General features: G+C 32.6%; 1 protein-coding gene across 1 annotated transcript; it reads left to right on the top strand.

Moving 5' to 3' along the window:
- Positions 1-36,878: 36,878 nt before the first annotated feature.
- Positions 36,879-63,205, top strand: LOC124369879 (dolichyl-diphosphooligosaccharide--protein glycosyltransferase subunit 1). Its single transcript, XM_046828016.1, has 10 exons — positions 36,879-37,288; positions 43,140-43,259; positions 43,413-43,661; positions 45,772-45,981; positions 46,700-46,892; positions 48,345-48,583; positions 51,553-51,672; positions 53,079-53,222; positions 57,271-57,398; positions 60,562-63,205. The coding sequence occupies exons 1-10, from the start codon at positions 37,049-37,051 to the stop codon at positions 60,722-60,724; spliced, it is 1,806 nt and encodes a 601-aa protein (XP_046683972.1). The 5' UTR covers positions 36,879-37,048; the 3' UTR covers positions 60,725-63,205.
- Positions 63,206-70,657: the final 7,452 nt, after the last annotated feature.

Genomic DNA, 70,657 nt, shown 5'->3' with positions numbered 1-70,657 from the left:
TATATGAGGTTTCAGTAGCTCATTAAAATCAATTAACCCTATCCGGGCCAGGCGGCAATATATTGCCCCCATAGATCGCGTCTGAAAAGCGACAGGCGGCAATATATAATCGCCTTGGTATTCGTCGTTTTCTTAAATAAATACGACGTCAAATGATTAAAGTTTTATGTTTTTTTATTCCCTAGTATATTTGTAGATAATTAATATGAATATCATTTTTATTTCATAATTGTCACGTGACATTATCAGCTGACTCGATCTATTGTTAATTCTTTATGCTTTAGTGTAATCGTACTATTGTATGCTGGATTCTTCTTAATTATTTTATTTTGTGGTTGTAAATATTAGTAGTGTTAGTGGTTACGTGCTTAGCTATTGTGTGTAGTAGTTACAATGACTGACAATTTGCGATCTCACGGGAGTGAAATTGTAAGTAGCATATTTGTAAATAGAAAAAGTGTAAATAAATGTCAAATAAAATTGTGTAAATATTTCTTGGTAAATAGTGTTTTAACTGTATTGAAACTGTTTATGGATCCTACAATTATATGTTTACCGGTACATCCATAATGTGAATATTTATTTTAAGTTTCTTGCAGTGTAAGAGTCAGCTGCTTTATCACTTATTGCGAAGTACAATTATGCGTATTTATACTAAATGTGTCATAAAAAATTTATTTATGAGAGAAATAACACACAATTTTGTATGGTTGTTCCTTTCTAAATGTACAATATGATAAAATAGCTTCCCACGGTAAAATTATTTTTCCTTTTTTAGTTATTTACAAAAAATAATACATTTTTATGTAATCTATTAAAACAATTTTTTTTAAATTTTAAATTACTAAAACTACATCTATATATTTTTGTTGTTGATAGTATATATATATATATATATATATATATATATATATATATATATATATATATATATATATATATATATATATACGAGTAATTTGATGCAACTTTTAGGTCATTTTCTAATTTTTATGAAAAGTTATAAATTTTAATCTAAGAGACTGCAAAATCGCCAATTTTAGCCTGGCAATTTTGACTAGTCACAAGCGGATATGATATGTGAAAAAATTTTGCAACATCTCATATTTGGTCCTGGCCCTGAAAGGGTTAATGATTGAGAATGAAGGAGGTTGTTAGATTATGCACAAACTGTATCAGAGCGTGATACATACCAGCACATAAGTGTTTAAAATTCATGGAATTGTCAACCTGAGTATGATACTCTGTTGTATCATGGAATACAGGCTGACTGATATTGATTGAGAAATATATTTAGACATTACAACAAGTGATGTACAAAACAATGCTACTCCTCATCAATATATAAACTCTAATATTTTTTACTGGCTACGTTCATGCTTGTTATTGCTACTGTTATTTTATAGCTATTCTCTCTTTATTGTGGGACTACCTTTGTTATAATAACGTTTTAATTTTTAAACACTCTACTGCTTATCCAGGCAACGATATAAACTATATAATGTATTCGCATTTAGTTAATTTTGATCCGGTCTGTGGTTGTGAAAAGAAGTTGCTATTTTGTTTACAATGTTTTGTGGTTATAAGAACACACAACAGCTGTATAAGTGACTGTTGGATTTATTATAGCATCAAATTGGGTTTTAAATTCCATTTATACCACAGAGTCTCTTACTAGCGTCACGAACTTTTGGATATAATATTCTCTAAATGATGATTTCATGTTGCTATCTTGCTAAAGTTTACCACGTATGTTATAACTGTGTCGATTCTATGACCCTCACCATAACACCTGTTATTTATAAAGTCCGGGGTGATTGGGTGAGGTTCTCTAAAGAGTCTCTATTCCACAACACTTTTTCTTCATTGCTGTCTCAATGGAAGCATACACTAACCTGTTGAAAACCGTTTCAATATCCAAAATCAGGCTTACTAGACCTTTTTCATGTATCTTCACTCACCACACACAACAAATTAATGTAGAGTTATTATTGTAACAATGTTAATGGTACATGGAAAAAGGTATGACTACTGGTATGATATTCTTTTAAATAGTTTCAAAAAACCAGTTTTGTTGCAAGCAGTATGTCCAGAGATGTGTATTAAAATGTACTTTGTGTCCTCCACGTTTTTGACAACAACTTACCTCCTGCTTACTTAATACAATACAAAGTTTTGAAAACATAACATGTTTATAGAGAACTTTTCATAAAAATTTTATTCACTTCAGGAACCCATTCACATATTAAATTCTACTTATTTTTATGAAATCACCTAATATTCTTGTTATCAGTAATATTAATGAAACGTGTTATGTAGTGTAGACTGTAGATTATTCTGCATCTCCGATAGTGCATACAAGATCATTTTTCCATTATTTTCAAAAATTGTTTTTGGAAGCCCTCATAACTGATCTGTGTGCTGGTAAACGGAATGTAGGTACACGTCGTAAAACTGTCGGGACAATTTCTTACTCTTAAGGGGTGGACAGTGGGTCCACGGTCCCGGCCTTTGACCCACTGTCCGACTCACGTGTTTCTTATGACGAGGAGTTGACAAGGGATAGTTGTATTCACTCTGCAGCTCTTGAATGAATGTTTCGAAAACTATACCCTATAATGCTAAATACTTTTCAGTAGACTACAGAAGAAGGCAAATACAGGAAGAATTAAACAAAATCTATATCAGGTAAAGAGAACGAGACTTTTTTATAATATAATAAGGGCCTTAAATTTAAACGTAATTTTACAAGTTTTATGTTTATACCTACCGACATTGAAAAAATACATGCAACAAAAATTATCATGCCGATTAACTCTTTTAATTGGTCGTACTATCTTTACAAATAGGAATTATTTTTTAAGTGTTCGTATAAAACATAAATTAATCGAGAACGCACATCTAACGTTTATTTACTTTATCGATACGTCCTCTACGGTCGAGTTTTATATTTGGGATTTTGTTTTATTTTACTGTCAACAGGACACCTTTGTACAAATTTTTAATACGAAACACGGTATATATTTGGAGAACGATCGCTTTTTAATAATTAGTTTTATACATTGTACCTAAAATGTAACAATATATTGTTACATAGGAGCGGAGAACTACGTGTAGCAGTACAGCGCTCTGGTAGCAGAGTACGGAACTACACTGCAACACCTCCTAGTAGCGCTTGCCGAAACTAACGGTTGTATAAGACATGGGCAAATCCATTTCATATCCTTCAAGATTATTTAAAATAGTTAGGATGAATCTAAAATGCATCTAAAATAAAGGCTTTGATTGTAGATATTGAACCTAAAGTAGGGGTAGATAATATCAGGATGTTTAGATTGGGTGTAAGGTCTAAATAGCTGGATGATGTCAGACCTCTCAAACTAATTTTCAAGAACAGCCAGAATGCAATTACAGTCCTCAATACATTTTCACCTAAGGTTCTTGAAAGCTTAGATCAATGCTTTGCATATGTTGGTCTCGCAAGAGACAGGACCAAGAGAGAGTGGAATTTTCTTTCAAATTTACAATTTATACTAATATTAAAGTATATTACTAATGACAAAGTTCATTCTTGGAAACTTATACACGGGTTTTTTGTGTGCAAAAATATGATTTTTAAATACTTACAAAAGTATTAATTCAACAATCAGGATTAATTCAAAAGTGTAAATAACCACATTTCTTAACATAAAAGAATACATGTTCATGCATTCGAAATTCATATTGATTGTGAGAGTGCGGAGAAAATAATATCAACTACTGCGATTTCTTACCTACTACTTCAGTTCCTATTTGTAGCGATAATTGCGATTTTTGTGTGTATTTAAATGTAATCGATAGAACCATGTCTTAAAATAATATTAGTAGATATTTTACTTCAGCATGACTGAAACCGTATATGCTGAATAATTTTGACATGTTTGAAATACTGTAACAGCAAATTTGGAAGTAAGGTGACCAGTTGTGAGTGTTTGGAAAATTGCTAGAGTCTATAATACTACAGGGTAGACGGCTGGGTAGACAAGGGTATAGCTACGCTAGATAAGGTAACAGAAGATGCAATGTTATTACTGCAGAAAATGTAATGTTAGTATTATATTAAAACAAGACTGCTGAGGTGCCCTGCTGAGGTAAAAGCTGGTATTGAGTGACGTGTGGTGTATGCTGACCTCAGTACTTGGGTAAAAGTACGTAGGAGTGGTGTCCTTCCCTTGGATTTGTGCTCTAATATGTACTGTAAGTATTGTGATTGTACGATGGGCGTGGAAGGAGCACATAATAATATTTAAAGTCTTGTATGTGGTTGCAATTCATGTTAAATAGGTGGAAACAAAGTAAAATTTTGAGTTTTCAATTCATTTATACGAGTAGCTGCTATACGTATAGTCAGGGGTGCTAGCCCCCCCCCCCCTTACAAAGGTCTATGATTCCGATCCTCCCCGAATGAACTTTAATTTTAAATTTATTTTAAAAACTATTATTAAATTGTAATATGCCTTATTGTACTTAATTTTCTTCAGTATTAAATTTTCTACAAGTTTCTCTTTAAAAATGTATGCATTTACTACCTATTTAAAACATTAATTGTACGTTAAGCATGAAAATCGTTTTTCGAATGCTCTTTTTTGTGTTTTACATAGTACATCTTAAACAATAAGACGGATACAGTTATGGAACAAACTTTATTCAGTTTATCATGTAAATAAACCGTTAGAAAAACTGCATTCGATTCTTAATCCCTCTTCCCAAACTCCAGCAAATTATCATTTAACCTCGGGTACTAAATTTTTGGTGAAATCTTTTGTTGGCCATTACTCAGTAACAAAGCAACCTATGCTTATATAAACTTTGTTCATTTATTTTATAGTAAATAAGCTGAGAAAGTGCCGGTAATACTACCCGAAGCACCATGTATACTACTAAATTAAAAAACCGTGCATGCCTTCTGCAGTTAGCAGCATATGTGATCACTAAGCTCAAGTTCAATGAATTTGCACCACATAGAACATGTATATTCACTGGATTTTGTATGGATATTTAGCATATCCACCTGATATCCATTCAATACATATCCACTGTATCCATTGATGTATTAGTCTTCAACAAAAATAAACAGGATACGTATTTACCCAGCTATATGATTCTTTATATACACTAAAACTAATAATAATAATAATACTTTATTTCCACCATTTACAAGACAAATACAAAACGATTTACATTCTTAGGAAATACACTGACCAAAAACCAGTAGCTGGTCAGCGTAACAAAAACAAAACAATTTACAAAATAACATAAAAAGAGTCCTTTCCTAGTAAAAAACAATATTCCAGCCAACAAGCTGCTCTCCATGACGTCTGCATCTGGCTAAAACGTCCAGAGGCATATAATGATAAACAGTACATATATATATATATATATATATATATATATATATATATATGTACTGTTACTATATGTAACATACATATAGTATACATAAATGTACAATACAATAGACAAAGTTGCCATTCACTAACCTATAATCACAATAAATCTGATATATTGATTATAAGTTTGGCCAATACTAATTACAAGGAAAAATAACAAAAAGTTGTAATAGTGGTAAAATAAAATAAATTAAGAATTCTGTGTACTATTTGAAAAAATTAAAAATCGAATATTCAGCTCAAAACATTTGTTAATTCACCAATATCAAGATGTGTCAAAAGCCAAGCTTTCAGCATTTTAGAAAAACAATTCAAGACATTGCATGATTTTATTTCGCTTGGAATCTGATTAAAAAGCTTCGGTCCAATATACTGAATGGATTTCCTAAAAGATTCTTTGTTTACTTTTGGTATTCTGAAAATTCTGTTATGTATACTTCTAGTCCTGTGCAACAAATCATTTGTTCCAACATTCCCACTGCGCAAATAAAACATTCTTAATAATTTATATACATACAAATGTTCTACCGGCAAGATTTTTAACTGAACATACAGGGGGAAAGCACTTTCTCTTCTATTGTTTTTCAATATTACACGAATCAAGTAGTTTTGTGTTGTTTTTAATGTATTGATTAAATACTTGTATGCACCTCCCCAGCAATGTACAGCATACTGCAACCTTGATTGTATTAGGGCAAAGTATAATATTCGCATCAAGTTCGTATCACAAAAATCTCTGAGAAAATAAAAAGTTCTAATCGTAGATCTTAATTTGCGATGCAACTCCACGATATGATTTTCCCAAGTTACCTATCCACCATGTACGCAATTTCTAGAATCGGGTTTCCACAATAGTGTGATATACAGCAAGAGATTCAGCAAAATTATATTACAGTACAAGCTATATAGCTTACTAGTATATAGTGTAACGGATATGACATTATTAGAAAATCTAAATTCATGCGGATACCAAAATATTGGTACTCACCATTCACCACTAGAGGTTCGGAATAGGCTTGGTCCAGGAGTCGGAGGGGGATGCTCAAACGGGGGGGGGGGGGTGTGCGGGAGTGTGATTCGTGTGCGGGAAAATACTTTAGGCGTAAAAGTGTCTTGTATCTGTGTCCAATAATTATGTAATTTAAGAAATGTGTATCTAAATATTAAAAAAATAAATTTATATGTAATATGTAATAAGCTTATTTTAATACAAATAAAATTTAATAAAATTCGACTGTATCCCGTAATAAGTTACAGCTGTAATGCTACCTAAGTCCTTGATGTCAACATATATACACCACAAGTCACTCAACGAGCAGCTGTTGTCTCGGCAGGACACGTCAGCATCAGCTGGCAATTCGACTGTATCCCGTAATAAGTTACAGCTGTAATGCTACCTAAGTCCTGATGTCAACATATATACACCACAAGTCACTCAACGAGCAGCTGTTGTCTCGGCAGGACACGTCAGCATCAGCTGGCAATTCGACTGTATCCCGTAATAAGTTACAGCTGTAATGCTACCTAAGTCTTGATGTCAACATATATACACCACAAGTCACTCAACGAGCAGCTGTTGTCTCGGCAGGACACGTCAGCAGCAGCTGGCAATTCGACTGTATACGTAATAAGTTACAGCTGTAATGCTACCTAAGTCTTGATGTCAACATATATACACCACAAGTCACTCAACGAGCAGCTGTTGTCTCGGCAGGACACGTCAGCATCAGCTGGCAATTCGACTGTATCCCGTAATAAGTTACAGCTGTAATGCTACCTAAGTCTTGATGTCAACATATATACACCACAAGTCACTCAACGAGCAGCTGTTGTCTCGGCAGGACACGTCAGCATCAGCTGGCAATTCGACTGTATCCCGTAATAAGTTACAGCTGTAATGCTACCTAAGTCTTGATGTCAACATATATACACCACAAGTCACTCAACGAGCAGCTGTTGTCTCGGCAGGACACGTCAGCATCAGCTGGCAATTCGACTGTATCCCGTAATAAGTTACAGCTGTAATGCTACCTAAGTCCTGATGTCAACATATATACACCACAAGTCACTCAACGAGCAGCTGTTGTCTCGGCAGGACACGTCAGCAGCAGCTGGCAATTCGACTGTATCCCGTAATAAGTTACAGCTGTAATGCTACCTAAGTCCTGATGTCAACATATATACACCACAAGTCACTCAACGAGCAGCTGTTGTCTCGGCAGGACACGTCAGCAGCAGCTGGCAATTCGACTGTATCCCGTAATAAGTTACAGCTGTAATGCTACCTAAGTCTTGATGTCAACATATATACACCACAAGTCACTCAACGAGCAGCTGTTGTCTCGGCAGGACACGTCAGCAGCAGCTGGCAATTCGACTGTATCCCGTAATAAGTTACAGCTGTAATGCTACCTAAGTCTTGATGTCAACATATATACACCACAAGTCACTCAACGAGCAGCTGTTGTCTCGGCAGGACACGTCAGCAGCAGCTGGCAATTCGACTGTATCCCGTAATAAGTTACAGCTGTAATGCTACCTAAGTCTTGATGTCAACATATATACACCACAAGTCACTCAACGAGCAGCTGTTGTCTCGGCAGGACACGTCAGCAGCAGCTGGCAATTCGACTGTATCCCGTAATAAGTTACAGCTGTAATGCTACCTAAGTCCTGATGTCAACATATATACACCACAAGTCACTCAACGAGCAGCTGTTGTCTCGGCAGGACACGTCAGCATCAGCTGGCAATTCGACTGTATACGTAATAAGTTACAGCTGTAATGCTACCTAAGTCTTGATGTCAACATATATACACCACAAGTCACTCAACGAGCAGCTGTTGTCTCGGCAGGACACGTCAGCATCAGCTGGCAATTCGACTGTATCCCGTAATAAGTTACAGCTGTAATGCTACCTAAGTCTTGATGTCAACATATATACACCACAAGTCACTCAACGAGCAGCTGTTGTCTCGGCAGGACACGTCAGCATCAGCTGGCAATTCGACTGTATCCCGTAATAAGTTATAGCTGTAATGCTACCTAAGTCTTGATGTCAACATATATACACCACAAGTCACTCAAACGAGCAGCTGTTGTCTCGGCAGGACACGTCAGCAGCAGCTGGCAATTCGACTGTATACGTAATAAGTTACAGCTGTAATGCTACCTAAGTCTTGATGTCAACATATATACACCACAAGTCACTCAACGAGCAGCTGTTGTCTCGGCAGGACACGTCAGCATCAGCTGGCAATTCGACTGTATCCCGTAATAAGTTACAGCTGTAATGCTACCTAAGTCTTGATGTCAACATATATACACCACAAGTCACTCAACGAGCAGCTGTTGTCTCGGCAGGACACGTCAGCATCAGCTGGCAATTCGACTGTATCCCGTAATAAGTTACAGCTGTAATGCTACCTAAGTCTTGATGTCAACATATATACACCACAAGTCACTCAACGAGCAGCTGTTGTCTCGGCAGGACACGTCAGCATCAGCTGGCAATTCGACTGTATACGTAATAAGTTACAGCTGTAATGCTACCTAAGTCTTGATGTCAACATATATACACACAAGTCACTCAACGAGCAGCTGTTGTCTCGGCAGGACACGTCAGCATCAGCTGGCAATTCGACTGTATACGTAATAAGTTACAGCTGTAATGCTACCTAAGTCTTGATGTCAACATATATACACCACAAGTCACTCAACGAGCAGCTGTTGTCTCGGCAGGACACGTCAGCAGCAGCTGGCAATTCGACTGTATACGTAATAAGTTACAGCTGTAATGCTACCTAAGTCTTGATGTCAACATATATACACCACACGTCACTCAACGATCAGTTTTTATATCAACGGGACACAATTTTAATCACCGTACGAAACAGAAGAATCCGTGTTAACACACATCAATGACCTTCATGTTATATTTGAAGAAAATACGCAAATTATATATCTTGTACAAGTTCTTCGTTTGACCACCAAACAGATGGCTGAGTTAACTTTGAATTTTGCCACCAGACTGCCACCGACGAATTAATTTGCGCTGGATCCGCAAGGTGCGCTATTGTTGTGAACTATTTTGCAAAAGTAAATAAATATTTATTACTTTAAATCAAAATAAAAGGTTTCAAGTACAAATATAAATGTTACATTACTTTATTAAAAACATTAGTTATAATAAGTATGTGTAGTAGTTTATTTTTTTATAAATACAGCAAATATTTTCACAATGTCTTAATACGCTCTCGCTAGTAGAACAACGTTTTGTTTTTTTATATAACATCATGTCTGACCAATAGTCGGACTACGTCGGGATCCAGATTCTTCTCTCTTTTTTCAGAATAATTTTGGAAGCTATTGTCAGACATTCTTAAATGAATGTTGACTAATAGCTCATATCAGAGTATAGATATATACATTTAAGTTGGCATGAATGGGGAGTGAATGTTTGAATGTTGCCTTAATGTGGGATAATTAAATAAATTGTATATGAAAATTGACGTTTGCTATGCAATGTGTATTGTTAACTGCAATAAACGATTTGATTTGATTTATAAAATACTCCAACTAACAATTAGACTTAATTAGAAGTGGACTTCCAAATCACTTCACCTTTCCTGTGACTGCTAACCATTATCACTATCATAAAAGAAGACATAGTATAAAATATGCATACCAATTTACAAAGCTGATAATCCCATATTACTGCTGTACAACCAATAACACTCCTGTAAACATTAATGGAATCACGTTAGTCACTGTCTGAATGGAAAACAAACAACGCAGACAGATTTCACGTATAAAAATAAATAACTGTATATTTCATTTATAGCTGATAATCCTATATTACTGCTGTACAACCAATAACACTCCTGTAAACATTAATGGAATCACGTTAGTCACTGTCTGAATGGAAAACAAACAACGCGGACAGATTTCACGTATCAAAATAAATAACTGTATATTTCATTTATAGCTGATATTCCTATATTACTGCTGTACAACCAATAACACTCCTGTAAACATTAATGGAACCACGTTAGTCACTGTCTGAATGGAAAACAAACAACGCGGACAGATTTCACGTATCAAAATAAATAACTGTATATTTCATTTATAGCTGATATTCCTATATTACTGCTCTACAACCAATAACACTCCTGTAAACATTAATGGAATCACGTTAGTCACTGTCTGAATGGAAAACAAACAACGCGGACAGATTTCACGTATCAAAATAAATAACTGTATATTTCATTTATAGCTGATAATCCTATATTACTGCTGTACAACCAATAACACTCCTGTAAACATTAATGGAATCACGTTAGTCACTGTCTGAATGGAAAACAAACAACGCGGACAGATTTCACGTATCAAAATAAATAACTGTATATTTCATTTATAGCTGATATTCCTATATTACTGCTGTACAACCAATAACACTCCTGTAAACATAATTGGAATCACGTTAGTCACTGTCTGAATGGAAAACAAACAACGCGGACAGATTTCACGTATCAAAATAAATAACTGTATATTTCATTTATAGCTGATATTCCTATATTACTGCTCTACAACCAATAACACTCCTGTAAACATTAATGGAACCACGTTAGTCACTGTCTGAATGGAAAACAAACAACGCGGACAGATTTCACGTATCAAAATAAATAACTGTATATTTCATTTATAGCTGATATTCCTATATTACTGCTGTACAACTAATAACACTCCTGTAAACATAATTGGAATCACGTTAGTCACTGTCTGAATGGAAAACAAACAACGCGGACAGATTTCACGTATCAAAATAAATAACTGTATATTTCATTTATAGCTGATAATCCTATATTACTGCTGTACAACCAATAACACTCCTGTAAACATTAATGGAATCACGTTAGTCACTGTCTGAATGGAAAACAAACAACGCGGACAGATTTCACGTATCAAAATAAATAACTGTATATTTCATTTATAGCTGATATTCCTATATTACTGCTGTACAACCAATAACACTCCTGTAAACATTAATGGAATCACGTTAGTCACTGTCTGAATGGAAAACAAACAACGCGGACAGATTTCACGTATCAAAATAAATAACTGTATATTTCATTTATAGCTGATATTCCTATATTACTGCTGTACAACCAATAACACTCCTGTAAACATTAATGGAATCACGTTAGTCACTGTCTGAATGGAAAACAAACAACGCGGACAGATTTCACGTATCAAAATAAATAACTGTATATTTCATTTATAGCTGATAATCCTATATTACTGCTGTACAACCAATAACACTCATGTAAACATTAATGGAATCACGTTAGTCACTGTCAGAATGGAAAACAAACAACGCGGACAGATTTCATGCATCAAAATAAATAATTGGATATTTCATTTTTTTGAAATCCAGAGGATATTTTAAAATAACACAGTCATAAATTTCAAGACTGCAGTAGTTGCTCACAACAGAACAGCTCGTAAGATTCAATTGAATTACCTACTCTTACTACACGGTACATGCTAGGGAAATAATCGGCTTTAAATTGTTGTAATAAATACATAACAGTTATAGGGCTGGAATGTTCCCTACCTAAGTATAAATATAATCTTATTATATCATATACTATATACTTCTTTACTGAGAGGAAATATATTAGAAGAAAACTGAACAATCTAAACACAATCAAAACAATGTGATCCATTTTGTCCACTTATTTTGAAAGTGTACACGTTTATATTAAGTTATACATGCTAGGAAATAATCGGCTTTAAATTGTTGTAATAAATACATAACAGTTATAGGGCTGGAATGTTCCCTACCTAAGTATAAATATAATCTTATTATATCATATACTATATACTTCTTTACTGAGAGTAAATATATTAGAAGAAAACTGAACAATCTAAACACAATCAAAACAATGTGATCCATTTTGTCCACTTATTTTGAAAGTGTACACGTTTATATTAAGTTATTAACCAAATCAATTGTGTGATTTCGAAATGTAAACTAAATAGTATATAAGTTTTAGTACACTTTCCATAACATATTCTCTCAGTTCGTCAAAATTAAGGTGGTGAGTGATCCCATGTCTTGTACAACAAATGGGTTAATCCAGTATTAGTATGGATAGGCCTAAATTTGTCATTTTTTGTAGCAATGTGAAGGTCACATACATAATAATTTACATTTTATAAACAAATAATTATATATTTTACATTATTTAAATCCAATTATATAATATTTTTATAATATGTTATTCTATGACTCAAGTTTTTGTATGTTTCTCAAAGCAATCTTAACTAATTTTAAGGTTTCAATTTTGTATTCAGTCTCCAAAGTAATTAAATAATTAGATATCTTTAAAAATCCACAATGCCAGTATGAAAGTTTTTCTAAATATCTCCTACAGTCTGTTGTACAAGTTCTTCGTATGACCACCATATGGCTGAGTTAATTTTGAATTTTGCCACCAGACTGTCACCGACGAATTGGTTTGCGCTGGATCCGCAAGGTGCGCTATTGTTGTGAACTATTTCGCAAAAGTAAATAAATGTTTATTACTTTAATTCAAAATAAAAGGATTTAACAACAAATATAAATGTTAAATTATTTTATTAAAAACATTTGTTATAATAAGTATGTGTAGTAGTTTATTTTTTTTATAAATACAGCAAATATTTTCACAATGTCTTAATACGCTCTCGCTAGTAGAAAAACGTTTTGTTTTTTTATAATAACTGACTAATAACCGTCCTTCATCGACTGCCTGCCTGCCTACGTGGGACCAGCGGCTGAAAACATCATCGACGGTCAATCTGATCACTTTTTGGAAGCTATTGTCAGACATTCTTAAATGAATGTTGACTAATAGCTCATATCAGACAATCAGAGTATAGATATGCAGCGTGAAAGCCTAGGGTTGTTCCGATACCACGAAAGTATCGATATGTTGATATTTAAACAACATATTCAAACATATTCATTTGTTCAATCGAATATGGTATACCTCTTTACATACCTTTCTGCAATGAGACCTGATAATAAATATTTGATGGAAACATTCTTAGAAATAATAAAAAATATCATGGGTTATATCTCTCTTTAAAATTCGAATATGAAAAAAATGTTAGTGAATAGCTAAACACAAACTTATTCAATGTATTTTACAATTGATTCTAACATGAAGTTTTTAATGCAAAATCATATTTTGATCTACCTGGAGATAATGCCGTTAAAAACGCTGTATGATTTTCAAAATTATTTTAGAAAAAATTCAGATTATTTTAGAAAAATTATTCTATAACTTATACTATAACTAAGATACAGAAGCATATTCCTTAAGGTTTTACATTATATCACGTTTGCTTACAAATCCGACTTCTATCCTTAAAACAGCCAATTTGGATAATTTCATTTTTACTAACAATGGTTAATGTTGTTAATAATATTTAAATTGTTTATAAATTTAAAATTACATTCTTCGTTGTTCAAATCTATAACTAATCCAACATCTCTCATAATGTTTGCCCCTAATATCATATTCCAAGCAACATTTTTCCCTATTATAAATTTAACATACCTAGTAAAATTTCTAATTTTAATTTTTACTATGCAACTACCAACAAGCAATCATTTGTACCAGAAAAACATTCCTTGTCAGAAGGATACAAATGTTTTACAAGTTTTTCCTTAACTAACATACTCAACATGGCCTCCTTAATTAAATTAACACTACTCCCTGTGTCAATAAGGGCATTTAATACAAAATCTTTAATTCAACTACTACACTAGGTAAAGTACAGCTTGTATTTTGAGATTTAAACAAGTTTTTACTACTTTAATTATTTATCTTTATTTTTACTTTATACATTTACTTTTAAAATTGTTTCCTTTCATCTCTGGCTTTGTCAATAAATAAATGTACATAAGTTCGCTTTTTATGCACACTGTTGTGTAAAGTACTAAATTTATTACTGTTATGCATGCATTTAATATTTACAAGTTTACTGTTTATTGGGGAGGGGCATCCTGACGAGGTGTAAAACGTCTTTTTTGTTCATACTGTAATTCCTAAATTATTTTTCGGTCTGAAACAATCTTTTACAATATGACATACTCGATTACAATTATAGCATTTCTTAACTTCCTGAATATTACTGACAAATCTTGGCTTAACAGTAACATTTTGAACATAAACATTTCTTCTTTGGTAATTTACATATACCACATTTTTAGCTTGTATACATAACCTATCAAGGTCCACAAAATTTGTTTGATTGTTCATGAATAGTAACCTAGCTCTATCTTCCTGATATATTCCAAGCTTAATAATTTCCACTAGTTCTTCTTCACTGTAGTTACAGTTTAAAATATTTGAGATTTCTCTAACCTCAGTTATATACATAGAAAGGGGTTCCATATCCTATTTTTAATTTTCCTTTTAACCTAGTGGTACAAAATAATGTAACAATTCACTATGTAACTCTTGATTGTATTTTTTCCGATTTACATTCCATTATTTTGGAAAGTAAAGTTTCGGTCGCATAACCTAAGCACGATGCTGTATCCAATAAATGTATTTAGTTATTTAATTTTAATAAGATTTTATAAACTCAAGTAATTAATTAATATTCAAGCCACTGGTATCTTAAAGATTTTTAAATGTCTCTCAACAAGATTAGGAAGTTTTGATAATAAGGTAGTAACAGTAACTTCAGCATTACCATACACTCCATCTTTTCTGCGAGTTAAATTAACTATTGGGGTATTATCACTATTTTTAATTATACTGAAAGTATCTTTTTTTCAAAAACACCCCTTAAGTCTTCTTCCTCCATATTTGTGTCACTTAAATTTCTACTTATCTTTTTATATTACTGTCAAATTGTAGGGTTTTAAACATTTTTTTAGCCACACCTAATTTTTCTATACATTTATATAACTATTCCTTTTTGGAGCTATCAAATTTTAATCTTAGCAAATTTTTATTCTAATTTGAATGTGAGTTCATTTTTGTTCCGACGTAACAATGTCGATAGTTGATTTAATTATTATTATATATTCCACTGAACTCTAAAAGGTTGATGCGTTCAATTTTATTATTTTAAACTCCTCAGCAATTTTATGATTATTTGTAGGTTTAAAAGTTCTTCTTTAATGGGAATACCAACTTTGAGTGACATTTTAAAATTTTACACTTAATCAATGAAACTAATTAAACTGTTCACCTATTTTCGAAACCTCACACTTCAATTGGAGATACACAACTCCATGTTTCTTTCCAAAATTGAATTAATTAATTTTTGCAGCAGAGTTGTGCAATTTATTTGTAACATGCTGGGACTAATACAATATATTTATTAGTTATGTACTGTATCCTCTGGTGGAGATACTCCAATATCTAGATATATAAATAATTATAACCAGATTCATTAATAAATAATGATATTTAAATGGAGTTGGTGTTCTGATAAATAAATGTATAGTCTCGTCATGGTGTTAGCAATTCCTTTTTTATTACTTTTATTTATCTCGTAGTAATCAATTTACAATTTTATCTCTGTACAAACTGAACTCAATTATTAAATTATAAATTTTATATATAAATTTTAGTAAAAGCACATTTCAGAATAATTTTTAAACTCAAATTATTGTATAGTTCCTGAATTTAGCTTGAATTTGTATATCCCAACAAAAACTAAAATACTTCTTATTAAAATTAACTAAAACAACTTATTGGTAACTTGTCCGGCTCACCGAAAACCCTATTAAGAAACAAATTACAAATCTTGTTATGGTTAAAAATGTTTATTACTTTGTTATAACAAATTTATTTTTCAGTTACTAAAGATTTTTTAACAAAGCTTTATTGATACTTAAAATATAACACAGTAAAAATATATGAATATGTATTTAAGTTAAAACAATTAGTTGATTGATTCGAAGTTCTAATAAAATGTACATACCTGTAAACTGGGGTCTTTTTTCAATCCGGTAGATAAACATAAAAATAACAGAAACGGTTGAAGTGTATAAGCTTGTCCTATTTTTTTCAGCTTTTTCAGTTCTTGATATAAAAAACAACCATTAGGCACAAAGCCGCAGCTACATATTTTTCCAGGAGGGGCAAGCCCTAAATTTGCCGCCCTTTTCTACCACTCCAACTTTTATTTGCTGCCTCTAAATCAGCATGTAAATAATCCAGAAGTACTTAATAATTATTATTATTATATTTGTTAATATCAGTTACCCATGGCCTCGCACTCACTTTTCAAGATCTAAGGGCGTCCATCTTAGTGAAATAATTTATTACGTAATATAATGGAATCTTATGACCATTTTTTCACTCAAATGTATTCATATTAATTATGTAACAATGGAAATTGATGCAAAATACGAGTATATTAGTAAAATATGTAGCAATAGGCAATAAAGAGTAGCCACCTGCTGTTTCTCTGTTGCGTGGTGCTGTAACCTAGCGGAAAAAATATCAACTGCTTCTATTTACAAAGGACAGTATGGAAGAGTATTGAGCTAACAGGATTGTTTTGGAAAACGTTATAAAGTTTTTTGGTGTTTTAGAACTTCCTCATCTAAGGTAAGTGTTATGTAATACTTACTACCGCTATTTAAACATTATATTATCAGTATTTAGGATATTAGGATGTCACAGACCTCAACATAACATTTAAATCATGACCTAGCATGCTGAAATGAAAGTCACGAAAGAGCGTCAGAAAGTGACTGTTTCGCCAAACAATTGGCTATTTTTTATAATAAAATAAAAATGTATATAAGTATAAATATACTATGCACTATAACATGTTTAATTTCATCAGGAGAAATAGTTTCCAAATAAAAGAGGAAGATGCATCAACAGTCAGAGATGCAGTTACCATGTCACGAAGCATTGATATGGCGAAAAAGAAATTGAAATTAATTAAATGTATTTACTTTTTAGAAAGAGTTGAGAACAAAGAGAAACCTAGTGGATACAGGGCGAATTAATTCGTTCACCTGGTGGCAAAAGCTCAAGTTAACTCAGCCTTTTTTGTTGGCCAAAGAAAGAACTTGTACAACAGATTGTACGAACGACAACTTCAGAAACGCTTACACCCTAATATTAAAGATTGTAACAGACATTTTCTCCCTTAATTACTTTAGAGACAAAATATGATCTTTTGTTACTATTCATAATAATACTATAATAACCCATTTGTTACACAAGAAATTAGATCACTTCTACCTTAATTTTGACCAACTGTTTTTGGAGATACCACCCCATTTGAATCATACATATTGAACTTGTTAGCATTCGATAGTGTACATATTCTTATGATATACTTTGTGTTTATAAAAGCTTTAGCAATATGAGTAGGATCAATTTAGAAAATAAACGCTTCAGAACAAGCACTAGTGACACTTGGTAGAACAATTTATTAATTTTAAGCAGCGAGACTAATATTTTAAACCACTTATTCGCATGATGAAATCGTTGATCAGTTTTCCATAACCACTAAAATATAGGAAAGAGTGGTTATCAATATGTTGAAACTCATTTAGCTAGTTCTTCTCTGATTTACTATCAACCTCTTATTACTTTATTACATCGTACAAGATAAATTTTCTACTAAAATAAACTAGTTACTACATTAAGATGTCCAGCTTATTTCATAGTCAATAATACCATGCCCACTTTCCTAACAGGAAGAGGTGTAAAAGAAAAGTATGGCAGGGGGATAATTAGTTATTTCGGGGAGAGGATCGGAATCATAGACCTTTATAAGGGGGGGGGGGGGGGCTAGCACCCCTGACTATATACGTATAGCAGTTACTCGTATAAATGAATGGAAAACTCAAAACTGTACTTTGTTTCCACCTATTTAACCATGGATCGCAACCAAATACAAGACTTAAATTATTATTTTTGTTCTCCTTCCACGCCCATCTTACAATCACAATACTTACAGTACATATTAGAGCACAAATCCAAGGGAAGGACACCACTCCTACGTACTTTTACCCAAGTACTGAGGTCAGCATACACCACACGTCACTCAATACAAGCTTTTACCTCAGCAGGACACCTCAGCTGTCTTGTTTTAAAATAATAATAACATTACATTTTCTGTATTTAGATTATTACAGATGGAGATGTTTGTTATGATGTATAATACTAAGGCAGTAAATAAAGATGCCAATATAAACATGAAGGACAAATAACAATTAAAAAATTTCTTATTAATTACATTTAATCTACTATTAACTAAACATTAGAGCATAAATATAAAGATTAGTAACTTGTATTCAACTACATAATATATCCAAACGTCATTTATAGTTATAAAAATAGACTAAAACAGACTTTGTAGAATTTTAGATGTTAGATTCAGCCAATTAAGTCTAATTATTTGAATAATGATGTTTTATTATCTAACATTGTCTCCCTTTCTAACCGACTTCAAATAGGACGAGCTTATACAACTCAACTGTTTCTGGTATTTTTTATGTTTATCTACAGATTTTTTTCAGAACTAACGAAACCAATTTGGATTATTAAAAGATAGGTGCCCCAGAGCGGTTCACTTAAATATTTTATAAGGATTAGACAAGTACCGGATCAGGATATCACTTTGGAAGTTTTATATATGTGTCGTATATGCCAATAGTTACAATAATACAATGTTTTATTTTTTTAAATGAAAAATTTAACCAAAACTTATTGTATGTAATAAGCTTATTTTAATAGAAATAAAATTTAAGAGCAATATCATCTTTAAAACAAGTAATCCCTGAAGTAGCTTGAATTGGACAAGTTCAGCTCTGTAAATTTAAAACAATAGTATTCCATTGTAAATTACAAATTTTTGTATTGGTCCAGAGGTCTGAAACTTGTTGACTAATGGGAAACCTAGTTGGTTACTTGTGATGTAAAGCTACAACAAAACTACTGGAGAGCTCTACTTACGTTCTAGTATAGTTTAGCCTTGTAAGGCACAGAGTTAGATCCGGATTAAAAGAAGACTCCCAGGTTATGGAGTTATCAGTGAACCGGACAAGAAACCAAATACAAAGGTGTTTAGTTATTTTAGTTTATTATATTAAGAAGAATTTTTTATATATACCAATTCAAGCTAAATTCAGGAACTATAAAATTATATAAGTTTTCAAAAATTATTCTGAAATGTGCTCTAACCAAAATTATATAAACACTTACTAACTGAGCTCAGTTTGTACATAAATAAAAATTGTAAATTGAAGATAATGATATTAATAATATGTTTTTACTGTTAAACAAGACTAGTTTCATTTGCACACCGACTCCATTTAAATATAATTATTTATTAATCTGATTATAGTTATTTGTCATGGAGTATCTCCACCAGAGGATACAGTACAGGCCCGTTTTACACCCTGCCAGCGCCCTAGGCACAACGAAGAGTTGCGCCCCTTTTTATACCCCTGCCAGCTGACTACGGCCCCCCCCCCCCACCAGCCATACCATAAACGCCTATACCCGTAAATTTAGATTTAGTCTGAAATGCCAGTTTTGGTTTGGGCGGGACTTTAGACTTAATGTCCCTTAACTCTCCTTTACAAATTATCCTGATTCTTTTCGAGTGCCTTCCCATTATCCACCACCTATGGACCCTTCGTGTAACGGACTGGCAACTGGTAGCCGTGAGGTATCTACTGGCCTCCGGTGGGAATGCGTGTAAACATACCTCATGGAATCACGAACCACCACCCTCCCTTCTTTACATTTTAAGTATTTACATTATTTTATAGCATTCGTTTTAATCACATTTTCTTTGGATTATGTTTCGTTTGTTGGCTTACCACTAGACTGACTAAAGATTCATACAATAGCTTTTTTTTCTGGTTTTCCGTGTTGCAAAGTCATCAATAATGTTTGTTAGTCTAATTTTAAAAGTGATGTCCTTTTGGGGTGCACAGCAACAATAAGCCATTAAGCTTTTCATCAACCAATGACGATCTAATTTCTGACTTCACTCTTTTCAAAAGCTGGAAAGCTATGTTCAGCTGTGCAGTTCGTTAAATTTTAAGGTTAGAAATATCCTGAGAGCGACCTCCAAATTGGGGAAAGTGTTCTCTATTCTGTTTGATTTTATATAGGCGTACATATCTTTGATCTTAGAAAGGTTCTCCAAAACCATGTATTGTTTGAAATGGTTACATTGCAGGGCAAAGTCTTGTTCATCAATATCGTTCTTGTATACTTCTCCTAACAGTTTTAACTTCACAAGCCCCTCTTTGGAATTTTTCTCTTCTAGATTTTGTAAGATCTTAAATATTGTGTCGAGATTTTTATAGGTCTCCCTTCTTTTGAGCTGCGAAGCTATGTTTTCATTTGTCAACAATGTCAATAAAACACCCCGGTGTGAAATCTTTCTCGAGATGTTTTTTCCATGCTTCTGTCCTTCTTTTCATCGGGCAATAACTTTCTTTTTCTAACTTTGACGTATACAGCGTCTTATTTTTCTGCAAGTTTTAATGCTTTGAACTCGACATCATCAAATAAATCTCTCTTTTCACTAAAAAACGAGGATAGTGTTTTCAAGTTCCTTTGTAGCACCAAATAGGTCTAAATCTTGATTTTTAAGAGTCAAACTTGTTACTTGTTTTATCAAACTGTCTCGAGAATTTTGTCCCAGATCACAGTTAATAACGTGGGTTTGGAAATATCCAAGTGTTTTTAGAAACCCAGTGGCCGTGCATTGTGTTTCTAGTGTCTGAGTATCGTCTTTATTTAGCTCATGAAGATCATCTTTTAATTCAAGTCGACTTATTTTTAAAGTTCGAAGGGCGTCTGCCCTAGCAGACCATCTTGTGTCACTAAGAGGTTTTACCACTAGCTATCTCTGATCTTTCTTTGATTTTCCTTCGTTGCTCTTTTCAATACGCCTTTTTAGGATGTTCCACCTGTAAGTGGATGCCGAGAAAAAAGCATACAGCCCTTGTACGAATGTAAAAAAAATATTGTGTGTTATCTTGGACACGCCTTCTCGGCAGCAAAACACCAGCAAGGTTTAGTGAATGAGCTGCACATGGTACGTAGTCAGCAAAATCATGTTTTGCTGTTAATCCTTGCTTGAAGACCTGAGTATATGCCCGATATGTTTGATGCATTGTCGTAAGTTTGTCCACGACAGTTAATGACATCCAGCTCAAGTTTCTCTAGTAAACTGAGGGTTGCTTATTCCAAACTTCCAGATTCGTGGCATACACTTGGTAAGAGTTTGTATCAGGCGTTCGTAGGCGCAAGCATTGGGCAATGAAACATAACGAAGTACTACAGCCAATTGGTCTGTGTGCGACTCGTCAGGTGTGGAGTCTATGATTAAAGAGAGATAGCGAGCTTGCTTGATTTCATTAAGATTTTTTTCAGTACTTCTTTGCTCATAATCTCAATAAATTTCACTGCAAATGTCAGACGAAAAGCATGGATACACTACCTTTGTCTTTGTTACCATGTGTTGCTATGTGTTTCGCGATAAATAGATCAAATTCACTTATCAGCTCAAGACAGCCTAGAAATAGTCCGTTTGATGGTTATGCATGAAGATATAACCACGGCAATTTGTTTTCCATTTTTTGCGCCCCCCAAAATAATGTGCTGAATTATTGAATAAATAAAATAAAGTTAAAATTGTGCAATAACTGTAATAAATGATATAAAAAAAGATGTTAACAGAAATTTTGAGTAGTAGTACAATTATGAATTAAGAAGTTAATTAAGTAACCTACACATTTTATTTGTAGTGATAATAATTTGAAATAAAACGATAATCATAGTTTAGTTTGAAGTGTTTTTAGTGAAAATAAAATTTATTTTAAATGATTGTTAACGTATTTCTCAAGAATTTTAAATATTACTGTTAGAAATAGGGCTATCATTTTACATAACCGATTTAAACTCAGATTTCTAATTAGGTCAGGTTAGGCTATCTATAAACGTTTTTAAAACTGTCAGGTTTTATTGCTTAAATAACAGCTGTTTACATACATTACATATTAAGTTTGATAATCAGAGTGATAGCTATGGTGGTAATGGTTGATTCAATATGAGTTTAACTGCACTTCACTTTCCTCTTAGTGCAGGGTCTGGAATCTTATGCTGTTACTGACTTGACTCTTGGAGTTTGGAGCCATGTTCGTCTGAAGAGATCGACAAAGGTTTTCAACGAAGAAGCTCAAAACGCCTTTATGAAAAGAGGCGAAGTTAGGGCTATCAAGCTTTTTGTACCACTCAAGCTCATATCGTGTACAGAAAATTTACGATAGTTGAATGCAGGTATGATGAGTTAGTAACTTATACTTGAAATAAATATTAACATATTTGCCTAAACTGATACGATATAATTAACTTAAAGTCAAATGAGATATATATATCTATATAATATATATATATATATATATATATATATATATATATATATATTGAAAATGAAACTCAAGAAGACTAAAAATGCAAAATATGTTCACATATGTATGCAGCATCACAGTAAAAATATACAGTGCACAGTACATACCATAGGATGATTCAGTTTCGGGATTGTTCCATTAGTGAAGAAACAGTTTATGTCACGTTAGCTATACATATACTTATTTGACATTTGTTGAACGTAGTTTAGTGGTCGTAATTAAATCATCACATTTAGCATGAGATGTTGATAGGTGGCTGTCCTAGTGGCCATCTTCATTTTGTCACATAAGCAAACATTAAAATAATTTCATTTAATTCATTTTGTTCTTGAATTTTACGATATGTCTCATTCTAAGGCGCAAACTACATCTAAAAAACTCATTTACTTTTCCCAGTATAATTACGAGATCATGAAAATAATGAAAACTTTTACAAAGTAAAACTTCTATTATAAATATGGGTTGCGTTCCTTTCAAAATCTTAAAATAATTGATTGTGCTTGTGAGATTTATTTTTTAAAATTATAAATCTTGCAAAACAATTTGGTTTAAAATTTAAAAAATTTATTTGGCTAAAGTTAAGGTCACTTAATGGTGCTACATATTTATATCTCTCAAAAACTTGTGTGTTCATTTTCCTGAAAATGTTCACTTAAATCATTTAAATAACATGTGTGCAAATAATATATTTTAAATACAGCAAGAACTTGGTTTTAAATATTTTAAAGTTTATGTAAAGTACAAGGAAAACAAAAATTGATTTAAAACAATAAAATAAAAATGTATTAATCGATCAAACAAATAACTTATTTTAAGTTTCTGTCTAGCGCCGGCGCCAGCTTCCCCGTTCTTCTTGACAACGTGTTGTCGCTAGGAATAGAGCGCTCGTAGTACTGAAGATGGCCACCAGGTGGCAGCCTCTAAACCCTATAAAATGACCGTGAGGGGTAGGGACAACACTATTAAAATAACTAACTTATTTTTGGACACTAGTATTTCATTCGTTGTACTGTATAAGAGCTCGGGTTTGTTGTTATAATAGAAAAACAACCACTATATTTTGAAAATCTTACTTATAAATAATTATTCAACCGCGAACTTTAACATCAAAGACGCTAACACTTACACTTTTGTAAGCTGAGAATATATACACCGGAAACAACTTGTGAACTAATGTCGCCGCAATAGCAAATGTATATTGGCATTTGTGCGCGGCCTTTTTATTATTTTTGGTAGATAGAAAGAGAAACTTCCGCTTTTAGATAATTTATTTTGCGTCCTTTTCGAATATGATGTAATTATTTTGTTCCATGTGCTATCAATTTTCGCTTTATTTGTGTACCAAATTATGGTAATATAAAAAATATATTTGAATTTAACGTATTTAGAATGGAGATATACAATTTACATACGCATTCACCATTGGTATCTGAAGATAATAGTAGCATCAACAATGTTAATAATATCTTATATACATTTTAATAATATCCCATATACATTTTAAATAGATGTAGGGAGTTTTATTTTTGTATAGCTTTTTAAATGTGCTGAATCAATGAATAAATAAAATAAAGTGAAAATTGTGCAATATATGTAGTAAATGCTATTAAAAGGATGTTAACAGAAATTTTTAGTAGTAATCGGTTCACTTGTAGTAATGCATTCAATACAATTATGAATTGAAGTTAATTAAGTAACCTACACATTTTATTTGTAGTGATAATAATTTGAAATTGCTTAAATAACAGCTGTTTACATACATTACATATTAAGTTTGATAATCAGAGTGATAGCTATGGTGGGAATGGTTGATTCAATATGAGTTTAATTGCACTTCACTTTCCTCTTAGTTCTTCTCAATCGGAAAACCGATTATAGGACTGTAGGTCCACACACCACTATAGTGCTATCTGAGTAATTCGGCATTATACTAATGGACCATAAATATCTACAGTAAGTTTGTATTAGTTATTCCTTATCTTGGTCCATCGTTAGTATAGTACTGTATATGTGAGTAGACACGTTACTCGTAGTACACGTTAATTCAAATCGATGGTTTATTGTTTTATTAACACTGTTCATAGTTAAATCAACCATTTAGTTAATATCTAATGTATCATTTTTAAGTTATATAAAATTAAGTTAAATAGATACCTATACGAAGACAAAATATTTTATTACCTTAAATAGTGGCTTCTGGCATATAAAACAAACAGTAAACGATACTTATTTGCCTACAGAGACATAGGCTACTAACTTACATAATAGCGACGGTATGCCGCTAACGATAGGTTGTAAATAATCACTCAAACAGCAATTCGATGAAGAACGGATAAAGAACTCGTCTAGTTTCATTCAAACTTCCACTAAACTTGCTACTCATCGGTAAATCCCGCTACGACAAAGCGTAACGTTAATTCAAATAGTGATCCCGGAACGACAGGAGGTAATATGTTTAATTACTAGCAGATATCAGTGACTTCGAACGCAACAAATTCTTAAATATATTCTTATACCCTATTAGTTGTATTCCCCTAAATATAAACTATTAGTTGTATAAAAATATAAACTGTTAACAAAATAAATAAAATATAAAAATATAAATAAATAAATTTAAAAAAAAAACACACACAAATGCTGTAAGGGTTTTAAAAGATACACGATTAAGATTCATGTTAAAACTTGTAGTTCCCCACGGTTTCGCACGTAATTTCGTAGGCTTTCGTATGAGCACTTCTGTTCGAGTGAATTATATATCCGACGCCAATGTTCAAATTTCCTTATTTCTACGATCAAGGAAATATATTTTAAAGTTTTTTACTTACGGCGATCGTAATTTATTCCAGACTTAATATATTTTTTGCCCTTGTTAATGTTACTTAGTTTCCTTGAACAAGGTACATACAAAGGTCTGAGAAGCCTACTTCTGTCAAAAGTAAAAAATCTATGCGTTTTATAAGAGTATTCAAATTTCTAGAGACAGTTATATAGTAAATTACTTCGATATCTGCATTACAGTACTCACCAAGCACTGCATACTCAATATTTACTAAAGTGTACAGTTAAAAGTAGACTTGTACTAGAACTTTTAGTTTTCTTATATAAATATTTTTCTTACTTGTGCCTAACAGTGGTTGCAAAACAGTTAACAAAAAGTAAGTATTGTTACTATCAAGCTTACTCCATGCTTTCACGACAACATGTGAGAAAGTTAAAATAGTGAATAAATCAAATTAATATACGATTATGCTACCATAAAACAATGTTTACACAGAACAGTTTACTAAAGTGAACAGGCTCTTATAATATTATATACTAATATTATATAATATTATAAGTCTTGTTCTCTTTACCTGATTTTTCGTGCACTCTTACGATACTTGAATCGTTGTTCTGCTACTCGGGGTGAAAACGTATCCAATAAAGCAAAGACCATCATAATCGTTACAGCCATTCTTAAATTAGAAATGATGTAACTAACCTGACTTTGTTTTATGTATATAGATTTTGTTAAATTCTTTCTGTGGCTGTATCTTCTGTAGCCTACTTAAACATGTAGCAGATATAGAGTATACATTTGGAACACTCTTTCTAATGCATTGTAAGTACAACGATCCCCTGTCAACCCTTTTATTTTAACTCCAGAATGGTGTGTAAAAGATTCTAAAATAATAAAAAACATTCCAACCAAAAAGTGATCGCATAGTCCCAAGGAGGTCTTACATTTACTGTAAACGCAGTTATAAGAAATCGAACATTAAGAAATCGGAATCGTGAGAGATAAAATCTAATGTTCAAAAAGTGAGATTTTAAAACAATGAAATAAAACACATATATCATGAAATATTGTATTCTTAATTATATGACAGTTCATTGAATCGTGGTTCAAAGTTTTTATTAATTTAGTGTTATGAATATATACAATAAATAAAGCCTAAATTATTATATTCCGCATTACAATAGAATGAAATTTGACGGTGCCAGTCCAATTGAGCTAGAATTTAGGAAATTGATCTATAACTTAATTTAGCTAAGGAAGATTTTGACTAATAGTCCTATAACACAAGCCATATTTCAGCGCTCGAGTAACTAAGTTTTTGAAGTGAGCTATCATCAACATAGAACATTAGTGATTCAATTTCAATTTATTCAAATTAAATATTAACTATAGCAATGATTACTACATTTTTGCAATGATCCAGGTATAATATATATATACATATCATATATATATATATATATATATATATATATATATATATATATATATATATATTTTATATCAGAACATGTATATTAGATATATTTACATATTATTCACAAAATAAATACTATGCGTGTTCCAAATAACTGATCAAAGTTCAAATACATCAATTTTTAAATTAAGACTAACAAATCTTCACATCAATGTACAAACATAAAATAATTTTTTTCTGGAAATTTTTACAATGTCATTATTCGTTGTAATGCAGTAATAAGCACAACACTATTAAAATTAAAATAATAGGATTGAATGCTTTGGTTGTTGTTTAGATACAAACGTATTTTTTCCCAAATCGTCTAAAAAGTATTTGTAAATTTAGAATAAGTACTTCTTGAGAACTGATTATTTATTGTTGGGTTAAACGTCCAACAGAAACTGAAACACTTAAAGGTATGAGCTAACTACAACTTCTTACTGTTTATCTTCAAATAAAAAAAGTCTTGAAACTAAAAGTAATAGAAATTAGACACATAACTTTAGACGATGTTCTAGAACTATATTTAAATTAAATTTAAAACGGTTACAAAGTTTAACAATTATTATATTATTATTTATAATATATAATAGTATTATATATTATATTTTATATCCTTTCAAGGGTTCACACAGGTTCGGACATAAAGTCTTTACTCCTTACTATTAAAGAACATGATATAAAATATTCATTAAAATTCAATAACTTTTTCAAATCAATAATATTTCAAAATTTAATTACTTCCTGTAAAAAACAAAATTAGATTATGTACAATATTAAAGTTGTATCTAAATTCACACATGTCGATCCCTACATGATTGGCGGCCATTAAAAAAAGGTTGATTTCAAAGTTATTTAGGTTTTAATATTATAAATGGCCGCCATTTTGAAAATACACATAGGATTTTTTTAAATATTTTTTTCAACTTATGTTTATGTTTATAATATTTATGCCAAGTTTCAACAAAACCGGTAAACCCGTATTGAAAATAAAATTACTTGTATGTAAAAAACAAAATGGCCGATCTAAGGTAAACGAAGCAAGATAGGACTATACATTACAATAAAATTTTTCGTTCAGTTTGACCTCCTGAGCAATTTGGTGAAGTTTGTTCCTGTAATTTTGGGACACCAGTATATCGTCAGTACACAACACGTACAAATGTTCGTCTTTGAGGTTAATGTCTGCAGTAATATAATATACAGGGTGTACATAAAGTCCTGCACGGGTATAATATTTTCTGAACGATACCAGATAAATAAATAAGATTTGGTACATCAATACTACACCTAAAAGTCTACTTTTTGAAGGAACTATCAGTTTTCTGTAATATCATGGGGACGTCCCGCAAGGAGTCAGAAGGAAATCTTAAATAGGAGCATAGGTCAATATGGACATCATTTTAAAGGGCTTGTCTAGCAGAGTTTAATGCCGCAAACCGCACTCAAAAAGATTGATCCAGTACAAAATGGCGGCTGTTCAAAGGTTTTACTTGGTTACATTTTATTAGTAGCCATAACCCCAGTAAAGCAAAACTGCAACCAAACAAATACTGCAGCTAACTACTACATTATGCTGGTCAGTTGTACAGAAGTGAATTATGACATTAGTTATCCTCAAGGGTTACAAATTTGGTCCTAATATATTGATAACGGGGAAAACCTGATAACAGTAACAATTAGAAATCTCAGCGACCTATAACGATCGGAAACACTTCCTGTTTTCATAAAGTGTTGAACAGTTCTCCCTACAGTTGTTCTAGAAATTGGCTGCCTCTCGTGAAAGTAGTTATTAAATAAATGGCATGCTTCTTCGTGTGATCGTCTGTTATTTCCCCAACCAACCATCATAAGAAGTGTTATACGTTCACGTTCGTCAAGCGACATGGTGTAGTTGAAGAACTACAAGCAATACGACAAACTCTTTTGTACTAAAGCTGTACCAACGCCGAGCGTGGCTGCTGCTTGGACAGGTGACCGCTGAGCGATCCTGTCCTTGCAAGCGGCCCGCCTGCCCGGCCATTGGTGGTGGTTCGGAAGTCACCTTTAAGCCGTTGGTCCCCAGGTTAAGTGTTAGAGAGGGCTTCTTAGCCCTAACTTCGCCTGGTAAAATAAGACATTCTTTACTTTACTTTACTGATAAAATGGATGGACAGCACTACTAAAACAAGAAAACTAGAATAGCCTACTATGAATAGACTGGCTAATAGGAAAGTCCTAACTGCGACCCAAAGATAAGAGATTTCTAATTGTTACTGTTATCAGGTTTTCCCCGTTATCAATATATTAGGACCAAATTTGTAACCCTTGAGGATAACTAATGTCATAATTCACTTCTGTACAACTGACCAGCATAATGTAGTAGTTAGCTGCAGTATTTGTTTGGTTGCAGTTTTGCTTTACTGGGGTTATGGCTACTAATAAAATGTAACCAAGTAAAATCTTTGAACAGCCACCATTTTGTACTGGATCAATCTTTTTGAGTGCGGTTTGCGGCATTAAACTCTGCTAGACAAGCCCTTTAAAATGATGTCCATATTGACCTATGCTCCTATTTAAGATTTCCTTCTGACTCCTTGCGGGACGTCCCCATGATATTACAGAAAACTCATAGTTCCCTCAAAAAGTAGATTTTTAGGTGTAGTATTGATGTACCAAATCTTGTTTATTTATCTGTTATCATTCAGAAAATATTATACCCGTGCAGGACTTTATGTACACCCTGTATATTCCGTAATATTTTCGAGATTTAGTAGGTATTTTCTTTTTCAGAAAGATCAGAGGTTTTCGATAGTGTACACAGCCAATTTACACTTCCTAATACCGAATTATATATATAAATATAAATATATATATATATATATATATATATATATATATATATATTAATGGCCATCAGTACAAGGCTATATGTTTTGACCCTTTAATTTTAAATCTTTTATATCTAAACACTGAAATGTATTATACTATTGATAATTAAAAAAAAATTCCTAAGAAGTGATTACGTTACGCTACTTAAGTATCATGATTTATCATAATCGGATTTAGTATTATGAATTACTACAAGATTTGAACGAAATATTGCAATCAATTAAAATAAACACTTTTTCCTTACACTCCCCTTCCTTATGAATTAAATCCTATTTAGTAAATGAAATACGTGTTTTTGTTATGTTAGAACAATACTTTATACACGTTAAATATATTACTCTTCTAAACTTTTAAAAGAGTCCACCAATTATAAATATCCGGAGGCTGAAACTACAAAACTTCAGTTAAATTAATTGTTAATTCAATTTTTTCTTTGTCAAATAATTTGTGAACACACAATAAAAACTAAGACATTCAACTGTTGCGTAACTAATACAATAAACGGTTAAACCCAACATAAGGGAATACGAATGCTTAACTTCAGCACACTACCTAGGAAACATTAAAACAATATATTTTTGTTAGATACCTTAAGGCTTTTTATATGTAAAAAGTAAAAGAACATTTAATCCATTTCTAGTCTTTCAGGTTTTAAGTTCACTACCAAGTCTTCTATTAATAAAAATAATTTCCAGGTTATATTTTAGGAAATAAAAAGATCAAAAAGACTGATTCGGACTATGATTTCTCAACATGATTATACAATTGATCGGGGAATATATACTACTGATTAATGATACCAACACAATGATCCTGATTGATCAGACCCTTGCTCAGCCCACTAGGAATAGCCAGTTCCAGTGTATTCCTCGTATATTGTTAGTACACAACACGTACAAATGTTCGCGTCTTTGAGGTTAATGTCTGCAGAAATATAATTTATATTCCGTAATATTTTCTAGAATTAGGAGGTATTTTCTTTTTCAGAAAGATCTGAGGTTTTCGATAGTATACATAGTTTTATTATGAAACTTTGATAAATAACAGATTTCTTACCAGTTTTGCCGTTAACTCTCGCAAAATTTTGAGTGGTAATGTGCGCCGAGCCATCTGTCCGCCGTGGCCGTTTCTTGTCAGCGGCAGCCAGCTTGCCTAGCGATAGAACGTCATTGACATCTGGTGGAGAGTTGCTATTTTTTCAGTACTGAGGAACTCACCAGTAAATCTATGTAGTAATCGAGTTTAAAAAAATTGTTCTATTACTATTCGTCAACTTCCGAGACGCGTTTACACCTAATGTTACCAGCAATAATAATTAATTATTACGCCAACATTATATATATTCGGGGGAAATCCTGTTTCCTTTACAATATTTCCATTGTTAAATACAAACTTTATTCATACTTAACTATTCATAACAATACCATAATAACCCATTTGTTACATAAAAAAATTTATCACTTCTACCTTAATTTTGACCAATTGTTTTTGGAGATACCACCCCATTTGATTCATATATCTTGAACTTGTTAGCACTCGGTAGTAAAAATATTCTTTATGATATACTTTATGTTTATAAAAGCTTTAGCAATATGAGTAGGATCAATATAGAAAATAAACGCTTCAGAACAAGCACGAGTAACACTTGGTTGAACAATTTATAAATTTTAAGCAGCAAGACTAATATTTTAAACCAGTTATCGCATGATGAAATCATTGATCAGTTTTCCATAACCACTAAATATAGGGATGAGTGTAAAACAAAGAAATTTATGAGAATTAATTGTATTATTTCAATTTAGCCCTAGGAAAATCGAATTAATAACTACCAAAATATATATAATATAAAAAATATTACGGGAGTTAAAGTAGAGTTTTAAAGTTGAACATCTATTTAGTAATTTAAATACATTAACTGCAGATAAGTTGTGTATTACAAAAATTAAGATCTGAAATGGTTGAAATGTTTAAAAACGAAAACCTAATTAACGTCGAGATTTTATCACCGACTAAGGGAATATTTAAACAACATATTCAAACAAATTCAATTTACAATTACATTCATTGTTCAAATCTATAACTAATCCAACATCTCTCATAAAGTTTGCCCCTAATATCATATTCCAAGCAACATTTTTCCCTATTATAAATTTAACATACCAAGTAAAATTTCTAATTTTAATTTTAACAATGCAACTGCCCACAAACAATCATTTCTAACAGTAAAACATTCCCTGTCATAAGGATATAAATGTTTTAACAGGTTTTTCCTAAACTATCATACTCAACCTCGTCTCATTAATTAAATTAACACTACTCCCTGAGTCAATAAGGACATTTTCTACTAAATTTTTAATAAAGTAAACTTCTACACGAGGTAAAGTACAGGTTGTATTTTGAGATTTAAACCTGTTTTTACTAATTTCATTATTTATCTTTATTTTTACTTTATACATTTGCTTTTAAAACTGTTTCCATTCATCTCTGGTTTTGTCAATAAATAAATGTACATAACTTCGCTTTTTATAGACATTGTTTTGTAAAGTACAACAAATTATTACTGTGATGCATGCATTTACTATTTACAAGTTTACCGTTTATTGGGGAGAGGTATCCTGAGAGGGTGTAAAACGTCTCCCTCGAATCAAGTTTTTTGTTCATAATTTATTAAATTATTGTTCAGTCTGAAACAATTGTTTGCAATATGACCTACTCGATTACAATTATAGCATTTCTTAACTTCCTGAATATTACTGACAAATCTTGGCTTAACATTAACATTTTGAACATAAACATGTCTTCTTTGGTAATTTGAATATAACACATTTTAACATTATAACACAGTAGTTCAACAGTGTAGTTTGAAATACTGCTGTTCAGCTTGTATTTAGCAAAGACGTGTAACTCGGGTATGTAGTACGCACACTTATACCTTTTTTGATCCTTGATCTATCAGTAAATATTATTGTACAATTTTGTTATTAGTAATGGATAAACGACAGGAGTTTTCTTTCCTTCACCAATAAACTAGATTAGAGGTTAAAATACTCAAATAAACTAATTTATACGATGTTGTATCTTAAATAGTTTTGCCAAACTTGAAGGTTTTGTTTACGAATGTTACCTTTGTATGTTAACCTCTTAAAATTAATATATAAAAAGACAAGTGTGTATTTATTAGCACAACAATAAATTCAGAATATTATGAAGACAGTAATACCAATTACTTGATGTGTTAAGTATAAAAATATTTATTACAAATTTCTAAAATCACAACAGTTAATCCTACGTCGGCCAGGTGGACATACGAGTTAGTTATAACTGCGGCTACTAGGTGCGCTGACTTCTGTTTTAGTTCTGCAGTGAGCCGAGAGGTGCGGTAGTGTTTTGCGTAGTTCCGCTGTCCACATAAATAAATTATATATTTTAGTATATTGAATAAATAATAATTGATTGCTGCAAGGTAAATAAACTGTAAAAAATAACAGAAATCATTAGTATTTAAAATAGTTGTGCACAATGTTATTCAAATTATATATTGTAATCGTAAACATAGACCCTCTCGATTTCATAAGATATTATTGTCTATTACAAGTACCTACCCCTGCCCTCACTATTCACCCACAGTACTTCGTAGTAAGTGACGTATTCAATTAATTTTTAGAAGCTGCTGAACCGTCACCTTTACCTAGGTGCGGGGAAGCGGCTCATTAAAATGAATTAATGACTGAGAATGAAGAAGGTTGTTTGTTTATGCTCAGTGTATCAGAGCGTAATGCATACCAGACAATAAGTGTTTAACTAAAATTCATGGAATTGTCAACCTGAGTAATAAATTGATAGCTTAACTGAAGAGATCAAATTGAGGATTATTGTTTACAGACAAGTTAAGAAACTAAAAATCCACTGTCTCTTTGTAAACGGCTTAAAGAAAGTGGTCTACAGGAACTTTATCCCAATCTAGAAGTATAATTAATAAGGATGTTTCTCTTTACTTAGTGACGAACGCATCAGCTGGGTGGTATGTATCAAAATACAAACAGCCTAATTTAATACTTAAATTAAGATTATTTCACTATGTAACACAGTTATATGTTATATGAAAGTGAAACTATTACGTAACATATTATTTACTGTGATTAGTAACATATTTTTAGAAATAGCATATAAAACTATTATTATATGTGTTTTACTGTGAATGGTATCGTTATTATAACCTTTGTTATTCGCGTATTTGTAACGCTTTCAGTGCCAATAGTAGTAAACCCTCTGCTCCCTGTACTGTCACAGAGCTAAATATTGGTACTGTGAGGGTTAATAATAACCTAATCGCCAGAATTGTTACTAATTATTGGTTTCTCTCAATGCAAAAAAAACATCATCAGCAATACGCGTTTTAAAGATAATAGAAAAATATAAAAAAGATAAATAATTTAATTTAAATGCTCTGTTTAATACACCATAAATAATGCATTGAATCAAACAGAACATTTCAAGTTTTTTTATTGAAAGATCTGTAAAAAATAAATGACAAAATAACTGCCTGTTGTTCTGGACAATAAATAAAATGTATGTTAATAAAAATTCTGTTAAAATCAGTTAAAACTTTCCATTCTACCCGTTATTAAAAGGAAGTTTTTGAATATCATTATAATTGACAATTCAATTCAAAGCTGGAATTTCCATAATTGATGGAAACATTCTTAGAAGCAATAAAAATAGCATGGGCTATATCTCTCTTTAAAATTCGAATATGAAAAAAATGTTAGCGAATAGCGAAACACAAACTTATTCAATGTATTTTACAATTGAACATGAACATTTATTCTTTGGTAATATGAATATACCACATTTTGAGCTTGTATACATAACCTATCAAAGTCCTCAAAAGTTTTTAGGTTGTTCATGAATACTAACCTAGCCCTATCGTTCTGATTTATTCCAAGCTTAATAATTTCCACTAGTTCTTCTTCACTGTAGTTACAGTTTAACATATTTGAGGTTTCTCTAACCTCTGTTATATACATAGAAAAGAGTTCCCCTTGTTTTTGTTGTTTAGTTACAAGTTCCATTTTTAAATGTTCCTTTAATCCTAGTGGTACAAAATAATGTAAACAATTCACTATGTAACTCTTGAATGTACTTTTGTCCGATTTACTCTCCATTATTTTGGAAAGTAAAGGTCCGGTCGCATAACCTAAGCACGATTCTATAGATTCTGTATCCAATAAATGTATTTCGTTATTTAATTTTAATAAGATTTTATAAACTCAAGTAGGCCTATTTCAATTTTTTATTGTAATTTGTAAGTGATTTAATTTTTTTCGAACCTAACAATGTCAATAGTTGATTTACTTATTATTATTTCCAGAGTCGCATCTAAGTGTGGCAGAGGGGTTGTTTGCCCCGGGCGGCAAAATTATAGAAAGTCGAGTCGTAGCATTGCAACTAATGTTTACACATAAGTTTATGCATTTGGTTAGGCTAAGTGCGAATCGCTTCACTGTCAGGTCAAAAATACAGTATACGATATTTTTACTGTGTTTTCAGGAAAAAAGGGGAATGGATACTAATATGCCTCAACAACTCATTCTTTTCTAGACTACAGTCTGAAAAATTTTAATTCTAAAAGTTAATTCATTCTAATTATTACTTAAATATAAATTTACCAAAACGAATGCTATATTACAGAGAACGAACTTTAACATAATATATTTGGAACAGTGTAGGATCATTCATTTAATAAAACGTTAAAGTAGAAAATATTTTGCAAATTTTTAGATATAGACGATTGTAAAGCCCATTCATCGTAAAACAACAAATCAGGTCGAATAACCCCAATGTTTTTGTGCCTATAGCGCTTCTAACGGCCGTCACAGAAAGCGCTTGTTATACGTGGGTCAAAACTGGAATTATTTTGTTACTTTGTTACTAGAGCCGATTACGGTGCTGTTTATAAATGGAAGGCAGTTTAATTAAATACTAATAAATTATTCTATAAAAAATACAGTTAGATCAAGTTTTAACATGTAAGTGGTACAAAAAAAACTAGATTCTAATTTTGTAATTTAGTTGTAATTTGTTTAACCATTGATTTTTATTCTAGGAAACAAACCTGTCAAGTTATCAAGCTTGATAATTTGTCATGATTGATCTTTATCATTTCAAGGAGGATAGTAAGTTACTGTAGATTTGCTAAACGCATAGTAATATAATCATTGGCTGATCCTGGGGAGGGGCCATGTCATCCTCCCAGGTATGGAAAAATACTTTTTTTATGACATGTTTTATTAAATTACTCTTTTATTGCGACTATGAAAAAATTCCCAAAAACCTATATAAAATCAAAATATTAAAAGAAAACTATTGATTATCACGTTTAATATGGCCACATTGTAAATAACAATATATATATATATATATATATATATATATATAATATATATATATATATATATATATATATATATATATATATATATATATATATATAATGATATAATATTAACAATATATATATATAATATTATATATTATGTTATATATTATGAAAACATAATTAGATTGTAGGTAATTCGATATTTTTGGTTCTGATCTTACAAATTTTCATTGATAGTTTTCATAAATCCATTCATGACTTTGGAATCAGAAAGCACATCCTTAACGTTTAAATTCTTTTTAACAAAAATTCTTAAAGACTTGATTTTTTTAGTAACGCGTACTGATTGGGGTAACTTTATTAGCCTTATAACGTACTCGATATTAAATATAATACTTAATATGTGATGTATTTTGTATATAGTTCTGGTATCTCCTCTATACTGTTTCTAACAGCGGCATTTTAGTATCTACGTGTCGACTGTTTAGTAGTCAGTACAAGTTGTTGACATCGATATAGGTAAAACATTGTAACCACATAGTGAATTGTGAACAACTGTAGACTTTCGTGTGTCTGGACGTGGCGAATTGGTTATGTTAGTTCTTTGAAGACTTTTATTGTATTAAATTTTACGCTGAACAAAATCCTTCTAATATGAAACTAGCGATCCAATTTTCTTGTTTTATACTATTCCCGTGTTTTGTTCTCTCTTTAGAATCCATCAATTCAGATATCGTTATAAAGAATGCTGACCGGCAAATTGATATTTCATCACAATTAGTTAAAATTTTAAACAAGTTAACCATAGAAAATACTGGGAAATCAGTTGTGAAGACATTTGCTTATGCTGTTGAGCCACAGTTCAAGAAATTGGTTTCATTTGTTGGTGCTCAGGTAAAATAATAACCATAACCTTTACTCATAGCTAATTTATAATCAAACAAAAGCAGTTCGCCCTTTAGTGTAATTAGTAAAATAGTAACTCGTATGTGTTTAATTCTAGCAGTTTGTCTCAAAGTGATACTACTTGATTTATTGATTCCTTCATTAAAAACTGTGTTTGGAACACATGATCTAATTCATTTGGCAGTCATTTCACTTCTAACTGGCAAGCTATTTCTGAGTGTAAGAGTTTTTTTTTTTTTTTTAATTGAAATATAATCTATACTAAAATCCATTTGGAATAATAAATATCCATAATAATAATTATTGATTGTATATAATTCTTTTGTCACGTATGTTTCCTACATTGAGTGATATTTGCTGTTAAGCATTTGGGTTCATGATCAGACCCTCTAGAATTTAGATGATTTGTACCGATGTTGTTTTGTTTGTCACCATCAGTATGGGGGAGCTCCCAACCATGCCACATGCTGATGGCTTGGGGAATCAGCCTGGTCAACTGGGTTTACTGTAGTGATGTGCAGATCATGAGTGAACTTGCTGACTGATCCTGGTCACGAAATGATCTGAGATTCGTCAGATCATGTGATGAAATGAGCCGACTCCTGATTGAACGAACAATCGCGTCGTGACTCGTGAGCTGAGAGTCGCCAGCCAGTGTAATATTCTTCGGTTCTCTTAGTTCTTTATGATCTGAGTGATCTGCTAGACAAGAAGAAAACCGTTTAAAATCTGAATTTATTATGGACGATAGGTACACCTCATTGAAAACTATTGTATTTCACTTATAAAGCCTTTGAACCATTAACATTTATTTTACTGTACAGATAATAATAACAATAAAAACACAGGACAAAAACAATGAAATTAGTTTTATATATTATATTTTTAACAATGAAAGCAAACTTGATTATTTTATCTAATATAATTGATTGGATCAAGATAATATAATTGTTTATTTTTAATTTGTTTATTTGATGATCTGATCGAGTAGATGGAGTGAGTTACATCAGTAATCTGAATGATCTAAAGATCCGGCTCATAAGCCAGTTTCAGTGATCTGATCTGAATGAGCCAGATCATTCCAAAGACCCATTCTTCCCATCACTAGTTTACTGCCCGGGCAGTTGAGAACACTGGTTATATCATTTTTACTTAGAGTAATATTATCTATTTCACTCTGAAACGTCTCTTCTTTATCTTTTTCTAACTTGTTTTGCAAATATCAAAGATTGCTGCTCATAAATATTTAAACATTTTTTTAAAGCTATAATTTTTACTGTAAATGTATACTATAGTCACTTCATATTGTTTTTTCTTAAGAGAAATTCTTAAAAAGTAAATTTAGAAAATTAAATTTTGGAAAGCCCAACATTTTTTAATAACCTTATAAAAGCAGCACTGAAAGTGATTTTCCACCTTGATTGTGGCGAATTAAAAGTATTCCTCGATATAGTATTGATCTATAAAATATAAAATTCCTAAATGTTGATTACCAATATTTTACAATATTATTACCAAAAATATTACAGACTTATTTATTTATTTTGCATGACAAACAGGAAAAGATACTGAAAAACTTAAATTACCCTTAAATGCGTTAGTAGACCTATTCTCCCTGCTTGAATTCCTAAACATTTGTGATAATCATTAGAATAAGTCACCACTTTCCCACTGTATTAGGCCTATAGTCTCGTGGATTTTATAAATATGGATATTATTGAGAACCATTCATTTTACCATTATAAGCAAACATTTTTCAATTTTCAATCTTTATTTCAAGGCTTATTATCCAATATTTATGAAGAGTTTTGATTCATGATGGTGATATGGGGGTTTTCCACGAGTCCTCATGATTTGTTATGTAAACAACCACGGATTTCTGCAGTTAGGCTGTGAAATTTTCAAAACAGTTGCTTAGCGATCATCTATGAAATAAGATGTGTGTTTACAAAGACCCATATAAATCCATTCTATAGTTACGAAGATTTCATGATGGGTCAGTCAATTGTTTTTTTTTCTTTTATGTGTATTCTTAATTATAAAACTTTTTTGTAATATTTATATTTTAATTACCATATTTGATTCTATCTTTAACTGGCAGAAGCAGGAGTTATAAATTATGTGTTAAATGATAATTTTTTTGTGTACTGTGTGGCTCTAGATAATGGAAGCTTCACAGTAACTGTACTAATGTCAAAAATGAACATACAATGTTTTGGATTCCTTGTTTTGAGTTTGAATACAATAAAGGAGACTGTCTCTTTAGGGAATTGAGCGAATGTATTCACAAAATAGTTGTATTGAGTGAACAAAAATAGATTAAGATCGAGTCATTAGACAATACCACCATAATAGGCCTACCTCAGATTGAAAATGTATCAAATGCAATAACTCAGGATTCGCTGAAAACTATCCGAAAATAAACAGTGATGTCATCGATGATGGTGGTGTTAAACAAGAGTTTTTATGTTTACCATTTTACTGTATTACAAATAATATAGATGCAAATAATGTGATATTATATATACAGTACAAGCAAAGACTCTTATTACAGGTGCTAGTAACTTAGATCCTCCATTTTATGAGTAAGACCTGCTGCTCGTAGACTTATAAAGTTAAAACATATGGGTAATACATAATAGATAATTCTTTGTTGTGTTCCACAACGCCATTTATCATTATTTCATATTTATACAGATATAGAGAACCCTTACACAAACAACACTCATTTTATGAATCATTTTGAATCGTGCTCAATCATATGAGCTGTCATGGTAATTTGGCATCTATAGCAGAATAATAAACAACAGATAAAACAGAATCCACCGATACAACATGCCCACAACAGTCTTTCAAAATCCACCCGCCCTTATTAAAAATCCTTATTTGATATAATACATACCATAATAACCCCCTGAAGGTGTAACTTTGAAAATTTTATACATTGCAATCAAAGGGTTGTACCTTTAAATTAAAGTTGAGCCCATATAACAGGAATACCAAAACTATTGAAAATGGCAGCCATTATTTAAAACCAATGTACTATATCAAAGTCAAAGTATCTTTATTACATGATCATTAAGAACAGTAATTTGTCAGATTATAATATAAAGTTATTTTAATACAATTGTAATATAATAGTGTTGTGAGTTAAAAGTTGGTGTTTAAATGTTGAAGGTCATGTGGTTCGTGCATTTGCAGATTCCAGAAACTCTTCTATAGTGTAGACAGGTTTCTTAAGCAGAAATTCTCTAAGCGAGTTCTTCAGTCTGTTGCCTATCAGGTTTCGGAGGAAGTCTGGAAGGAGGTTTTTAAATTTTCTGCCTATGTATGATGGTTTTTTTTTTTCAAAGAGGGGTGTTCTGTATGGTGAAATGGTAAACCTTGAGGCATGGCATGTGGGGTAATTGTGGACGTCCATGTGAGTCTGCAGGTATAATTTGTCGACGTGTAATATCGCTTCATAGATGTAGAGTGCAGGTACTGTAAGTATGCCTTGGGTCTAGTAGGCCTGTCGGCAGTTTTGCAGCAGCTCAAGGTTTGCAAGGGTCCTGACTGCCTTCTTTTGTAGTACAAGCACTCTCTTAAGGTTTCCTAACGAGGTTCCCCAGATTATTAGGCTGTATCTAATGTGAGACTCTACTAATGCATAATAGGCTACTTTTGCCGCTTCCAGTGTGCCAACCCATTTGATACGTTTAACAACGTAGATACCTGTACTGATCTTTGCAAATGTCGTTTACGTGATCTGTCCAGGTGAGGCCGCTGTCTAGAGTTACACCTAAAGACTTAGTCTGATTAAGCACTGATATATTGGGGATGCTTGCAGGTAGGACTTTTTTCTTGCTAAAGTGCACTTGTGTAGTTTTGTCAGGATTTATTGCCAAGTCATTTAATTTGCTATAGGCGATGGCATTTTGTAGAGAATAAACAGAGTTATTATGCAATTCTTCAGCTGAGCCATTTCTTAAAAGGAGAGTTGTATCATCTGCGTACATTATGCAGCTGGTACTGTTGTTTTCAATTAAGGCTGAGAGGTTGTTAGTCAGCAGAATGAACAGGATGGGTCCTAGTACAGATCCCTGTGGGACTCCTCTTGTAATTGGTTTAGGGTGTGAGCTGAACATGCTAGTGAGGTTAGATGTTGTATGCTTAATCTCCACAACTTGTGATCTTCCTTTTAGGTAGCTGTCAAACCACTTGTTTTCTAAGCCTCTTACTCCCAAGGCTGCAAGTTTTCTGGAGATAAGATTGTATCCCAAACAGTTGAAGGCCTTGCTGTAATCTAGAAATAATGCAGTCACAAATTGTCCTTCTTCTATACTGTTGATTATGTACTCAACCAAGCTTATGATAGCAGATAAAGTTGATTTTCCCTTTTGGAAGCCGTGTTGACAGTCGGTAATTAGGCCATGTTTTGCAAGATGTGTCATTAGCCTCTTCAATAAATTTTTTTCTATAATTTTTGAAAATGTATGTGCTTTGCTAATATATATTTTCATATGATAAGTTACTTTTATATGAATTATTAATAATAGTTGTACAATATATGATACTAATAAAACAGAAAAGATAGAAATTAACACTATGAAAAAAATCAACACTGTAACCTTTATTTAATGTAAGATAAAGAAAATACTAATTTAATGAATGCCTTTAAGCAACATAGTGGACATAACATAAAATAGTATTAAATGTAATAAAAGTAAGCTTGCTTCTGCATTTTGTGCAGGTTTCGAGTGTATTAAACTGCAACAACCTATTTTTCAGTTAATAAAAAAAATTAGATTTTTTACTGATTTAAAAAATACAATGCGTGTTATACTTTCCTCGTGGTTTTCATAAAATTGTTCATAAAACCCTGTTTTTTATGATGTGTGTGAAGGGAATTTCTATGGTAATATTCAGGTAGTTGGGAAACCTGACTGATAATTCACTGCACTCAGTGTTGGAATCAGATGTTTTGTTCAATGTGGAAAATGTCTGACAAGGTTAGTCTAAAAATGACTTACTGACATTTTTTTGACTGATTATCACAAAAACTTGTTACTTTTATTCTGTATCATAATTTGTAGTTTTATAAAACTAAATATTATTATATAAAAATAATGAAACAAGTTAATTAAATTTTAACCCAACTGAGTTTAAAAATAATACAGTAAGTAAACTCATTTGTTTTATGTAATAGGAAAATAAAACGTAAAGACACTGTTTTTTTAAGTAGCTTTTGATTTTTTAAATGTGTTCAATAACACATTTGCATCACGCACATCCTATAACAATTTTAAGACTGCGCGTTATAAAATTATAAATTATGATACAGCTTGAAACTAAAAAGCTGTTGTGTTAATCAGTCACAGAAATGTCAGTAACAGTCATTTTAGATTGGTCTTGTCAAATATTTACCATATTTCACAAAACAGGTGATTCCATGACTTAATTCATGTCAGAAAGTTTCAATATAGGGTTTAATAAACATTACTAATAAGAGAGCTGTAACAGTTTGAAAATTTGGACCAAAATCAGTTTTTGAGTGCAGCGAGTTAACGATGCAACCAATAATGAACTTGACCACATTAATTTGTTGGCCTTGTTATTGCGCACAACTTTGTTCATTTAATCTTTGCTGTATCCCTTATTGTTTCCAAGATCCCTTCAGAGTGCATAAAATTTGGTACATACCGTATAATGGCTGAGGTAGTCAGAGTAAACTTTAACCAATTAATGTAGCCTATATGATTTTTTATAACAATAGCTCTGTACTGAACAGTTTCTGAAATCTAATTATGAATATTTGTAAAACTATTGCAATAATTAGTCCTGTTTCTATAATTTTTAGGTGACAGATGGTTCCAAAACTCCATTGAAAGTCACCGAGACTCAGGTTACAGACCATCCCACCAAGGGCTTCTGGCGTGTCCACCTGAGGGACAATCTGCCACCTGGCAAACCGGTTGTCGTAAGTATCAAATAGGTGTCTCATTCGTGTAGTGTTCAGTTAAGCAGCAATTACACAAACTATCTTTTGTGTACATCTAATGACCATAAACTCAATAATATTTATATTCTTTAATGGAGCTTTACAAAGTGTTAATAATGTGCTCTGCCGCAGGTGGAGGTGGAGGTGGTACTGACCAATGCCCTGTTACCATTCCCAGCAACCATTACACAGAAGGAGAAGCAGCTGGTCATGTTCAAGGGCAATCATTACGTCTACTCCCCGTATAGTGTCCATAGGCAGACCACTACTGTCAATGTTGGCACCAAGAATATTGAGTCTTTCTCTAAGCTGAATCCGGTCTCTCAGTCAGATATGAGCATCACGTACGGACCTTACCCCCAAGAGAAACCGTTTGCTGAAGTAAGTTCACATGTAGTCTCCAAATGTTTTTTTAGTTACTTCATAATATTTTTTTAATTTAAGATTTTACATTAAAAGAAATGTGAAATAATTTACAGACACGACTTTATAAAATTTGCTGTTTGAAATGTACGTCACAAACTATAGCATTTAACAGGTTTTCCTATATTTTATCTTTACTCCAGATTTAAAGTGATAACTGATTGAGCTTGGGTAGAAATACTATTGTTGGATGATTGCATTGTGGGTAAATGACATTTTTAAGATGATTTAAGGGAATCCTGAACTGATGTATCTTTACAGTGTGTGTCATTATAAAATTTCATTTATCAATAATTCTTAAATTACATAATACGTAACTATATTATCATATTTGTTGGTAGATTAATACCTATGTCATATTATGATAAAATATGCGACACTGCTCGGTTAACTGTCATAGTGTAGTACAGCATGTTATTGATGTGATATACATGTGTGTTGCAATACTGCTTAGTACAAACAACCGTTTGGAAAAAAATTGTGACGAATATGCATTCTGTTGTAAACTTAAGACAATTGAAATCACTAAAAACACTAGTTAAAACCAAATTAATAATTTAGTTTATCAAATACTTTAAAACATTTATGTTTGTTTTAATATAATTGATAGTATTGAATTTATGTATACAGTAGAACTTCTTATATCCAACCTTCCCACATCCGAATCTTCCTAATTTCCAACTGCCTGTCTAGTGTCCGACTGTCTGTGTGATCCGACCATGCTCCGTTGGCGAACCTTTTCAGACTTCAAAGAGTGACTCATTTACACTACAGTATTCTTTGTTTTTGTGCCACAAACCGTCAGTTCAGCCGTGGTTGTTGATGTGGAATGTATAGAAAAATTTTAAAAGTTGGTCATAGAACAGAAACTTGTACCTGAACAAGTCTACAATGTAGATGAAACAGGTCTAAATTACAAAATGCTTCCATAAACCACTCTTGCTGTTAAAAATGAGCCTGTGTTAGGAACAAAGCTTGCTAAAGACAGACTCACAATTACAAATTGTAGCAATGCCGCACAAGCCACAAAATGCCGTTGTTCGTCATAGGGAAGTCTAAGAAGCCAAGTGTGGTTAAATAGCTAAACATGGCAACACTCCCAGTTTTATATCATAATCAATCATCTGCTTGGATGAATAGTCATTTGTTTAAGTGGTTTTTTGACAAATTTTTCCCCTCAGTAAAAAGACATTTACAATCTAAAAACTCATCTGCTCGTCCTGTTTTGCTGTTAAATAACACTCCCAGTTACCCCTCTGAATCTAACCTAAAAAAAGAAAACATCAAGGCTTCATTTTTACCGCCCCACGTTACACCTTTAATACACCTTTATTGTAGTACACTGCATACATGTAGTTTTTTCTACCTGGGAAAGGCCTCTTTTGCTCCTCCCGATATCCAACCTTTTGACCGTTCCGGCTATGGCCCTCACCGGACTGAACTATCATGAGAGCTGCAAAGAGAGCACAAGATCTTGACGGTAGCATCATTGTATATCCGCGAGACCATCATGTATGCTGTCAGTTCTAACCAAACAAGACTAGCGGACCAGCACCAATACAACACTAGAAACTAGCATAACTTCCTCTTGGCTCCTCACCATCTCAGCTTTTATGAGAAAAAGCTTGCATACAAAGGTGCAGCTTTATTTAACTCACTACCTGACCACTTGAAGAGACTTCATGTGAATAGACTGAAGACTGTCACAACCAACTGGCTTCTGCAACACTCATTCTACTCAGTGAAGGAGTTCTTGGACTGGAGGAACAATACATGAACACTGCCTTATGAATTATTTGTTTTATCTTTTTTAACTTTCTTTCTTGTTTTTGTAAAAAAATTATTGCATGTTCACTTACTCTATCCTAAATTTGTACCACGATTTATAATTTTGTAAAAATTATGACTACTGCTTTTCTCAAAGAAAATGTTAATAAAGGATTGATGATTGATTGATGGCTCAGTCCCGTCATGGTCGGATATGAGAGGTTCAACTGTATGATGTATCGGTCAAACTGATTCTTTTAATATAGTTGATAGTATTTTAAGTGATGTATATGACGTATAGGTCGAGCTGGTTGTACACTACGAGAACAACTCACCGTTCCTGACTGTGACGCGCCTTGAACGGTCCCTGGAGGTGAGTCACTGGGGCAACATCGCTGTCGAGGAGGTTGTGGACGTAGTACACACTGGTGCCGTACTCAAGGGACCCTTCTCCCGCTACGAGTATCAGCGAGAGGCACAGAGTGGAGTTTCCAGCGTCAAGTCTTTCAAGGTAAACTGCTGTGCATCACTGGCTGTATCAACAAGATTATTTTTGGTTGAAATTTGGTCGAACTGGTTGTATTTAGTTGTGTACAGAAAAATAATCATTGTGGATGAGAATAATTTTAATTTGCTTAATTGATGGTCAAATTTTGTGTTTAATCAATTGAGCTTGTATTTCTGTAGAAACAAGTCATTATAAAGTTTTTTGTCAAGACCAGTAGATAATTTATAGTGTAGTTAGAAAATTTAAGAAGTGTTTGTCTATGACATTGTTTTAAAGTAAGCTTAGTTATATCATTAATATTTTCAAACAACCTCATTATAAATATATGAGGCATATTATGTAAAAAATGTCTTTATTCACTGAAGCAAACCTTGAAAATTATGAACTACCTTTATAACATTTACAAATTTTATTCTAATATGTGTTGACAGTTACATTTTGAGTTTATTTATAATTTATCAAAAACTAATATACATAAAAGTGGATAACATTACCATCAATTATTAAGCCCCTTATTGGTAATTGTTTTTAACAATTTATTGTTATCAGTGTTGACTTTTTCCTCTTTAATTTTAGAGGCATAAAGGTAGTTTAACATTGAAACCTGTTCTAAACTATAAACAATGGACGTTATACACTTTCTTACTCTTCTTAAACTCTCAGTCAATAAAATAAATATTTCTAAGAGGGAATCAGTTGTATCAGCTGTTGTGTTGTTCAGACGGTACTGCCAGCAGCTGCGACAGATGTATATTACCGAGATGAGATAGGCAATATCTCTACCTCTCACATGCGTGTACTGAGTGACTCTGTGGAACTAGACTTGAGACCGAGATTCCCTCTCTTCGGTGGTTGGAAGACACACTACGTCCTCGGTTACAACGTGCCCAGCTATGAGTATCTATTCTATTCTGGTGAGTATTTTCAGGATCAGTATGCAAGTCACTAATCTAAGATAAGGTTTTATTTTATTCAAGTTGCACCATGATCATAGACAACAAAGCTGGTGTCATAATAATAATTATTAAATAATATTATATATGTCAATTTTAATCAAAATAACTGTTATATTCTTTATTTTTGTGGCCTCTTATTTGGTTTAAAAATTTCACTTTTGAGTTGAATAGTCAATTGGTTTATTTCTGTATTGCATGTTTCTTGCCATGTAAAGTATACAGTTCTTTTTTTAATGTGGGCTTCTTTACAAAGAGATGCAGATGATAAGAGGGAATGAATTTGGAGATTTTTTTGCGTGTGTTGTGATTGTGCTGCCACTACTGTGAATATCTTGAGCTCTCAGACCTTATTGACATCTTATCACCCTATCTTTGTCTATTTATCCTTATCTACAAGTCAAGTTAAACAGCTGTGCCACATTTTGATTGAGTGAGTTTCAAATGGTACAAAATTAGTAACAGCTCGTGCTAATTGGGTTCCAGTTGTCTATTTAATTACACATGAATAAAATTATGAAGGTTAATTTTGAGGGGAATTCAGCAAAGTAGGACTTCTAAGTTAATCGTCAAATAGGTATAGCTTCTAAGTTCATTTCTGAGTTAAAATAATCCTAATCCTTTCCACCCTCATTTTTAGCCTTAAGTAGTACCTGCACAATCTATTCTCTCTCATTAATTTTCATTACAAAATTTCTATCATGTTACATAAAAAATATGAGTCAGATGTTGTGTGTGTGTGTCAAGGTGTTGTTTTTTCTTCTTAGGTAAAGTTATAACTGAGTCATTAGAATAAATAATTATTAGGCATAAGGCTGTCAGACAATGTGGCATTGGTGTCAGGTGAAGCATGTGTCTAAACCTGAACCTTGTGACACACCTCTTATAATCATTTCCTCTCTAATTACCCAGGACCTGATTTTCTTCTCTGGTCCATTTAAGAGTGGTGTGCTGATGGCTATCTTGATTTTAGACCTGATTATTATTTTGAACTGAAATTACAACAAATTATTTTTTCTGTTACCGGTACCTATGTTTTTGAAACAAAAATTAAGTGATTTTACTACACTTTTAGATAAAATTATTCGTTAGGAAAACGTTTTAACACATTATTATGAGCTTTAAAGCATACTTTGGAAAGAAAATTTTACTACAAATTTATTTTTCTTGTTTGTTGTGGCAGAGTTAGTTCATGGCTGTTGGAAAAATTATAGGTTATAATTAAAAATAAATATTTGTAAAACATTTTCATGGGTACTTCCACGATTTTGAAATTAGTTATCGATATCGTCAACCATTTTATCCCTCAAGAATCACTTTAAAACAAAGAACAAGAAAGTAATGAGAATTAAAAGTACAAGTTGTACTAAAATCCTGTGCTACCGCTGATGTATAGTATAATATGTGATATAGGTGACAACTATAAACTGAAGATGCGCCTGGTGGATCATGTATTTGATGACATGGTGGTGGAGGAGTTGGTCACCAAGATAATCCTGCCTGAAGGAAGTAGCCATATTCAACTGGAGACTCCATACCCAGTCCAACGTCTGCCTGACTACCTGCATTATACTTACCTGGACACCAAGGGCAGGCCTGTCATTACTGTACGCAAGACAAACATCATCGAGAACCATATCCAGGATTTTGAGGTAAGCCACACCATCTGTGGACTCAACAGTTTACATGGGAGAGCACCCTGTGCCACCAACAGTAATGCCATCGCCGTGGTGAATTCAATTCAGATGTACAATAATTCTCTATACAATTTCATAATGCTGTTATGGAGAATCATAGAAACGCTCTTGTAATATAAAATGTCTTTGCTCCTCATAGAATGCAGTGGCTCAATTTTCTCAGTTTCTTTTTAGTTTAATTTACTGTAGTTTTTCATTTGTTTCAGAATAGTAAAACGGATAAGTTTATAGACAGTACCAGCAAAATAGTATAAATAATCAGCTGATTGTATTTCAAGTTTGTTTAAATTTTTTGTTACATATATATATATAATATAGCTAAAATAAAGGCTATATGTATAATATAGCCTACAAACAAATGTTTTCTTTTATATTGTATATTATTGATATAAGTTATTTATTTTAATTTTTTTTAATACACCTTTTGTGTTCTATTATGCTGAAAATTCTCCTTCAATGAGTTAATAACTATTCTAATTTCCTTTTTTTTTTTTAGAAGAAATCGACAACAATTTAAAAGTTAAAATGGCTTTCCAAGTCAAATTTTAAAGCATCCACAAGTTTAACCCTCCAGGTGCTGACATCGCGTAGCGCGATGTTAGCGTACCTGTTTCCAGTGCTGACCTCGCGGAGCGCGATGTCAGAAACGCGATCTCTTTAAACCACGCTAGTGGCTATATATTACGGAATATCACGAACTATTTTATATAGTATTAAACTAGAAGAAATGCGGAACTCGTTATACTCTATGGAGCACGTCTTTGCTCAAAGACCGGCGCTATACGACAGCTGTTTCTAAGCGTATGTTTATTTCCAAGTCATACGGTTCGGTCGTTCTGTTTATTGCTGTTCCGTCGTTGTTTGCATCATACCTTTGGTGTTGTAGTTGACTATTACTGTTTTATATTGTGTTTTATTGTAAAAAATGAGTGAATTAAGTAGGTCTAGTGCAATAAGGAATGTGAAAGGTGTTACAATGTAGTACACAATGTTTCAAATATCACTGATTTTTTACGTGTTACAATTTATCGTTTTTTGCTCTGAGTGAATTCTGTCAATATGTAAACCCATAAGATGTATATACTTTTGGGTTCATTATTAAATTACCTACAACTTGTATATCTTGGATTTTTATTTTCATAACTTTGGTGAAATGATATCTAAGCTCAAAGTGAAAAAATAAAAACTTTTTTTTTTTTTTTTTGTCAAGATTTACATTCAGCAATATTTTACCATGTAAAGGTAAGTCATATAAGTATTATTATCATATTCTGTGATCTTTCCTGAAAATAATGATATATAATATGTAGTATTTACATTAAGGTAACAGTATATAAAAAAAAAACTTTCTAAACGCTTGCAAACATACTGAAAAATGCCCAGCACTTAAGGCAGTTCTAACCAGCACTTGGAGGGTTAAACAGTGATAATAAAATTATTTAACTAATTCTTAAACACCTTCAGTGAGAAAATACATCACAAAAGTATTGTAATTTATTAAAATTTTTTGTAATTACAATTGTTTTTAATTTTCTGTTGAATCAAAGGATATGAGTTAAATTAGAGGTTTGACCTAAAGTAGGGAACTACAATACGTGGCAATTTGATGCATTGCATAACTAACTTATCTACCTACAGTAACTCTTCCTCTAGACTTCTTCACATGTTTGGTTCACCGTTGAGGTCTCCAGAGTTTGCATGCTCAGGGATGACTTGGTGAGATTCTTACTTTTTGCTATGTATTGGCATACCACACTCACACAAAAAACAACTATACAAATAAACTGTGGTAATTCCAACTCTAGTCATGAAATTGGTTGTGACCAGATGGTTAGTCTAGAGCAGGTTTTTGTCATGAACATTTTCGTGACCATCTTTAAACTCTTAGAACCATTTTTGTACTTAACGTTTTTCTCACGGCATTAGGATAATACACATCACACATTGGATGATGAATGTCCACATACAATATGTTTCTTGCCTCAAAAATATGTATCATCAACTATATATTATAATTTTAAACTTTTTAAAGACACACAATAAGGTATACAAGTTAGCTACAAGGCTGCAACTGGTCCATGATTGGTCACAAGGCATCTGGGAAGCAACTCTTATGCTCATTGCGGTGTTTGTGCAAACTGTAGAAGTATATATAATAATATGGCTCTTACTTAACCCATTGACTGCCAGTTAAAATTCAAATATTTTTATCCACAGGTATAGAATTAATTTGTAATGGAAATCATTGTGTGTGTGTTTAGGTTCAATTAAAAATATTAAAGAACTATATAAGTATTAAAATTTTATTTTATTATCTTATATTTTAAGTATTTAGTTGCCTAGTAACAATTAGATTTATACCAGATCTACCATTAAAAAAAATTATATGGTCAGTAACTTGCCTTTACCATTCCCAACTTTGAAGTTTAGGCCTTGTCATATAAATTTCTTCATTGGCACTTTCATTCATAATTTTGTCATCAAAGTTACCATCACTCACTTTACTTTTACTTTCACTGAGTATGCTCTCCAAAAAGGTACTAAAACTCTCAGAAAAGAACGGCGTAACTTTACCACGACACATTTCAGATGGCGACTAATCAAAACTAACAATCAACAGATGAAACTGTAAACAACAATCGATTTTGTGAGAGCCGATCAGCTTCAAAATAAAACATGTTATTTACGACCATTGATGTAATAGTATAGACAAATGTAAAAATAATTGATACCGGGAATATTGTACGGCTCGAAAAGTTCGAACTTAGCAAGACAGGCTGTGCCTGTCATCGGTAGTTATGCCGATACTAACTGATAACGAGCAATGTACATCATTGGTAGCCAGTGGGTTAATAAACATTATTAACTATGGTATTAAATGTAGTATTATTTTGGTTGTGTTGATTTTTTATTTACTGTTACAGTTGAACTACGTGTTTCCTCGAGTTCTTATGCTACAAGAGCCACTTCTGGTCGTCGCATTCTTTTATATCCTCTTCCTCTTTGTTGTTATCTACGTCAGATTGGATTTCTCCATTTCTAAGGTATGTACACATGCAAAAATGTAAACTTACATTCGATTTTTATTTTAGTTATCGTATCTAAAAATATTGAAAATCAATCTTGCCACAAAACAAAGCAATCTGATGATTCAGATTCAGATTCTTTATTGGCTATTAAGTAACACAAATTACAATAAGCTTCGTCAAGTTAATACAGCTAAGTCATAATGTTACAACCATAAATTGTATATTAAAAATTACAACAACATTCAAATTCTTAGATCATTAAAATCACAGTTAAAATATTCTTCATTGGTATAAAAGCATTTTCTTCTTAACCAACTACATATCACACTTTTGTATTTATTACAAGGTAATTGCCTTACTGCTAATGGTAACTTGTTAAACAATATGTACTGTTGAAATTTAAAACTTTTCTGAGTCTTGGCCAACCTAACATTTGGGGTTACTAAATTAAGGCATTGTCTGGTCTCGTAATTATGATAAAAACTGTGGTTATTAAACATACCAAAATGTTCTTTAACATGTAGCAGATTACTGTATATATACATGCAACTCAATGTCATGATGTTGAGATCAGGAAAAGTTGCTCTACAAGAGTCAGAAGCTGATAAACCAGTAATAGCTCTTATTGCCTTTTTTTGCCAAACAAAAGCTTTTTTGGCTGCACTTGAGTTACCCCAGAGTCTTACACCATAGTTGAGTTGCGAATGAAACAGACCAAAGTAGACCATTAACAAAGTTTCCAAGCTGACACATGATCTTAACTTTCTTAAGAGACAAGTTACTCTAGATAGTTTTTTGCAAAGATAGTTAACATGTGCATCCCAGCTCAGTTTAGTGTCAAGATAAATACCCAACAGCTTGACAGGATAAAAATAAGGATCATACAAAATGTCTATATTATGTTTTAGTGAGAATAGTATATGTTCAGTCTTAGTTTCATTAATCATTAGGTTATTTACAGAGAACCAGATTTTGGCTTGTTCTAGAGAATCTGTAAGCTGGGTTTTAACATTAATAGGATCGGTATTATAACATAACAAGGTTGTATCATCTGCATATAACATTGAAAAACATGGTACATTTATACTAAAATCATTAATAAATACTAAAAATAAAAAGGGTCCCAAAACAGAGCCTAGAAGATTGGAACCCCTAGAATGATTGTGCCAGAAATTTTGCTGATAGTTAGTTCCATTTTTGGCATAGACATAATTGATGTCACAAATTAGATTGTGTAGTAGACATAGTATATAGACTGAATCTATATTTCAGAAAATTAACAAAAACCAATATTGTTGAAGTATCTGTTGACAGTTTTCTGCGAAGGTACAGTGTACTACAATTATAAAGTAATAAGTGTGTGTGGGTTGAGTTGTAGTTGTAATATAGAAACTTTCTAATGAGACGTATGTGTGTAACAGGATGAAACTAGTGAGAACCGCATGCGTGTGTCGGGGCTGTGTGACAAGGTGATTGCCCTTCAAGAAAAACGGACAGCCACCTACAATGCGTTCAACGACCTCTTACAGAAGCTCAAGACCAACAGAGATGTCTCATCTTTCTTGGTGAGATACAAGCTTAGTTAGAGAATAATCACATTTTAATTTTAACACATAGACTGTGGAAGATAGGCTTGTGCAACATACGTAGCATAAGAACCACTCGATATAGTGTTCAGTTCAGTTTAAGTGCAAGAGAGAACTTTTAAGTCCTAACTTCGCCTCTGTAAATAAAGGCATTTTTCATTTTATTTTATTTTATAAAGCCACAGTGTAGCTGTTATCTACATGCAATATAGATTAACAGAAGTTTTTACACGTGATTATTCAGTAAAGAGCTGAGGTGAAGGTGTTACTTTTATCATCTGATACTTTAGAAAATGAGGATCAAAATAGAACTATAACATCCATGTAGACAGAGTTAAGTGATTCTTGGCATTGTTTTGGTCTTTTCTATTCTGCTTGCACACAGTGCCACACTAGGTTTTTAATTTCTACTAAACTAATCTATCTTTACAAATTGTTAAAATCATTAATGACATGGAAATATATTATGGTCATGAAACAGCATGTGGATTTCTGAAAAGGTCACAAAGATACATTTCAAAGCTTATACAGAGAAAAGCTAGAAAAGTTTGTGGGACCTTTTGAAATCAAATTCTAAGGTAAGGGAACCTGCCAGTACCATGACTGCCCTTATCCCCTAGTCGGTATAGGAAGGTCATTGTGTTTGACTTTAGAAACTAGACGTTGACAGGTAGGCTAACCACAGCTATAGCCCTTTGCTATGCATGTGTCTCTATTGGTGACCTAAATAGCAACACAGTAATGATACTGTACTGTTGATTAATTTTGTGTTAGATGTATACAATTAATTAGTCAAAAACTTTAATTTCATAAGGTTGGACTGAAGTTGAATAATTTATAGGGAAGGAACCTTATGAGTTAAGCTTTCTCTTTATATATACATTTCACTGTACCGCCATAACCCTCGTGTTATCTTCTGTTATGCAAATTGCAACAAATTTGTAATGCACATCCTTAATGTTATAAGTTCTTGTTGGATATTAGATCAGTGTTTTAAGCGGTTGTCAATGCTTATGGATAGCCAAGGCATTGAGCCATTGGTAGTCCTGGTTAAACAGGATTTATGCGAACACAGTACACACCAAATTAAGATAGTGCAAGATGAGAATAAATAAATTATTTCTGGTTTCGTGAAGTGCGTGTGGGTAGCATATGAGAGTGATCTGATTTAGTTTTCAAATTATTATATCCGAGTGTACAACACCTGTCCCAGTCGAAAGTTACTGTTTACCATGAACCAGGCACAGCACACCTAGAGCAAAACTATGTAATATTGAGTGTGGTATGTGTTGAACTGGTAGTTTGGTTGGTTTACCAGTCACTGCAGTAACACAAGTGCTAGGTACATTAACATTGGCTCACAATATGGCCTGCAGTTAGAAACATGTGTCAAGTTTTCCATTACTTTTTAGATAAAAGATCAATTGTGTACATTAATCATGATTAACTAGGTGTTGCAAAGAAACAAAAACTAGATTTTATGTTTTTCCATCTGCTGTCTGACTTTGGGTTTGAGTTAAAGATAGCACAGGTTCAAATCCTGCCTGTGACCACCGCACTTTTTATCAGTACCATTGACATTGTATCAGTTCTCCTTATTCTGTTTGATAAGATCGTCGCACAGGCCAGTGGCCCATGAGGATTGGCATAATGAGGCTGAAAAGAGGATTGGCCTCCTCACAAAAACAGTAAAAAATTACGTTAATAATGCTTAAATGTTAAAAAAAAGGCTCTGAACCATTTTGAAGTCAAGTGCCACAACAGAAAAATTCTGTGTCAAACCGTATACCTAAAACTGAACACAACAAATTTGTTTGTTATATTATTATCAGTATACAAGTAAATAAAATTTAAAAAACAAATAATATTAGCCTTGTAATAATATCAATAATTTTACAACAATATTAACAAAAGCTGTAACAATAATTCTTTGTGTAGAGCCAATAGTAGAGTAAATATGTCTTATTTTACCAGGCGAAGTAAATGCTAAGAAGTTCAACAAAAATAAAACTTACTTTACCTTACCTTTACCTTATTAGTAAGTAATATTACTTTTTGGTTAGTAGTATAACGAAAAAGGGATTCCAGAAAGGTGAAAGGGTTTACTGGGAGTTTGTACATATGCTCAATGGAACAGCCCCAGCAAAACTCCTTAACTGTTTAAAGTATAAATTGGGTACTTGATATTGGCTTTAATTTTCTATCACAGTGCCAGTGATGAATATCAATATGAGTTTATTAATCCTGTATTCCTTTGTAGATTATTAATACAACAATTCCTTAAAGAACTTCAGGGTTTAAAAAAGTCATATCAGTCAATGGAATGGCAATTATATATACTTATATAGTATATATACTTAAAATATATACTGTCTAGGAATAAATATTACATCTTACGGATATGGTGAGCTACCATTTCGAAACGTCAAACTAAACATGCATTTTAAGTTTAGACGTTCAATTTGTACAACACTGATGGTGTGATGACTCTGACGGTTTGCATGATACTTGTAACACTTTCAATTAATTAAAAACCCTCTTGTCTTGAAACCTTAGAAACAAAAATGTTAGACATATAAAATTCAACCATTTACCAAGACATACACAATATTACAGTGTTTTTAATATTATGTAATAATTGACAAGTTATATTATATTTACACTTTAACAACATCTCTTAAACTTTTAAGTTTATGGCCGGTCAAAATTTGTAAAAGGAACGGTTATATCTCAGTTTTTATTTGTGTTCTGTTTTGTAAAGTTGTAAAAACCAATTTTGGCAACATTTTGCTGTCTCACATTGTTTTGCCAAACTTGAAGATTCTGTTTACAAATGTTAACGCTGTACGTTCAACCTCATAAAATTAATATATAGCAAGAAGTGTATATTTATTAGTATATAAATAAACTTCAGAATGTTATGAAGACAGCAATACCAAATACTGGATGGATTGAGTATAAAAAATATTTGTAATGAATTTCTAAAAGAACGCTTACAAATCATAAAATAGTGCCCTGCTACTATAGAAATTGCCAGATCTAGGGTTCAGGAGGATGAAGAAAAATAGAGATGAAGACAGGCAGGACAAAGATAAAACTATTTCCCTGGACTCGGAGTGGAGGGGGAATGTACCAGCGGCTTGCGTTATCACAGGAACAATAGAAAACAGAAAATTATGACACATGCGATCTAGCAGTCAGAATGTACAATACTGACATATGGACAACCTTAAGTTTCAACTACAATGCTTTTGAATTTATTTTATCACAAGTTGGTAGCACTGCAGATTATTGATCTTGAATTAGCCTAACAGACACTAAGTGCAAGGCAGTGGTGAAGCCACATACATTAGAAGGCCCATTGTGTTGTATGGTATGGCCCACTGAACCGGGTTCTGTTATTATTGTACATAGTAACACATTGTTACATCAGTATGGTGTTTATCCATTGATAATCAATTCATCAATGCTTTCTTAAAAGAAATTGGATATGTTTTGAAATAAAAGTCTTCAGATCGGCCACATGTGTCAGAAGAGAAAGTGGACCATATCCGCTTTTCACGATTATAAAATACTTGATACGGCGGCTGTCATCTGTTATGGATGCCTAGATTTACTGCTCATTAGGTGGAGCATAAAACATTGTCTAATTGCATACAATTTACCAGTAAACAAGAATGAGGAGCTGCTATGTTTAACATAATTAATTCAAGGTATCATTTTATATAGTAGTACTGTCAACTGACACAAATCCAGAACTTAGGCCTCACAGTTTATGGAGCATAAATGTAACTCATGTACAATTTTGGAGCTGCCTGATTTATCACCATATTACAGTACGTGAGCGTTATAGGTTATGACACATTTAAAAATGTGTTGTTTCCAAAGTAGAAACTTACCTTATATGTAAACCCGAATATTAATGTATGTATTAAGTTGGCCGATCCTTAATAATAATTATACTAAACATACTTTTTAATTATAAACATTACATTCAGTAACATTTCATAATTGTAAACTGTTATAGAGTGCAGTGAAGACGTTGAACCAGGAGCACAAGAACGAGACAGCACAAATAGCAGAACTGCTGACAAAACTTAAAGCCGATGCTCCCGAACTGGCAGATAAAGTCTCGGATCTTCAAAAACTCGACAAGTGAGTAATAGCTATATTATATAAACTTTAAACTTTAGCTTATCTGATGTTTTAGTCAAAACACTGTAACTATAAGGTCATAATGCTGATGTGGTCCTAAAGTTACTAGGAGTGTGTAAAGGATGTGGTCACATAGGAACCCATAGTTGCTAAGGGTAACTTTATGGTTAGTTCACACATGCATGTTTACGTAAATATAGGAACAAGAATAATTAAAAAATGTAGAAAAATATAGGTTCTTGTTTTTTATATGTTTATCATACATTACAATAGGATTTTTGTTATTGATTTTGTTTTTAAAATTGTTTTGTCCATTAGAATATTGTCTCGAGACAATGCATCGTATAAAACACTTTTATAATTCAAATTTTTTTAAAGTTCAATGTTTTTACCAGTCATTTAAAGTTTCAATAGCCCAAGTTTAAATGGTTACTGCTTGAAAATTTTAAGTAAATTTCAGAGTAGTTGGTCCATGGGAAAAGACAAACTCAAAATCTAAAATTTTAGTAATAAATCTTAACTATCTTAGTTTCTAGGCTTAAGTAACAAGTTTCATTAACTATATTTTAAGTTTTACAATGAAAATTTACAATATCAATGATAACAATTGAATATCATTGTTATGGTTTGTTCTTAGGCTTACATCATTGTTGTCATGACTGTCCTAAAAGTTTTTCAGTTGCTACCACGTCAAAACATTGCTAACGAAATTAACATCTCAACCTTTTGAGGACAGCCGGAAAATCTGCAAAATACGTCTGCAAATAACAACAAATAATTTTTGATAGTTTTATGGCTGAAAAAGTCATGCTAATATATACAACTGCAGTGTTGCGAATGCGCAAAACAAATTTTCCTTAAATATTATCATTTAATTGGTTGTTTTGTGAATTTGTATGTATGTTTTCCTCAATTATCTCAGATACATACGGTTTTTAAACACTTGTACAAAAAAATAAATTGGTATGGTTTTGCCCTGACTGCAAATATATCTGCAAACCACCAGCAAAGGGTTAAGTTATACTGTGATTGTGCTTCACTGACTTAGCAACTGTGAATTTGATAATGATGGCTCACCGTGGTTGAAATATCTCAAGATTTGAATTGTGTTAGTAATGTCAGTAGTCAATAATCTTTATTACAATGTCTTTGAGATATTTACATGCATCAGGATTCTTAACTCTAAATACAAAGTCGGGTTGTGTTAGTTTCTCTTCTCCAGACCAAAAATTCCTCTAGGGAGTAGTACGGTCTGCTAGTTAGCCATCTCGTCAGGACCATCTTCAGCTTCCTCCCTCATAGAGTCTTCATGAATTCTGGTAGATGTTTGCATATCTTTCTGTCCATGTAAAGTGAATTTTTAATATTTTGTAATATGGAGTAGATGTAGGTGGAAATTTTATGCATGACAGGTATTATGTCTATGTGTATCGTAACCTCATTGTAGGAGTTCTTTGTAAGCATACATGATTACTTCTTTGATGTATAAGCCAAACTATTGTTAGAATTTTTAGGCTTGGAAAAAGTCTCTGCAGTTCTCTCAAGGGTTTAGCTCTGACATTCTGATGGTAGTATTTGGTTGAGGTTCCCTGCTGTTGTCTCCCCCCCTCCACACAACTATGAGGCCATACCTTAGTTTTGGCTCAAATAGTGAATGGCAGGCTATTTGTGTTGTGCTTGATTCTTTTTAAAACACAAGTACAAATTCAGTTTCCTAGAGAATGTGTAAATGTGATAATTCCGTTGTAAGTCTATTGTTATCCCAAGAACCTTGGTTTGACTTTCCAGTTGTACTTTTGGTAGTGTTGGGCTTCATCCTTTCTTCTTCCAAGAGCAAGTTGCTGGTTTTCATAGTGTTTACTACTAAGTAATTTTCATCACAGTATTGGTAAGAAATGTGCAATGCGATGTAAGATTTGATGGCTAGGTTCATAGAGAATAATTCAGACAGTAACAGTGTTGTATCGTCTGCTTACAGTGGGGATCAGTGAGTGCGTAGATACTGTGGCATGCCATTTTTCAGAAGGATGAAAAGGACTACTCCCAGTATAAAGCCCTGTAGAGGCTTTGATCTTGTTTTTGAGTTACGCTATTTTGTGTGTGTTGAATCTCAACAACTCAACTACTTTCTTCTAGATTTTTCCATGTCCTCTTATTCCAAGTTGTTCAAGTTTATCGAGGATCAGTTTGTGTCCCAAGCAGTCAAAAGCTTTGATGAAATCCAATAAATGCCAGCAACCATATTTCTCTCTTCCAAGGCATTGATGATGAACTCTTTGAGTTTAATCATGGTTGATGTTCATATTTCTTTGATAAAGAAATGTTGGTATTCTGTCAAGAGGTTGTGAAGGTCACAGTGGTCCATCTGTATTTTCAAGACTGCTTTCTTAGTTACCTCGGAGAATGTTGGAATTAATGATATGGGCCTATAGTTAGTTACTTGCTACTGTATGGTCTTCATCTTTTAGTTTGCGGTATACTTTGCCAAGTTTTAGGTCTGAAGGGAAGTGTCCTTGGGTAAAGGAAATTTTTTTTTTTTTTTTTTGCTGACTAGATCAAATTAGGGCTTTACTATAGAATTTTAGCCTTTGGCTGAAATTTGATCAAGCTCAGTTGAGGTTGTTGGTTTATTTGGACTATTTGTTATAACTTCAATTTCTTGTTCATTGGTGAAAGGAAGATGAGTTAATGTATGGTTTAAAACAGGTAAAAGAGGTATAGTTTGTTTTAGGGGTCATGGTTGCGAGTTTTTTTTTTTTTTTTTTTTTTTTTTTTCCTATAGTGGTAAAAAGTGGTTGAAATGATTAGAAATTTGATCTGGGTTGGTGGTGATATGTCCCCAATGTTGAGTTGGTCTTGAGGTCTTACTTTTTCTTTCATGGTTTATAAATTGCCACGGGGTTTTCGAGCATTTGCTATATGGTCTGCAGATAATTGACACCTGAGATTTTTCAGTTTTATTTCATAATCTTTCTTGGCTTTGATCATTCAGCTTTTTCTGTGTTAGTTCATATCTTTGCAACCACAAGTCTCTTTCAGGTTGTTTTGAAATGTTGTGAACCAGAAAATAGTAGAGCATGCATATCATTATTCATCATTCATATAAATCACCTGTTTTCAGTAAATGATGGACACTAGTAGTTATTAATTGTTGTGTGTACAGGCAGTTGAAAGAGCACTACAACCAGCAGCAGACTTTCTACGTCGAGAAAGTGGTTCCCTGCAAGATTGGACGCAACCAGTTCACCGAAGCTGAAAGTGCAATCAATAAGAAGAAAGAGGAGTGCTTTGAAAAGATTTGTCAGATACTGAAAAATTTACATTAGGTATCATAAAGTCCTTTTCCATCCGAAAGACAATATTTTTAGTGTTCTTTTATACGGAACTGTCTATTTAAAAGGTCCTCTGTCGTACGATAGAGCACCACAATTGTGGTGTATCGTGATGTAGGCTTAATTTTAGAAAGGGTGAGTGAGTATTGGGGTTTCTGAGTTTGATTCAAGTTAAACAAAACATACATTTCCGTAAGTTCTGGCTTATAAAAACACACTTACTGTTTATATTTTGAGAGCCATGTAAATGCATATTGAGTATATAAGGGTTTGTCTCCCTAAGTTTAAAGATATGTACCTTACTTATAAGAATCTTGTAGCAATTTTCTCGGCTATAAAGATGGCTTGTTGGTGTTGTTTACAAACAACTTTTACTTATTTGTTAAAAAAGTAATTAATTCCATTGATGTTCCCTATTGTATTCAGCTACAAAAAATGTGCACCAAATTAATTGGATTAAAATAAAACTCCTCTGCTTGGGTCAGCTTGAAAATCTGTACTTACCCATCTCTATTATTTACTAAGTACATATTATAAGTTTATTTTTCATACATTTTATACATTAAAAAAACTTATGCTAAAAATCATGACAAAATCAACTCTGGTGTACTTTATGTACATGAAATTTTGAACTCAGTCTTTTAGAAAATTACTTGTAAACCAAAATACCCAGAATGTTAAAACAATACTAGTTTTGTCATATTATTAATTTGAAAAAAGTAATATATATCAAAAAAATAAAATGTTGTATTATTTTAGTACCTCCAAATAAAACTGAACTATACTTATGTCCCTTTATAAGTTCATTCGCACCTTTTTTCACTACTTTTTAAAAGTATTCAGCTATGTATGTGTATATACACAACACATATACAGTACAGTTCCACCATACAGTTCTGTATGGTTGTTTGTACACAGAAACATGTTCAGTTCACATGGTACATTGTTGGCAAAGTGTTCTATTCACTTATGTGACTGTGTAGGATATATATATATATATATATATATATATTACTTATTCGTAACTTCAGAATATTTTAAGGATTAAGGTAACAAACAACCATATATTTGTTTTAAATTAGATTGTTAAGTAGAGGAACTGAGTTGGTAAACGAACCCACAAATAAAGCCACACATGAACCCACACATAAAGTTAATATACCAACTCAGTTTCTCCACTTAACAGTCTTAATTTTAAACAAATATATGCACTTGTGTACTTCTGGCATAATTTTAACAGATTGTGGTATGGTTCTATAGTTTCAGCGTAAAATCTGTATGATTAATAATTTTTCTATATAATAGTATACTACTATATAATTCATTGTTTATTTTAATAAAAATAAAGAGTATATATGTATATTATTTTATATTATGTAAATTGACTGTGCATGTTTTCAGTTTGGTTTCCCATTAAAGGACAGTGGGAGCAGACAGGCTCGGAGACCAACGATTAAGTTTGTTTTAACATGGGAGCACATCATATACCATCTATTTTTAGCATAGCTACCAACATTGTGTAACAAGTTTTACAGCACTTTCCTCTAGTTGTGCCTAGTACTTTCAGTGTAGCTCTGTTCGAACCGTGTTTATTTCTATGTAAATTTAAAGACATTTGTAATGAAATTAAATTTTGTTGTGCGAGATTGTGGTAATTCTGATGAACTGAATATCCCAATTTGAAAATTTGCAAATATTGAGATTCATTGGATGAACATCATTTCAAAGATGCATATCTCAATAAGCAAATGCTCACACATATGTACCTAAAACAATCGTATTAATAAGTATTTTAAATCTTCGGAAACCTCAATGTTGCAAGAATTTGAGCTGACTCCCACTGTCTACTATGTTTTTAGGTTTTAGCTTTAATCAGCTCAGCATAATTAGTTGAAAACTAAACTAAAAGATTATTTTGTTATGATTATTATAATATTTATATTTTAGTTTTAAAAATTAAAAGTGGAATACAATTCTGCATTGTGGATTAATAATTTAAATACTATCATTGTTATAATACAATAATACATCATACAATTATTATCATTGTTATTATAATTAATTATTATAAACATGTGAAATTACTTTGTTGCTACTCATAAGTTTAGTTAAGACTGCATTTTACATTAAGGTGTTTGAAACGTTATTAATTGCTTTGGGTTGAAAGAATCAATTGCTTTTTATCTTTCATCAACAGATTCCAGATCACTCAATTTGTAGTTAACTTAGAGTTTCCATGGATTAAGAAATAGATACAATTTGTTACGTGTACACAGTTTGTTTGTGTTCGTAACATTTAAAATGCTATTGTTTACAATGTAAACCTGTAATTTACTTTTAAGCCTAGTCATTCAAGAGACACGTTTGACATGAGGGTCTGATTTGGCGTATGACTGTTTGAATGCCGTTTTCCTTTTATGACTGGTGCTGTACTTTTGCCAGTGGGTAAGAAATAAATAGGTTGATTAAAAAGTAGATTGTGTATGCTTTGTGATTTTTCCCTCTGTGTCAAAAATATAACGTGAAACACAGTTTGTAACGTAATCTTCTCACGTATCGAATTCAGGCTTATATTCTTTTGGTCAGATGTATAACAAAAATTTATGTGAAAAGTTATTGACAAGTGTTTTACACAAAACGTGACAAGTAAGACTATTCCTCTGGCTATATGGTACACAGTTTATTTACAATTAATCATTTTCCACGCTCTCTAAAAGCTGTAGAAAATATTTGCTGTAACTGGGGACTCATTAAACAGGTAATTCGTAGACCTGCGTAAAACTCCAAGTAAAATAAATAAGAAAGTAAGACAATTGTTTCTTCCTAAATGCAGGAAATGTCACAGCTCAGTTATATGATTATTTTCTTAACTTTATTAGAACTGTGGTTAGATTTAGAGAGCCAAGTTGAAATCAAAAAAGGTCCTGATGTGATATTCTCTCTGCAATATTTGTAAATATAGGACTAGAAAGGCAGCAAGATACGCAATTATTCACAACTAAACAGAGTAATCGTTGACTAATTTTAGTGAACTTATCGATATTTAGCTTTAAACAATGCTGTAATCATCTGTGTCTATGAAAATAAAAGATGTGGAAGAGACATTTAATAAACTGTTAGAGGCAGTGGCGTAAATAGGTTTAGAAATCTATAGAGAGGAAACCAAGATAATATTATTAAAATAAAGAGATGAAATGTCTTCTTTTTTCCCATATTTCAGTTTTTTTTTTTAACACTACATGTTTAATAATGATCGATCTTTTATAACATTACATTTAATAAGAATTAAGTTTTATATTTTAGAACAACATAGATTAACATTGTATGAAAACAGATGTTGAAAGAAATTTGTTCCAAAAAGGAATAGTGAATACTCTTGATCCAAACTAAAGATATACCTTCTTAAACTTCAAAGAGAGGATTTCATTGCTTCCAAACCTCAGAATGATTTGGAATGAGAAGATCGAAGTCATTATTGCCAGGGTGTCTTCGGCTTTGTTAATAATATGCTACCCTAAATCCATCAAGTTTTAAGTATATACATTAGAGAGAAGAAGAGAATACCGTTTAATGACTGTACTAGTCTAACGATTATAGTTAGACCTGATACAACCTATAGAATAGAAGATAGACAATAACTACGTAAAATGAATGAAAATCTCCTGTGGATGTTGGAAAGGAACTTATCACGGAAAACATACAGAGTAGTCGATGAAATTGAAGGATGGTTAATAAAAAGTGAACAATAAGTGATGTAAATCCTTATAATTAACCTGATATACTGGCTAAGTGTAGTTACTTGATCCTGCTTTGTCCTACGTAGGAGCAGGTAGGCCTCCTTGGTAATTGTGGCTGTACACTTGTGATTTTTTCCTATTGTGATCCTGGTTGATATTTTACTCTTGGTGAGTATAGTAATAGCTTAATGGTGTGATACATAAAAAATTGTCATTGAGCCAGTAAAGTTCATTTTTGTTCAAGGAATATTTTAAATGGCTGAAATGATAATTGTATAACAAATCTGTTTTATTGCTGAGACAATAATTACATCGTATGGCAAACGTCAATTAATAAGGATATCCTAAAATTTCTGTCATTCATACTGTAATACACATACAGACACAATCTTTACAATCACATCTCTTTCATTCATTGCCAATGCAACCCACTTCGAACAGCGAGGTCAGTCTTCTAATTGGGCGCCTCCCAGTTGAAAGCCAAAAATTCACCTGCATTATAAAATGCTTGAGACCCCAAAAAGCGTTTCAGGTGAATCTTAAATGCCTTAGGCGTTGGAGCATCTTTGACTGAATTAGGTAGTCTGTTAAGGAATTCAACAACCGCTTGTGAGGGCAGGCATTCATAACCCACCGTTCTGTCTTCCAGTTCGCTGGTTTGCTCTTCTACGTGTCTCATACATGTGTGTTTTGACCTCTGGTTAAGGCACATTTATTCATACAAAACAAAGTTGTTCCACTGTATGTAGAGACATGGCAGAGTCAACAGCTGCAATTTCTTCAAAACTTGTCTGCACGACTCTGAATTTGATTTTTGCGATGATTCAAATCGCTTTTTTTTGGAGTCTGAAAGCTCTTTGGAACTGAGTGTTTGCACAAGCTCTCCAAAGGATCACTCCATAGGCCAGATGGGGGTATATCAAGCCATAATACGCCGTAATCAGTACCTGACTGAGGCAGTATTTTGCTAAAGACTTCAGAACAAAGATGCCTGACAGATTTTGGCGCAAACATGATGTTTGTTGCGCACATAACAGTTTGTCTCATGTGCTTTTCGAGCCAAGGAGGCACAGCCTCAAGACCAAAGCCTTTTTCAGGAAAATGTTATGAATATTGAATTTGCAATAAATTTCTATTGTTCATCAGGCATTTTCAGCAAGAAAATAGTTAGTGAGATGAAACAAGTGGAGTCCAGGCTCAGGAATGTTATCGCATGCAACAACACTGCATGGCTAAGAACTATTGTACACATTGATTTTGTACAATGATTGTACTTTGTTTTTGTTGGTGATTATAATTGTAATGGTTTTTTACTAAACTTTACCAGGAAATTTGATAAATTTATATTATTTTTGTGAAAGGACAACATTACTTGACTTTATTTCATTACTAAAATTGTAAATATATAGGTATTTTTAAAAAATGTATGAATGTCACATGAAACAAATATTTATTTAGAAATTGTCGGTGACTGATCAAAACCTAGAGGGCTTTTTTCATCTGTGACGTAACTGACCACATGCACAACAAATTACAGTTTCAATTTTCAAGATACCAAATAGAGACGTTAACTCCCTTCTCGTAATTTCAAATTTGTAATTAACGAAACCAGAGGTCACTGTTTGATACCTTAAAGTTGCTGAGACAACCAGCTTTGATAAAATAATATTTATACTTATTCAAAAGATTATCCTCAAACGATAAGGGGAGAGAAATGTGTAATTTTTATTTACTTAGGCTACAGTATGTTTTTTTACACAAATTAAAATAGCTATAATACACTCTGTCCAAAGCTGAAGTAGGTTCAATTAATGGCTTGGCCTAACCAATATAATCCTTCCCTGATGGCATTCTAGTTACATCTCTGGTCTCGACCATTGGCCGTGGCTCTTGTGGTGCCATCTACCCATACATGGGATTACTACTTATCTCCTACAATCACAACTTGCTATTAATCGACTCAATAGTGCCATGGACACAACGTTATTTGGGAACGAGAGAGTGAAATCACGGGATCTAAACCATTTCCTAGAAACATTACCTGGCCTTCTTATACAAGTATGAATTTTGACCGACTCACTGAACATTCCATGGAACAAAAATTAATCCAGGAGAATAATAGTATCCTTTTGATAAAAAGGGTAGAAGTATCAGTAGGCATGTCATATTTTAATCACATCATAATATATGAATGCATTTTAATACATCATACAGCCAAGTACAGGCTGCCAATTCAATGGCTTGGAGCTTTGAGATGTTGGAGATTCCTAGAGCCTAGATGTTCCCTTTGGTCGAAAGTTTATAGTATATTGAACTTTCCAAACAGTGGGAACTCCTACATGCCAACATACTTCCAGGGGTTGGTTGATTCAAGAGACCATAATGTAATTTCTCATATTCTCTAGAGAATAGAAACTTCCAGAGGTTGAGAGCTACTAGAGGTTAAAGGGCGGGGATTCCTAATAGATGGAGTTTGCTATTAGCCATAAGCTTCTAGAGGTTGAAATCTTCTGGAGAGCAGAGGCTTTAGATGTTGGAAACTCTAAGGAGTCCACAACATTTTAGTGGCTGGACTCTCCGAGGAGCCGTGGGTTTCCAGAAGCCGTCTCCAGGGGCTGGAAATATCCAAAGATTAGAAATTTTCACCTGTCCATTACTTCTTATGGTCGGAAGCCTTAAGAAGGGGGATTTCGGAGGCCAAAGCTGCCTCACATGGATGGAAAATGTCTAAAAGTTTTCAGAGATCATTTAAATTTCTCAATATATTATATTACCAGCACGGCATTCCTGATTGAACAGGAACGGTTCCTTTCCCTACCACAATCACTCTCACCATCATCAGTACTGGGACACGGTACCGAACTTATCGATGCCGATCACCAATTCGTGACACCCTGAGATTATTGGACATTGCGTAATTGAGTTTCTTTTTTTTAAAGGAGAAGCCGATCCCGTTTTAAGGTTTATTCTGTCTGTCTTCTTGGGCCACTAGCTTGTGCGAGGATCTTATTAAACAGAATAAACGGGGAGTCGATACAGTACAAGGTCGATGGTACTGTTCAAAAGTGCAACGGCCACAGAAAGGATTCGAACCTGCGCTACCTCGAACTCAGACTCAAAGTCTAATGTCTTAGAACGCTCGGCACTCCGATAGTTAAATTACAAACCGTAACGGATACTAATATTGTTATAAAAACATTGGTGGTTTTATATTTATAATTTTTGTTTTGTTTCTAATTTATCAAATGATTTAAAAATGACAAATATATTAAATTTAGTTAAAGCTTTAGGTGCCCAATCATAATTTTAGTTTATTTTTAATATATAAAAACAAGTTTCTAGTTAATTTCCAAACAAAGAAAAGGCCGCAACTGTTGTCACAATAAGACACTTTTGTATGACATAAAACTATTAGTGTATAAAGCGAGGTGTTTTGAGATTTAATGGGGTTTTCAATCCAAAATATGAAAATACATTACGATTATCCCATTACTTTAATAAAGGGCGATGATAAGACAGAAAATGCATCGCAATATTAGTGTTGTAAACAAATACATGTAAATTAGAAAAGATATTTTAAAATATGATCAGGTCATAGCATTACAATTTTCAACAGATAAGGTAATTAAGAATGTACTAAGCCCCTAAACATGTTGGGAAGAATGTACTTCCCGAAGGGGTGAAATAACGGCGACACAATTGCTTATGACCACTAAGGCCCAAGGCCAATCGTTACATACAAATATATACCAGAAACGCAGAAACCACTTTGGGTATTGGGGATTCTGAAATTAACAAATGTATATTGATAAATAACATTTTATTTTGTTACAATTACAATACCTTCTCTATACTATACACGGGGAAAAAGTAAGAATGTCCTTATCATAAATTTAATTATCGTAACCTGATATTACAACCGGTAAACTTAGTACCTTAAGAGTCTTTTTTAACTAACTAATTTTCAATAACAATATACCGATCATTACAATATAACCCGAGGACAGTGACGCATCCAGCAATCTTCTCGGGAGGTGTCCGGAACACTAGGGAGGTGGCGGTATGGAAACCACCCAGATCAGTAAGGGGGTTGGGAGGCCCACTTGAAATATTAGGAATAAGAATGAGAATAATTTATTTACACAGTACAACACAAAGGTTTTCTGTGCAAGTCAAAACATCAGTAAACACAGTAATTAAAGTCAAGCAATAAAACAGAACTATTTACAATAAATCATACAATCTAAATGTAAAACAAGAGTACACTATTGTAAAAACTTTTACAATTGTTCTTACTACAGAACACTACCGGTCTCATCAAGACATGGGTATCACGAGAGCATCGTGAAGACTTAAAAGCCGTCAAGTAATTTACTGCATTCGTTTGCATTTAGATTACATTTAGAAGTCAATTGTATAGAATTTAGGACCAACATTTAAAAAATTGAGGTTTTGAAAAAGTTTAATCTGAATCAGTCTGAAATTATGTCATTTCTATTCAATGTGTTGTAATCATGATTTAAATGTAGAAATACATTTCTTTTGAAGAACAAACTTTGTCGAATGAAAAATGAGAAGGGAGGCCTAGGTCAAGATCCCATTATATATGAAACGCACTCTACAACCTTCAACCCCAGATCGAAACCCAAGACGACCTTCAATGCATCTCCTTTGAAAAGGAAATATATTAAAATTGTTGACACCAGAAAATCTCCAAAATTTAATTCGTACCTCAATCTTGACTCATATTAGCCTACGTAAAACAGTTTAGGAACTTTTTCGGGGGGAAATGTAGAAAGGCACCTCGGAGCAAATGTAGCTGAATTCAGCTGTTTCGATAATGTGTTTATATAGGTATTCTATTTCAGGTCAAGATCAAGATGAACCACTAAGTAACTTAAAGAAAAAGTGCTATTTATTGGATTGTCCATCAAATATATAAATATTAGGGACATTTGGGAGGTTTGGTAATAAACTTCCACAACATTCATTTTAGAAAAATTTAAGAACAGGTCATTGGTACAGAACTAGTCAGAAATCAAGGATGATATGGCTGTAGACTGTTATAACATGGTACTAAAGTGACAATTATCTAGAATAAGGTTAGTGTAATCCGCAAAGACAGTGACAAAGTTAAGTTTAAATCACAACTCAAGACAAATCTAAATCTTGTATGGATCAAAATGTATATGATATCCGATTGAAAAAATTGACTACAAATTAACTAATAAAGATAAAATGACGGTAGTTATATTAACATTTATATTGTTTATTTCTGCGTTTCTAAAAATAAAACTACCAACAATAACTTCCAGTTTTCATAACTTTAACAACGAAAAATACCGGTTTTAGCGCTTTTACAACAAACTGCGACTTTGAAAATTCAACTCGAAAACTTTTGATCAGATTAAGACGAAATGTTTATAAAGATGCAGATACTTTACACGTTTGACGCCGTTTCGGGTACAAGGTACTCCGACTTGTTTAGCAGTAACAGTATGTATGCAATGCGTGATTCTAAAATAGTTATAACGTTTGAATCTATATATTTGATTATTATTGAATTCAAAGTTCCAACATAAATATTATTTTTAGTCAATAATAAACTACTAAGCGATCGTTTATTTTGAAATAAAATGCCTTGTGGAGGAGGCAGGTACAAATGACCCCCCCCCTCGTGACACAGTGACGAAAGACCAAGGTTTCCTTGGCATAACAAATTAAAAATGAATTGTGAATCTACTCGAAATAGGATTGATTTTCCTTGTCTACTACCCACAGTGTCAATAATTTACATTAATTTCATGTCTGTAATATTTACAATAATAACGTATGCACAAGAGTACATATAGTTGTTTATAAAGTTAAAATGCAAGGTTTTCATCTTCCCAGTGCAGGTATTCTTCCAGTGTGTAGAAGGGTCTTGAAGTCAACCATTCAATCAGCGTTTTCTTTAGTTTCTTTCCTGTGAGAACCTTCATTTCTGCCGGTAGTAGGATGAACAGCTTCTTGCCTGCATATGACGGTTTCTTTTGGTACAGCGTTAGATGGTGTGCCGGTAGAAGATAGTCTGCAGTATGTCTGGTGCAGTAGTCACGAAGGTCGGCTGCATGAGGTAAGTTTTTCCCATCAACATGCAATATAACATCCTGGATATAGAGGTATACCACGGTCACAATTCTGAGGTCTG

This window comes from Homalodisca vitripennis, chromosome X (assembly GCF_021130785.1).
Source record: "Homalodisca vitripennis isolate AUS2020 chromosome X, UT_GWSS_2.1, whole genome shotgun sequence".
Lineage (NCBI taxonomy): Eukaryota > Metazoa > Arthropoda > Insecta > Hemiptera > Cicadellidae > Homalodisca > Homalodisca vitripennis.
Note: the sequence above shows the minus strand (reverse complement) of the source record. Positions and strands in the feature narration are given on the sequence as shown.

What these genes read in the sequence shown, in the direction of transcription:
- LOC124369879 (XM_046828016.1), top strand. Translation starts at nt 37,049, where the DNA reads ATGAAACTAGCGATCCAATTTTCTTGTTTTATACTATTCCCGTGTTTT. An exon ending in TTTCATTTGTTGGTGCTCAG is followed by an intron (nt 37,289 to 43,139) that starts GTAAAATAATAA and finishes TATAATTTTTAG; the next exon opens with GTGACAGATGGTTCCAAAAC. An exon ending in TGGATTTCTCCATTTCTAAG is followed by an intron (nt 51,673 to 53,078) that starts GTATGTACACAT and finishes TGTGTGTAACAG; the next exon opens with GATGAAACTAGTGAGAACCG.